This window comes from Giraffa tippelskirchi, chromosome 10 (assembly GCF_054371585.1).
Source record: "Giraffa tippelskirchi isolate mGirTip1 chromosome 10, T2T-mGirTip1v1.2.pri, whole genome shotgun sequence".
NCBI classification, from domain to species: Eukaryota; Metazoa; Chordata; class Mammalia; order Artiodactyla; family Giraffidae; genus Giraffa; species Giraffa tippelskirchi.
In genome coordinates, this window is record NC_137284.1 from 26,297,812 (window position 1) to 26,369,900 (window position 72,089).

The 72,089-nt window shown below is 37.3% G+C and overlaps 2 long non-coding RNA genes across 2 annotated transcripts; one reads left to right on the forward strand and one right to left on the reverse strand.

Moving 5' to 3' along the window:
* Positions 1 to 14,358: 14,358 nt before the first annotated feature.
* Positions 14,359 to 47,390, reverse strand: LOC145524423 (uncharacterized). The gene is made up of 4 exons (XR_014067493.1): positions 47,327 to 47,390; positions 19,780 to 19,824; positions 18,053 to 18,159; positions 14,359 to 17,340 (listed from the first exon to the last, which is right to left on the reverse strand). It is a non-coding gene; the product is annotated as an uncharacterized LOC145524423 (long non-coding RNA).
* LOC145524422 (uncharacterized) lies at positions 43,501 to 47,633 on the forward strand. The gene is made up of 3 exons (XR_014067492.1): positions 43,501 to 43,652; positions 44,937 to 45,017; positions 45,323 to 47,633. It is a non-coding gene; the product is annotated as an uncharacterized LOC145524422 (long non-coding RNA).
* Positions 47,634 to 72,089: the final 24,456 nt, after the last annotated feature.

Here is a 72,089-nt window from a genome sequence, read left to right on the forward strand (position 1 = left end):
AATGGTCATTCTTTTACCAAAAAATAAATTACTTAATATGAAATTATATTCATTGAACCTTTCAAATGTCTAAGAGAAGGCTACACTGAACCTCAAATCTAAATTAGTTGCCATACTATGTGTTTAACCTGTACTGTTCTTGTTCATCTCAATGATCAAATCTGTAATTATGGGCTTATTTGTAATTGCTGTTTATGAATATCTGTCTTCCTCATGAGAAAGAAAGAAAGTGAGAATCCTCATGAGATTATAAATTCTATGAGAGGCAAAGCCTGTTTTGTTTTGGTTTTTCCCTGCTGAATCCCCAGTACCTGGGAGGAGATATACAATAAATATTTATAAAATTAATCAATTAATAAGTAACTCTGATCTAAATGAGGCTGGGGTATTCACGCATAGCCACCTGAATTTCTCTCAACATTTTCAGTAAAGGCCTAGTCAATATGTTTATGCAGTGTTTGAAATCTAATGAATTAGGAAAGATTATAGGTGCAACTTTGAAAAATCCTCCTTTCTTTTCCCCCTCTCATTGGTAATCAATCCATTACTGATATGTAGATCTAGATGTAAAAAACTTATCAATTCTTTCCTTCCTTATTCTAAAGTCCATAGATCTGTCAATAAATCCAAAGTTATAGATTATTTATATCAAGAGTAAAAAAAGTCATATTATTTGTTCATATAATGTCTGTTTCAAGGTATTACAGTCAAATAATTCTAGTGAAAAGTTTTTTTAAAAAAATTTATTTATATGTCAAATGAGTGATAACTTAAAGTCCTCAAAACTGCAGTACAATTAAACAGACTTGGAGGGTGCTCTATGTTAATTAATGAGCCTGATAATCTATAGCCTTGTACATTACATTTCACCATTGACTAATTTTATTTTCTAATTTAATCTGTTCAAAGCAAAAACAATTGTGTAAAACTGTATATTTTTATTTTAAAATTAAAACTCATTAATTCCTTATCTAATGCTCTTATTGACTGCCCATTTATTTAAAAAATCAGAAAACACTAAAAGAGTATAAATGACAAAGAATTAGTCACAAAAAATATGGTGAAATAATGGTATTAAATAGACAAGAAATTCCAACCTGTATTTTCTATTCATGTTCTCCCATTTTACAGCGAAATCAAATAAAAACATACAATATACACACATCAAAATTGCCATATTGTAAAATATGATCACTTTAAATATGGCTTTAATGGAAACTAACAAGTCAAAACAAGAATATAATACATTAGGTCTCCTCTCTTGGAAATTCACAGTGCACATTAATATATTAGATTTACCAAAGAAAAAAAATACATATAAAACTTTTGGGAAAGTATTTTCTTAGCATTTACTAATTTTAGTGATGTTTATGAAATAATTTTTTGTGTCAGTCATTAACTTTCTATTATTTCATGAAATACACTTTGGGAAATACCTATCCAAGCAACTATTTTAAATGAATTAACCAATACATGTTTATTGAGTGTCAATATGTCCAAGAATAAGAAAGTTGGGACCTCTGTCCCCCTAGACTTTTCTTTTCAGGGGATACAGAAAATAAATCAATAGCCAAATAAAATGTCTGATGTGAGTTCTCTGAAAAGATGTAACAGGGCAATAGAACAAAAGATTGAGAAGGGATGACTTCCCTCTGATAGGGAGGTCAGACTCTGCAGAGTGGGTTGTTTTTTTTTTTTTTTTTTTAATTTATTTATTTTAGTTGGGGGCTAATTGCTTTACAATATTGTAATAGTTTTTGCCATACATTGACATGAATCAGCCATGGGTTTACAGGTTTTAAAGGATCCAGCTCTAGGAAGAGCCAAGAAAGACTAGGACAGACATGGAGACTGGAAAGTGAAGAATTTTTGAGATAGGAACCATGTTATATTTGAGGAGTGGAGAATCCATGTGTCTGTACTACTGTATATATATTTTAAATGCCATTGAGTACTAGATGCCATTGAAGACACAGAGAGGCAGCTCATAAAGAGCCTGACAGACCCATGGTGAGTGATTTGTTTTTTATTCTGTGGAAAGGCACCAAAGGATTCTGCTGCTGCTGCTAAGTCGCTTCAGTTGTGTCCGACTCTGTGCGATCCCATGGACGGCAACCCACAAGGCTCCAGCGTCCATGGGATTCTCCAGGCAAGAACACTGGAGTGGGTTGCCAGTTCCTTCTCCAATGCATGAAAGTGAAAAGTGAAAGTGAAGTCGCTCAGTCGTGTCTGACTCTTCGCGACCCCATGGACTGCAGCCCACCAGGCTCCTCCGTCCATGGGATTTTCCAGGCAAGAGTACTGGAGCGGGTTGCCATTGCCTTCACCAAAGGATTGTAAACCTCATGATAATCTGATCTAATTTACACTGATGAAGGATGCTCTCGTTGTTTGCTGTCAGGAGAACAGAAAAGAGAGGGACAAGAATAGAAAAAGGGAGATGACACTTAAAGTTACTGAAGTTGTCAACTAAGATAGAAAAACAGTTTGAACACAGATGGTGACAACCGAGAGGATTAAGAGTGAAGGGATCAAAAGGCAGTCTGGAGAAAGCTGATGGATGGGATTTGCTAGTAGATTTTACATGGAGTCTGAGTCTGATGGAATGAAGAGCCTAGTATGACACCTAAGATTTCTGAGTTTGAGTCATTGGATGGATAGTGATGTCATTTACTATGTTAGTGAAAAGTGAAAAAGAAATAGGTTCAGTGAAAAATTCAACAGTTTGTATGTGTGTGTGTGTATATATATATATATATATATATATAAATTTTTTTTTTAAGTTCAGATGCCTTTTAGACTTTGTAGAGGTATCACATAGGTAGTGAGCTTCCCAGGTGGCTCAGTGGTAAAGAATCTGCCTACCAAACAGGAGACCTGGGTTCCATCCCTGGGTTGGGAAGATCTCTTGGAGAAGGAAGAGGCCACACACTCCAGTATTCTTGCCTGGGAAATCCCACGGACAGAGGAGCCTGGTGGGTTACAGCCCATAGGGTCACAAAGAGCTGGACATGATTTAGCGGCTTCCCTTGTGGCTCAGCTGGTAAAGAATTCGCTGAGACCTAGGTTCGATCCCTGGGTTGGGAAGATCCCCTGGAGAAGGGAAAGGCTACCCACTTAAGTAGTCTGGCCTGGAGAATTCCATGAACTGCATTAGTGCATGGGGTCACAAAGAGTCGGATGTGACTGAGTGACTTTCACTTCACTTCACTTCACTTTAGCGACTCAACACCAGCAGCAGCAGCACAAAGGGAAAACAGTAAATGAGTCAGAATACAGAGAAAATGTTGACTTGAGGTATATATTTCTAAGTCATTTAAGTAAAACATATGACACCAGTTATCTATGACACAGATAGTGTTAGCCAAAATTGTGGAAGATTTTGAAAAGAAATGGACAAAGATTACTGAGCGGACTCAATGGAAAACTACATCTTATCTATAGCATATCCTTCTGGGATATTTGATTTTGTAGGACTTGGTCTTTCATTATCTTTGAGTTATTTTGCAGCTGTGTAAGTTGTAGATAGCTGATTGCAAGGAAATGATTGATTCTTGTCTGGAGATATGTAAATCAACTCTATCTGTTGGGGGGACAGTTAGGTCTCACACCTAGAGACAGTTTTGCATAGGTTTTTAAATTTTGTTCTACCTTCAGTTACTCCCTTCAAATAACCCCTTATCTTCTTCATGATTCCTATTCCTCTTTGAAATAATCTTGCTTATTTCATTATTTAATTATGCATTCCTTGCCTTGTCTAACAGAAATTGAGGTCCATACAGGCACGGTTACCTGTCTAGTTTATCACAGCATCCTAACCAGCTAGAAAATGTCTGTTATTAAAACAAAGGCTAATAAATCTTTTTTTTTAATTTAAGTGAGTAATAACATTTTCACCACCTCTTGGAAAACAATTTGCAAAGAAACATAAAAGGGTGTAGTCTAGTTGTTATGCACATGGACCAATAATTGTCTTTCTCCTGATAGTATATCTAATTTTCTACAAGTTAATAATGTACCTTAGTTTTCTCATTCGAAAAATAGTGATAATAACTATACCTACCTCTTAAGATTGTTATAAAAATTAAGTGAGCTGCAGATTATTAAATGCCTAGAAAAGAACTTGAATTTAGTATGTTCTGTATGTTTGTTGGACAAAAACAACAGAGTAGATGACTCAAATTATAATTTAAAGATGCAAGTTTGTTTTTTCCTCCCGGCTTTAGTTCTTCCCTACTCACGGGTTCTTTCATAAAGAAGTATATAAGTGGATGAAAGCGTTTAGTAAATTATTTTCTTCTTTAATTTTCTTTTCATTTATTATACACTCACAGATGTCATTTTCAAGGCGTTTCTTCAATGTGGTGTTTGGCAGGGTCGTAAGGGTGCATCCATTAATTTGCAAACTATTTGGGTTCTAAATTATTTGCAATGTTTATTACTCAACCAACATGGGTTAAGTAGCTGGTACCTGCATTTAATTTTCTTTTTTGTAGATGTATTATCTATGTTTGTTCATTCATTCATTTTTCCATCCCTTTCGTCCTTTCCCTCTTAATTTCTTTCTTTCCTTTCAACTGGGAGAAGAATCCTTTAAGGATCTCATTTTGGCTTGCCATTCTCTGAAAGATAATTAAATCTCTTCTCTTTACATAGATTTTCTTTCTAAAGAATTTTGCACTAGAATAATTTAGATTTTTCTGTATTGTGAATATGCCTGTCCAAATTCTTTGCCATGACATTTCATGCCTTGGGAAGCTGCACTCAAAAACACAGCCAACATCTGAGAAGATGTGGACATCTTTAATGAATTGATAACTTCTTATATTTCCCATAGTTATGTTGTCTTTTCTGGGTTGAAAAAAAAGCCTAGGACAGACTCTGGGAGAAAATTTTAAGTTCAAAACCTCAGCCTGACATGAAAAACTCTTTAGATTTCACTCCTTCTCTACTTTACTAATCTCATCTCTGATTACATTCCCCATGCATCTGGCATTTTAATCTTATTTATTTATAAGGTATCTTCCACAATCTTGATACTCTTCTTGCCTCTAACTCTTTGCTCAAGCTTCTCTTTTTGCCTAGAATATTCTCTGACAGCCTATAAACCTAACAAAAGTATTTTTGAAGCCCACTCAAGTTTCACTCTCCAAGATGCTTCTCAGAGACACCTAAGGTTATTTATTTTTTTTAATATGCCTTTCTTTCTCCTCTAGTATGTATTGTAACTCCATCAGAACTCTTACTATGATCTTCCTGGAATCAAAATTTCTCTATTTCTCTGTGATTATTTATTTAATTGTAAGCTCCTAAAGATTAATTTAATTTTTAGGCATTATGGAATACACGGTCCTGCAGACTGTGTTGCCAGGGTGAGTTTTACCTGCCTGCATGATGAAGGAATCATTCTGCACTAGCTAAAGAATCTAAAGTTGAGGCTGTGTTCAGATATTGCATACACACTTAAGATGAGTAAACCAACCTCTATTGTTCACTTTCTTCATCTGTAAAATAAGAATAAAATCAGCTTCTTTATAAAACTGCTGTGGAGATTAAATACAATAATATTGTGAAGTTCAGTTCAGTCATTCAGTCGTGTCCCATTCTTTGCCACCCCACGGACTGCAGCATTCCAGGCTTCCCTGTCCATCACCAACTCCCGGATCTTGCTCAAACTCATGTCCATCGAGTTGGTGATGCCACCCAACCATCTCATCCTCTATTGTCCCCTTCTCCTGCCTTCAATCTTTCCCAGCACCAGAGTCTTTTCCAATGAGTCAGTTCTTCACATCAGTTGGACAAAGTATTGGAGCTTCAGCATCAGTCCTTGCAATGGATATTCAGGACTGATTTCCTTTAGGATGGACTGGTTGGATCTCCTTGCAGTCCAAGGGACTCTCAAGAGTCTTCTCCAACATCACAGTTTGAAAAGATCAATTCTTTGGCACTCAACTTTCTTTATAGTCCAATTCTCACATCCATACATGACTACTGGAAAAACATTAGCTTTGACTAGACGGACCTTCGTCGTGAAAGTAATGTTTCTGCTTTTTAATATGCTGTCTAGGTTTGTCAAAGCTTTTCTTCCAAGCAGCAAGCATCTTTTGATTTCATGACTGCAGTCACCATCTGCAGTGATTTTAGAGCTCCCAAAAATAAAGTCTCTCACTGTTTCCATTGTTTCTCCATCTATTTGCCATGAAGTGATGGAGCCTGATGCCATGATCTTAGTTTTTTGAATGTTGAGCTATAAGCCAACTTTTTGACTCTCCTCTTTCACTTTCATCAAGAGGCTCTTTGTACTTCTTTGCTTTCTGCCATAAGGGTGGTGTCATCTGCATATCTGAGGTTATTGATATCTCTCCCGGCCATTTTGATTCCAGCTTATGCTTCATCTAGCCTGGTATTTTGCATGATTTACTCTGCATATAAGTTAAATAACCAGGGTGACAATATACAGCCTTGATGTCCTCCTTTCCCAATTTGAAACCAATCTGTTGTTTCATGTCTGGTTTTAACTGTTGCTTCTTGACCTCCATATAGATTTCTCAGGAGGCAGATCAGGTAGTCTGGTATTCCCATCTCTTTAAGAATTTTCCACAGTTTGTTGTGATCTACACAGTCAAAGGCTTTGGCATAGTCAATAAAGCAGAAGGAGATGTTTTTTCTGGAACTCTCTTGCTTTTTCAATGATCCAACAGATGTTAGCAATTTGATCTCTGGTTCGTCTGCTTTTTCTAATTCCAGCTTGAACATCTGGAATTTCACAGTTCACATACTATTGAAGCCCGGCTTGGAGAATTTTGAGAATTACTTTGCTAGCTTGTGAGATAAGTGCAATTGTGCAGTGGTTTGAACATTCTTTGGCATTGTCTTTCTTTGGAATTGGAATGAAAACTGACCTTTTCTAGTCCTGTGGCCACTGCTGAGTTTTCCACATTTGCTAGCACATTGAGTGCAGTACTTTCACAGCATCATCTTTTAGATATGTAAACAATAAAGAACAAAAAAAGTACAGGTTTCCATTATCTAATCTTTTCAATTTCTGTGTTCTGTGCTTTCCGAGTGACATTCTACATACTAAACTTCTTCTTCCCTTCATATACCTATTGACCAAATTTGCATTGTCTACTACTTAATTTGGTAATGTATACCCTCATTTCTAATTTATATATATTTAATATTCATAAATTCAATGCTGCTGCTACTCATACTTGCTTCTTTTGATCAATATAACACCAGTGTAATGATAAAGAAGCAGTCAGTTTTCATTCCAACTCCAAAGAAAAGCAATGCCAAAGAATGTTCAAACTTCTGTACAATTGCACTCATTTCACATGCTAGCAAGGTAATTCTCAAAATTCTTCAAGCTAGTCTTCAACAGTACATGAACCAAGAACTTCTAGATGTACAAGCTGGATTTACAAAAGGCAGAGGAACCAGAGATCAAATTGACAACATCTTTTGGATCATAGAGAAAGAGAGGGAATTCAAGTAAAACATCTACTTCTGCTCCATTGACTACATGAAAGCCTTTGACTGTGTGGATAACAACAAACTGTGGAAAACCCCTAAAGAGATGGGAATACCAGACCACCTTACCTGCCTCCTAAGAAACCTGTATGCAGGTCAAGAAGCAAGAGTTAGAACCAGACATGGAATAATGGACTGGTTCAAAATTGGAAAAGGAGTAGGACAAGACTATATATTGTCACCCTGCTTATTTAATTTCTATGCAGAGGACATCAGGAAAAATCCCAGGCTGGATAAATCAAAGGCTGAAATCAATATTTCCAGGAGAAGTGTTAACAATCTAAGGTATATAGGTTATACCACTCTAATGGCAGAAAGTTAAGAGGAACTAAAGAGCTTTTGATGAGTGAAAAAGTAGAGTGAAAAAACTGGCTTAAAACTCAACATTCAGAAAACAGAGATCATGGCATACAGTCCCATCACTTCATGACAAATAGATGGGGAAAAAGTGGAACAGTGGCAGATTTATTCTCTTGGCTCCAAAATCACTGCAGACAATGACTGCAGTCATGAAATTAAAAGATGCTTGCTCCTTGGAAGGAAAGTTATGACCAATCTAGACAGCATATTAAAAAGCCGAGACATCCCTTTTGGGCAAAGGTCTGTCTAGTCAAAGCTATGTTTTTTCCAGTAGTCATGTATGGAGGTGAGAGTTGGGCTATAAAGAAAACTGAGCGCCAAAGAATTGATCTTTTTGAACTGTGGTGTTGGAGAAGACTCTTGAGAGTCCCTTGGACTGCACGGAGATCCAACCAGTCAATCCTGAAGGAAATTAGTTCTGAATATCCATTGGAAGGACTGATGTTGAAGCTGAAACTCCAGTACTTTGGCCACTTGATGGGAAGAACTGACTCATTAGAAAAGATCCTGATGCTGGGAAATATTGAAGGTGGGAGGAGAAGGGGATGACAGAGGATGAGATGGTTGGATGGCATCACCGACTCAATGGACATGAGTTTGAGAAAACTCCAGGAGATAGTGAAGGACAGGAGTGCCTGGTGTGCTGCAGTCCATGATGTCCCAAAGAGTGACACATGACTTAGTGACAGAACAACAACTGTGACAAAGGGAGCTATATAATGGTTACACGTGCTAGTGATCAGAACAGTGGAGGGGTGTTTCCAGGGCAGCAGGTGTAGTCTAGTGATAGCTACAGAAAGTTGAGTTTTTCTAGTCTAGGTCTTTTTTTTTTTTTTTTTGATCACTTTCTGATTTTTTTAAAAAATAAATTTATTTATTTTAGTTGGGGGCTAATTACTTTACAATATTGTAGTAGTTTTTGCCACACATTGACATGAATCAGCCATGGGTTTACATGTGTTCCTCTTCCTGGACCCCCCTCCTACCTCTCTCCCCATCCCATCCCTCTGGGTCATCCCATTGCCCCAGTCCTGAGCATTTGTCTCATGCATCGAACATGGAATGGTGTTCTGTTTCATATATGATAATATACATGTTTCAATGCTATTCTCCCAGAACGTCCCACCCTCACCTTCTCCCTCAGAGTCCATAACACTGTTCTATGCATCTGTGTCTCTTATTCTGTCTCGCATATAGGGTTATCGTCACCATCTTTCAAATTCCATATATATGCATTAGTATACTGTATTGGTGTTTTTCTTTCTGGCTTACTTCACTCTGTATAATGGGCTCCAGTTTCATCCATCTCAATAGAACCGATTCAAATGTATTTTTTTTAATGGCTGAGTAATATTCCATTGTGTATATGTACCACAGCTTCCTTATCCATTTGTCTGCTGATGGACATCTAGGTTGCTTCCATGTCCTGGCTATTGTAAACAGTGCTGCGATGAACATTGGGGTACACGCGTCTCTTTCAATTCTGGTTTCCTCAGTGTGTATGCCCAGCAGTGGGATTGCTGGGTCATATGGCAGTTCTATTTCCAGTTTTTTAAGGAATCTCCACACTGTTCTCCACAGTGGCTGTACTAGTTTGCATTCCCACCAACAGTGTAAGAGGGTTCCCTTTTCTCCACACCCTCTCCAGCATTTATTGCTTGTAGACTTTTGGATAGCAGCCATTCTGACTGGTGTGAAATGGTACCTCATTGTGGTTTTGGTTTGCATTTCTCTAATAATGAGTGATGTTGAGCATCTTTTCATGTGTTTGTTAGCCATCTGTATGTCTTCTTTGGAGAAATGTCTGTTTAGTTCTTTGGCTCATTTTTTTGATTGGGTCGTTTATTTTTCTGGAATTCAGCTGCAAGAGTTGCTTGTATATTTTTGAGATTAATTGTTTGTCTGTTGCTTCATTTGCTATTATTTTCTCCCATTCTGAAGGCTGTCTCTTCACCTTGCTTATAGTTTCCTTTGTTGTGCAAAAGCTTTTAATTTTAATTAGGTCCCATTTGTTTATTTTTGCTTTTATTTCCGATATTCTGGGAGGTGGGTCATGGAGGATCCTGCTGTGATTTATGTCGGAGAGTGTTTTGCCTATGTTTTCCTCTAGGCGTTTTATAGTTTCTGGTCTTACGTTTAGATCTTCAATCCATTTTGAGTTTATTTTTGTGTATGGTGTTAGGAAGTGTTCTAGTTTCATTCTTTTACAAGTGGTTGACCAGTTTTCCCAGCACCACTTGTTAAAGAGATTGTCTTTTCTCCATTGTATATTCTTGCCTCCTTTGTCGAAGATGAGTTGTCCATAGGTGCGTGGGTTTATCTCTGGGCTTTCTATTTTGTTCCATTGATCTATATTTCTATCTTTGTGCCAGTACCATACTCTCTTGATGACTGTGGCTTTGTAGTAGAGCCTGAAGTCAGGCAGCTTGATTCCTCCAATTCCATTCTTCTTTCTCAAGATTGCTTTGGCTATTCGAGGTTTCTTATATTTCCATACAAATTGTGAAACGATTTGTTCTAGTTCTGTGAAAAATACCGTTGGTAGCTTGATAGGGATTGCATTGAATCTATAGATTGCTTTGGGTAGTATACTCATTTTCACTATATTAATTCTTCCAATCCATGAACACGGTATATTTCTCCATCTGTTTATGTCCTCTTTGATTTCTTTCATCAGCGTTTTACAGTTTTCTATATATAAGTCTTTTGTTTCTTTAGGTAGATATATTCCTAAGTATTTTATTCTTTTTGTTGCAATGGTGAATGGTATTGTTTCCTTAATTTCTCTTTCTGTTTTCTCATTATTGGAGTATAGGAATGCAAGGGATTTCTGTGTGTTAATTTATATCCTGAAACTTTACTATATTCATTGATTAGCTCTAGTAATTTTCTGGTAGAATCTTTAGGGTTTTCTATGTAGAGGATCATGTCATCTGCAAACAGTGAGAGTTTTACTTCTTCTTTTCCTATCTGGATTCATTTTATTTCTTTTTCAGCTCTGATTGCTGTGGCCAAAACTTCCAAAACTATGTTGAATAGTAGTGGTGAGAGTGGGCATCCTTGCCTTGTTCCTGACTTTAGGGGAAATGCTTTCAATTTTTCACCATTGAGGATAATGTTTGCTGTGGGTTTGTCATATATAGCTTTTATTATGTTGAGGTATGTTCCTTCTATTCCTGCTTTCTGAAGGGTTTTTATCATAAATGGATGTTGAATTTTGTCAAAGGCTTTTTGTGCATCTATTGAGATAATCATATGGTTTTTATCTTTCAATTTGTTAATGTGGTGTATTACATTGATTGATTTGCGGATGTTAAAGAAACCTTGCATTCCTGGGATAAAGCCCACTTGGTCATGATGTATGATCTCTTTAATATGATGTTGGATTCTGTTTGCTAGAATTTTATTAAGGATTTTTGCATCTATGTTCATCAGTGATACTGGCCTGTAGTTTTCTTTCTTTTTTTTTTTTGATGTTTTTTTTTTTTAAATAAATTTATTTGTTTTAGTTGGGGGCTAATTACTTCACAATATTGTAGTAGTTTTTCGCAGCACTATTTACAATAGCCAGGACATGGAAGCAACCCAGATGTCCATCAGCAGACGAATGGATAAAGAAGCTGTGGTACATGTACACAGTGGAATATTACTCAGCCATTAAAAAAATACATTTGAATCGGTTCTATTGAGATGGATGAAACTGGAGCCCATTATACAGAGTGAAGTAAGCCAGAAAGAAAAACACCAATACAGTATACTAATGCATATATATGGAATTTGAAAGATGGTGACGATAACCCTATATGCGAGACAGAATAAGAGACACAGATGCATAGAACAGTGTTATGGACTCTGAGGGAGAAGGTGAGGGTGGGACGTTCTGGGAGAATAGCATTGAAACATGTATATTATCATATGTGAAACAGAACACCAGTCCATGTTCGATGCATGAGACAAATGTAGTTTTCTTTTTGTGTGGCATCTTTGTCTGGTTTTGGAATTAGGGTGATGGTAGCCTCATAGAATGAGTTTGGAAGTTTACCATCTTCTGCAATTTTCTGGAAGAGTTTGAGTAGGATAGGTGTTAGCTCTTCTCTAACTTTTTGGTAGAATTCCGCTGTGAAGCCGTCTGGTCCTTGGCTTTTGTTTGCTGGAAGATTTCTGATTACAGTTTCGATTTCCGTGCTTGTGATGGGTCTGTTAAGATCTTCTATTTCTTCCTGGTTCAGTTTTGGAAAGTTATACTTTTCTAAGAATTTGTCCATTTCTTCCAAGTTGTCCATTTTATTGGCATATAGCTGTTGGTAGTAGTCTCTTATGATCCTTTGTATTTCTGTGGAGTCTGTTGTGATCTCTCCATTTTCATTTCTAATTTTGTTGATCTCATTCTTCTCCGTTTGTTTCTTGATGAGTCTGGCTAATGGCTTGTCAATTTTGTTTATCTTCTCGAAAAACCAGCTTTTAGTTTTGTTGATTTTTGCTATGGTCTCTTTTGTTTCTTTTGCATTTATTTCTGCCCTAATTTTTAAGATTTCTTTCCTTCTACTGACCCTGGGGTTTTTCATTTCTTCCTTCTCTAGTTGCTTTAGGTGTAGAGTTAGTGTATTTATTTGATTTTTTTCTTGTTTCTTGAGGTACGCCTGTATTGCTATGAACCTTCCCCTTAGCATTGCTTTTACAGTGTCCCATAGGTTTTGGGTTGTTGTGTTTTCATTTTCACTCGTTTCTATGCAAAGTTTGATTTCTTTTTTGATTTCTTCTGTGATTTGTTGGTTGTTCAGAAGCGTGTTTTTTAGCCTCCATATGTTGGAATTTTTAATGGTTTTTTTTCCTGTAATTGAGGTCTAATCTTACTGCATTGTGGTCAGAGAAGATGGCTGGGATGATTTCAATTTTTTTGAATTTACCAAGGCTAGATTTTTGGCCCAGGATGTGATCTATCCTGGAGAAAGTTCCGTGTGCACTTGAGAAAATGGTGAAATTGATTGTTTTGGGGTGCAAAGTCCTGTAAATATCAATTAAATCTAATTTGTCTATTGTATCATTTAAAGTTTGTGTTTCCTTGTTAATTTTCTGTTTAGTTGATCTATCCATATTGTGAGTGGAGTATTAAAGTCTCCCACTATTATTGTGTTATTGTTAATTTCCCCTTTCATACTTGTTAGTATTTGCCTTATATATTGTGGTGCTCCTATGTTGGGTGCATATATATTTATAATTGTTACATCTTCTTCTTGGATTGATCCTTTGATCATTATGTAGTGTCCTTCTTTGTCCCTTTTCACAGCCTTTATTTTTAAGTCTATTTTATCTGAAATGAGTATTGCGACTCCTGCTTTCTTTTGGTCTCCGTTTGCATGGAATATGTTTTTCCATCCCTTCACTTTCAGTCTGTATGTGTCCCTAGTTTTGAGGTGGGTCTCTTGTAGACAGCATATATAGGGGTCTTGTTTTCGTATCCATTTAGCCAGCCTTTGTCTTTTGGTTGGGGCATTCAACCCATTTACATTTAAGGTAATTATTGATAAGTATGATCCCGTTGCCATTTACTTTGTTGTTTTAAGTTCGTGTTGAAACATCCTTTCTGTGTTTCCTGTTTAGAGAAGATCCTTTAGCATTTGTTGGAGAGCTGGTTTGGTGGTGCTGAATTCCCTCAGCTCTTGCTTGTCTGTAAAGCTTTTGAATTCTCCTTCATATCTGAATGAGATCCTTGCTGGGTACAGTAACCTGGGTTATAGATTATTCTCTTTCATTACTTTAAGTATGTCCTGCCATTCCCTTCTAGCCTGAAGGGTTTCTATTGAAAGATCAGCTGTTATCCTTATGGGGATCCCCCTGTGTGTTATTTGTTGTTTTCCCCTTGCTGCTTTTAACATTTGTTCTTTGTGTTTGATCTTTGTTAATTTGATTACTATGTGTCTTGGGGTGTTTCGCCTTGGGTTTATCCTGTTTGGGACTCTCTGGGTTTCTTGGACTTCTGTGACTATTTCCTTCCTCATTTTAGGGAAATTTTCAACTATTATCTCCTCGAGTATTTTTTTATGGCCTTTCCTTTTATCTTCTTCCGGGACTCCTATGATTCGAATGTTGGGGCGTTTCATATTGTCCCAGAGGTCCCTGAGGTTTTCTTAATTTCTTTTGATTCTTTTTTTCTTTTTTCCTCTCTGCTTCGTTTATTTCCATCATTCTATCTTCTACCTCACTTATCCTATCTTCTGCCTCCTTTATTCTACTGTTGGTTCCCTCCAGATTGTCTTTTATCTCCTTTATTTCACTATTCGGAGAAAGCAATGGCAACCCACTCCAGTATTCTTGCCTGGAGAATCCTAGGGACGGCGGAGCCTGGTGAGCTGCCGTCTATGGGGTCGCACAGAGTCGGACACGACTGAAGTGACTTAGCATAGCATAGCATATTAGCATTTCATTATTCATTATATATTGACTCCTTTTTATTTCTTCTAAGTCCTTGATAAACATTTCTTGCATCTTCTCAATCCTTGTCTCCAGGCTATTTATCTGTAACTCCATTTTGCTTTCAAGATTTTGGATCATTTTTATTATCATTATTCTAAATTCTTTTTCAGATAGATTCCCTATCTCCTTCTCTTTTGTTTGGTTTGGTGGGCATTTCTCATTTTCCTTTACTTGCTGAGTATTTCTCTGCCTTTTCATCTTGTTTAGATTGCTGTGTTAGGCGTGGCCTTTCTGTATTCTGGTAGTTTGAGGTTCCTCTTTATTGTGGAGTTTCCTCACTGTGGGTGGGGTTGGACGGATGGCTTGTCAAGGCTTCCTGGTTGGGGGAGCTTGTGTCGGTGTTCTGGTGGGTGGAGCTGGATTTCTTCTCTCTAGAGTGCAATGGAGTATCCAGTATTGAGTTTTGAGATGTCTATGGATTTGGTGTGCCTCTGGGCAGCCTGTATATTGATGCTCAGGGCTATGTTCCTGCGTTGCTGGAGAATTTGCGTGGTAGGTCTTGCTCTGGAACTTATTGGCTCTTGGGTGGAGCTTGGTTTCAGTGTATATGTGGAGGCTATTGGATGATCTCTTATTAATTAATGTTTCCCCTGGCTTTCAGTCTTATTCTTGCAGTAGCCTCAAGACTTCTCCATCCATACAGCATCAATAATAAAACTTTTAGGTTAATGGTGAAAAGATTCTCCACAGTGAGGGATACCCAGAAAGGTTCACTGAGTTACAGGAGAGGTGAAGGGGGAGGGGATTGAGGTGACCAGGAGGGGAAGAGGGGGACTCAAACGTGGAGAGAGCAGTCTAGCCAGTAAGTACTTCCCTCTGTGCTCTCCACAGTCTGGAACCCTCAGAGCGGTTCACAGATATACATAGAGAGGGGGGAGGAAGGTAATAGAGGTGAGCATGAGTAGAAAGGGAGGAATTAGGAGGGGAGAGAGAGATCTGGGCAGTATTCTATTCCCGAAGTGTTCTCCGGTACCCAGAACACCCTCAGAGATTCACAGAATTGGGTTGAGAAGAGAAGGAGGAGGGTGGGAGATAGAGGTTCCCTGGGGGAGAAGAAAGAGCATCAATAGGGGGAGAGAGTAATCAAGCCAGTAATCACACTCCTGAGTAAAAATGGGTCCTAAAGATTGGGTTCTTAAATGTACAAAATTGATATCAAATATGTAAAAAAAGATTAAAAATCTAGAGTAGAAGTTAGACTCTTATAAAACATACAATATAAAAAAAGGAAATAGTGTAAAAAGAAAAAAAACAGAGAAACAGTAAAAAAAAGAAACAGTAAAAAAAGTAAAACAGGAAAAAAACAGTAAAAAAAAGAAACCACAAAAGGTATAAGATATATGTATGCAGTTTGCTTTAAAAATAGTATTTTTTTTTGCAAGGTAATAGTGGGTTATGAAAATGAAAGTTAAAGGTGTAATAGAGGACTTAAAGAAAAAAGAAAGAAAAAGAAAAAAATTAAAAAAAAATGATAATAGTAAAAATATATATCCCGGACTTTCTCTAGAGCTGTTGTGAGCAGTGTGGGGTCTGTTCAGTTTCAGATAGATCCTTGTTCCTGCTTATACTTTTCAAGATCTATAGGCCCCTTTCAATGCAGTCGGTGTTAACTACAGGGATTTTAATCTGTTGGCCTGTCCCTTCCAACGCGCTTCCCTCTGTTTATTTGGCTTCTGTTTGGAGGTCTCTTCAGTATCTAATTTCCGCCCTGCCACAAAGGGGTGGAGGTGGTCTCTTTAGGTGCGCTTGTTCAGTCGTGCTGTGGGGAGGGAGGAACACTGCAAACCTATATCACTGGCTTGTGTGTGGTGAGCTTGCAGTGTCTTGGCTGCACTGGGTTCGCCCCACTCACGGCGTGTGTGCTTTCCCCGTCTACCCTGCTCAGGCTTCAGGTTAGGTGGCCGGGGAGTGGGCCCTGAGATGCGTGCACTTCCCAGGTCTAAGCCGCTCAGGTTCAGGTTCCCGGGTACTCCACAAAGGCGCAGACTCGGTTCTGCCCGCGGTTTGTGCTGCTCCCGGTCGGAGCAGCTCAGGCAGCCAGGAGTTTGGCAGCGCACTCTCCCCTGTTGGGGCGGGGCGGCTTATCACCTCCCTGGTCCCCACCTCGGTTTACGGGTGCACCCGGCTCCGGTGTGCTTTGTGTCGGTTCTGGGGAGCTGGTCTCTGGCTGCGACCCTCCCGGCGGCTGTCGACCCTCCGGGATCTCAGGCAGTCTTTGCTTAGAAACTGGGAGCCTGTTTGCAGTTTGGTAGGGGGTGCCCTCTCTGGGGCCGAGTTTGCCCCTTTCTGGCTCTGGCTGGCCCCGCCTGCCTGCTGTGTCCGGTGGGGGATGGGGCGGTCCGCCAGCTAGCTCTCCTCTGGTATCGCTCAGTCCTTTGTTCTGTGAGCGGGCTGGCAGTGCCTTAGATTTGGGCTTTTCGCGGGATAGTTCTCTCTCTCTGGCTGTCCCACAGTTTAGGTTACTATCTCACGTTAGCTCCCTCAGATTGCCCTCAGGGCCTTCGGCCCAGTCCTTAACCTAAGCAGTGCCGCCTGCTCCTCTCCGTTCAGCCCCCACTTGCTGGTGGCGGCTGCGAGCGTCTGGGGTTCTTTTCTGGGAGTTGCCTTTAGGCACATAATCTGTGGGTTTTATTTATTTTTTCTCCCATTTATGTTGCCCTCCGAAATTCGAAATCTTCCCCCAAACCCGCCAGTGAGAGGGTTTCCCGGTGCTTGGAAATTTCTCCTCTTTTACGACTCCCTCCCCGGGACGGGTCTCCGTCCCTAACTCTTTTGTCTCTCTTTATCTTTTATAATTTCTCCTACCTCCTTTTGAAGATAATGCGCTGTCTTTGTGGATGCCTGACGTCCTCTGCCAGCGTTCAGAAGTAGTTTTGTGAAGTTTGCTCAGCGTTCAGATGTTCTTTCAATAAATTTGTGGAGGAGAGAGTGGTCTCTCCATCCTATTCCTCCGCCATCTTCTCTAGCCTAGGTCTTGAAGACATAGGTTGTCATTTTAAGAAGAGGAAGTTATTAAGCACACGTCAATGTTAATGCCGTTAGAATACATAAAGATTAGTATATTTTTCACTTTACTGTTTCTAATACTGCTCCAAAAAATAGGCAGGAGAAGGAAAGTAAGAGAAAAATGATCAAATGTAGACTAGTCTCTTCACTTGCTTATCATACAGTTTAGCAAAAAACAAAACAAAGCACACAAGCAAATGTATATGTACTAAGTGACTGGGCAATGGCTAGGAGATTAGAAACAGATTGTTAAAAAAGACGGTGATTAAGAGTAGATTGTAGTTCTCTAGGCTAGACTTGTTTTCTTTCAAGTTCTCTTAGTTTCCATTGAAACAAAAGTCATCTTGCTCTGCTGAATATCACGGTATATTTGTGGTGCATCACAGATCATAGTTGCAAATAGTTTCTGTTACCTCATCTTCATGAAAACCTGAAATCTCATATTGCCCTGGTCTGAGCTCTTTTCCAGGGAAGCCTGTCATGACCCTCAGTTGTTCGAGATCAATTTCCAGGATATTATTTAATACTGCCTCTGAGCCCCACATCTTCATTCCTCCTGGTTCTCCTAGATGCTAAGTCTCTTTTACTTTTTCTCTGTCTCAGATTGTTCAAATAATCATCCTGCTTAACACCTAAATGTTACAATATTTTTACATACAATGTCATATTATCCAAATACCTCCTTTTCCATCATTGCCCAAATCTCAGTAGTGCATCTGCAAATAGTCAGGAGGAAAATGAGACTCTCTAATTCAATAGAATCTTTGATTCAGTTGGTTTCACCTGCTGTAGAAGAAATACATTGAGGTTTAGGATTTGCATTTTTAGCAGATTTTGCAAATTAAATAAATTCTCCCTTTTAAATTTCCCCAACCATACTTTCATTGTCATATCCTGGTCCTGTGTGTGCTGTGAATATTCAATATGTTGTCTCAGTACACAGGCTATTAGCAAAAGGAAATTAAGATGACCTTGCTGAGGCAATGAAATAGCAATAAAGAGCCCCCATTGTTTACTTTAGTGGCAACAAAGTGCTGTTGATGCAGTGGCCTTGAGCAAAGTTTATATATTTTTGAAAAGTAATACTCACTGGCTAAGAACATGCTAAGTTGAAGTTCTGCAGCAACATTTGAATAAACAATTTTAAAATTTTTTTTCCTTTTAGAATTGTAAATAATTGGATCGAAAATCAGATACTGGGGCAGTTACCAAGTAGTTGGTGTTCTAGAGTATATGTCCTTAGAGACCAACTAAATTCAAGAGATAAATTGATAAAAGCAAAATCTAGCTATGTTTATGAAATCTATACTATGGAGCAGAGCAGAAAGAACTAAAGCACACTGATCACTGAGTGGTAACATTGCTTCAGAGGTAAAGAATGTGTGTTAGGCTCAGTTGTGTCAACTCTTTGCTATCCTTTGGACTGTAGCCAACCAGGCTCCTCTTTCTATGGAATTTCCCAGGCAAGAATACTGGAGTGGATTGCCATTTCATTCTCCAGGGGTCTTCCCAACTCAGGGATCGGATCTGGGTCTCCTACATTGTGGTCAGATTCTTTGCACCACCAGAGAAGCCCTGAAGAAGAAAAAGTTCTACTACATTAAAAGAAAAAGCTGTGTATTATCAGGTGATATTCAACTATACTGGTCTCTATTGTCTGAAAGCATATCACCTTGAATCTTTATTCTATTATGCAGGACATTGCTTCCACAATATATAAGGCATCAGCCATAGTTACAAGAAATCTTCAATGGGATGAATTCTTTTGTGAAATTCTTCAGTGCTTTTCAATACCATGAAAAATCTTGGGCTTTTGCTTGTAAATCTTATAGGAGATGTTGGGATATCTTAGAGATACTGCAGAATTAATCCAGAGATGAAAATTGTTGGGAAAGACAGTCCTTGAGCATGTAGTCTTTTCACCCCCATTCAGCCACATAAAAATGGTTATTGGGCTTGGAGCATATTTTACCTAGAGATGAAGATTCTCCACATCCTGTTTCTTATCACCTAGCCTTCTCTTGAAGCATGTGGGCCACAGGTCACAACCCCACTGCAGGGCAGGAACAGGGTGCACACAGGTGTTGGGGAGAGAACTTTTGGCCACTGGAGAGCACCACCAGCTATTGAAGCTGATCTTGTTCTTTCTCTTCTCTAGGTAAGTAAATCATTATTCTATCCAGTGCTTGACTGCACTGGGGCTCTTCTTGGTCACTCTGATCACAAGATGCAGTGGGTAAAAGTGTTTGAACTTCTACCCCTGGCATTGTGATGATCTTTCCTAACCTCTGTGTAGTTGGAGTCTTCCCTTGGGACTGGTAACCCATGCATGATGATCAGTGACGAAAAACACCATGACTTTCCAAGTATATATGTTCTGTGGAGGAGAAGCAACTGGACTCTTACCTGTTTTCACAGATGATGCCTGGTGTTGAGAAAAGAAAGAGCTGTCTGCTGAAAATGAAATAACAAAAAGAGAAAAATATGGTATTTTTTTCTTTTAATAAAGTCTCATACAGATTCTTTTTATTTTATTACTCCGAATTTTGCTCTTATCCTTCCATCAAAGGATGGACTTGTTAGACCATGAAAATGTTTTCTTATCCTACAGTCATGAGTATCTCATAAAATACCTTCTCTGAGAGCACCAGTTATTCAAAGTTTAATGATTTAATATTAACAAACTGTATATCATGCATCACATTTTGGCCTAAAATGTTTATTTATGCAAAGAAATCATCATCTAACTGCAGATCCCTTTTCTTAACACACTGGTTTTTATACAGCTAAGTTTACTATTTGCTAGAATAGTCAATGACAAATGCCCAGTGTTTATGTTTACTTTCTATGGCATTTGAAATATAAGCTCTATTCCTCTATTTTGACTTAATTAATTCAGACTCATATACTGTGAAATTTTTTACTCAGTAAATTTTGGAAACATAATTATCAAGAGTTACATGCTGAAATCATGTTTTTGTTTTTTTTTTTTAATTCTTTTGCTTGCTACAGAGGTTGAGTGTATGCATGCTTAGTCTCTCAGTTGTATCCGATTCTTTGCAACCCCATGGACTATTGCCTGCCAGGCTCTACTGTCCATGGGATTCTCCAGGCAAGAATACTGGAGGGGTTAGCCATTCCCTTCTCCAGGGGATTTTCCCAATCCAGAGATCGAACCTGGGTCTCCTGCATTGCAAGTGGATTCTTTACTATCTGAGCCACCAGGGAAGCCTTGCAGAGGTTACTAACCTTTATAAGAACTGCTTTTGCATGAACATAAAATTAGAAAATTTTTTTTCTCCTCTCTCTTTCTTGGTAGTAAGATATTCTATAGTCCATATTAGTCAGATTATTCTTTATTTCATTAACTATAAAATATATATTTTAATGTGTAACTTCATATCTCTGCATCTCTCGTGTTTCCTGCATCAGCAGGCAGGTTGTTTAACACCAGTACCACCTCATATAAATATCCTGTAAAATACTTTTGAAATCACTAAATAACTTGAAATACTGTAATCATAAAAAACATGAATACTTTGGGCTTATGATTCATGCTAAAATAGAGCAAATTTAATGATTTTGTGACAGTTCTTTGGATAACAAATAGTATAGTTTCAGCAAATATAAATGTAATAATTTAAAAATTCAAATTACATGTATGTATATATACACACAAACACAGTCAAGCTTTGAGATCTTGTGTTAGTTTTTTAAATTCTCTTTGCCTCAATCTTACTCTTTATGAAAATGTGTTATTAGTAAAATCTACCACACAGTTCTCTTTTGTGAGTTAAATGAAGGAATGAAAGTAAAATGCTTTAAAGAGTGAATAGCGTATAGTGAGGAAATATTATTTATTATTTATGTCAGTTTTTCTGTTCCTGATTCTCAGTGTGCAGTACAATATGCCTTGATAACCATACTGGCAAGGAAAAATAGAATTTTAAAGGGCTGCTAAATGTCATCTTATTGAAGCATTCAAAGACTGTTCTGCAAAATACTTTTTAATATGATACCATTTCTCAAAATTTATAACAGCTAGCTTACTTTACATTATTTATTACTACTACTATTACTATTATTATTATTATTGCCAAACCAGAGAACTAGATGTATTTTGAGGTTTGATCTTTCAACTGTTAAACCAAGAGGAGATTATCTAGCATATTAATGTTAAGTTTAAATTTCTTGTTATTTGCTTATAATTATATTTTAAACCTAATTTTTATACAATTGTAACAGGTATAAACTTAAAGAATGCAAATTTGCAGCTATTTAAAAGATTTTATGCTTATGACATTCTAAATCAACACTGAATATCTCTGATATACTTTTTATTTATTTATTGGCTGTGTCAGGTCTTAGTTGCAGCACAAGGGATCTTCATTGAGACATGCATGATCTTTTGATGCTTCTCCCTAGCTGTGGTGCATTGGCTCAGTAGTTGCAGCACACAGGCTTCATTGCCCCACTGCATCTTGATATATTTTTTCATTGTTATTAAATGCAATCCATAAGTGAGTTTAAGAAACACTGGCATCGACAGCAAATATAAGGAAAGGGAAATGAGGCATCAGCAAGACGTGGAGGAACTGAGGCTGACTGCAGAGTACTTTGAGAAGTGTCTATTGTGGGCATGGAGATGCACCACCGAGATCCCCCTGCAAGAGAATACTTGTTGTCTTTGCTGTTCAGAATGCTATCAGTGGACAGCATTCAGTTATTAGACTCTCTGGGGATTGCTGCCCTGCCCACGTCCTTCCACACATGGCCAATATCCAGTGACTGATCAAGATGGAAGTATACTAACCTGGCTATTTCTACCACCCATGGGACAACTTTGATGGGGCCATTGCAGCTCTAGATTCCCTGTGGAATCCCCTGAAACAGTCGAGCCTGCATCTGAGCTGCACCTTCTGCTTAATGTTGTGTCCTTCCACCCTCTTCCATATATATTGATCCCAAAGACATTCCCTAAGAAATACGGTCAACCCTAAGCTCCATTTAAGGTTTGCTTCCTAAAGTAGGGATAATGAGATAGCATCTATTCCACATTTTTCATTTTAAGAATGAAATTTGTCTCTATCATAGATTGAGGATTGAGCTGCAATTTATTTTCATTTGACTTTTCATTTTACCCTCTCCAGTATACTATTCTTAAGCTGAATAAATACTCTGTGGATATATAATAATTGATTAAAACCATTCCTTGATGGGTAGAGAGCCTGAGAGAGATGTTCAGAAGCTCAAGATATCCAAAATAAAGAAAAGTGAAAAGTCACTCAGTCATATCCGACTCTTTGCTACTCCATGGACTATTTTCCAGGCCAGAATACTGGAGTGGGTAGCCTTTCCCTTCTCCAGGGGATCTTCCCAACCCAGGCATTGAACCCAGGTCTCCTGGGTTGCAGGCAGATTCTTTACCAGGTGAGCCACAAGGGAAGCCCAAGAATACTGGAGTGGGTAGCCTATCCCTTCTCCAGCGGATCTTCCTGACCAGGAATCAAACCAGGTTCTCTTGCATTGTAAGTGGATACTTTACCAACTGAGCTATCAAGGAAGCCCAAAATAAAGAAAAACTACATAAAAAACCCCCAAATTTATCACCCCCAAAGTTGCAAGTGTGATGCAAAGTATAAATATACGAAAAAATCTTCCTTTAGCACACGAGATACTTACAGAGATCAATAATTAAGTTCTTTCTCTTAAGATCTTTTTGCACATGTACTTACACAAAGGAAAAAATAGAGGGAGAAAAATCTTGCAGAAATGTTTCTATTTAAAACTTTCAAACAATTTACTCATGGGGCGCTCCACTAACATGTTCTCTTTTCGTCTTTATTTTCTGTATTAATGATTGACCTGTGTTAAGTTGCTATCAGAACTGATGGACTCAGGCAGCTCCAGATAGTGGGCAGGATTGGTTGCCAGGCAACCTTACCTATGATGACCATTAGTAACTGGATCTTTGACCAATTTTGGGGAGGACCTGAGGAAAAGCTACTTTTAACTTTTGTGCCTTTAAGTCAAAGAAAACATAGGTTATGGGAACTGACATTTAAGGCACTTAAGAAGCACGATCAAAAAGCAAGAAAATTGCAAAGACTATCTGTGTTTTATTCTTAGGTCATTGAATTAAAAAAAACATATTGACAAATTTTAAGCACCTCATCAGAGTTTTATTAAGATTTAAATATATGAGGTAAGAATAAAAAAGCCAGTTCTTTTGGCTATATTTTCTAATTTTTAAAACACAGTGGTTATTTATCTCACATAAATAACATTATAGTTATTATTGTTTTCTTTGTAGCAAGCTATTCTGTATAAGATCATAATTTTGAAGAAATGGCTGAAAAATAATGTTTGAAAAATATTATCATGTCTTTTTAGAACTGAATAATCCAACTCATGGCTATAACCATTAGATAAGTATTGATCATTTTAAAGCCCTGGGGAGATGATGAAAGCTTGCCATTAAGTTTTGGAGCCATGAAGATTGTAGCTTATATTCTTGATTAGCGGTTAAATCTCTATTTTATGTCCTTTAAATCTAAGATATTTTCTCTAGAGAATATGGAGACATTTTCAACTCCTCTTCTGTCATTTCACTATACATGGAGGCAGAAATTAAGGACACTCAAGGACAATTAGGAAGCTATTTTAGTAATTCTGTTCATTAACTTTTGTCTTCCTGGAACCTGTGGGGATAATGAAAGGCAGGCATGTTCATAATAGAAAAATAGCCAGAAACTGTTGTCAAACATTATGCTTTAAAGTTTTTTTTTCTTTTCTTTTTGGCAGAGCCATTTGGAACAGATAATTTTAAAAATCTTAAGTGCATGTTTTGTTGGGCTTTCATATTTTTATCCTCAGTTAATAACTTTTATTCTTAAGTATGTATGATTGTAGGCGAATGGCAGACTCTTTGCCCATCGTGGAATGGTTATGTGATGAGTTTAGAGTGAGTAATTGCCCTAGAGAGATGCCAAACTAGTTGGGAAAATAACCTCAGAATATTCTTGAATGTGATGTTTCCATTTGGCAAAAGAGATCTAGTTAGCAAATGTGTGTATGTAACCAAGGCCAGTCAGAAGGATATGGTATTGATTACCCTTTGAGACCAAGTTTCTTTTAAATGTCATATTCCTAGGAAACCCTATGAAGAAGATCAATGATAAATATGGGAGACAAAATTGAAGACCCCTGGGTAATAAGAATTGCAAGTACTGCAAACAACCTTTAAATGTAATAAGCTAGATTATATCTGAGACATAGTTCTGATATTTGATGTGTTGCTACTTAGGTATTGAACAACAAAAGAGGATATAATTTTATTAGTTCTTTAAGTGTATTAGCAGTTACTTCCTTGGAATCAAGACCCACCCCTTATGTTGTTTACTTGTTGTAGCCAAGATTTTTATATTAAGAGTGACCAGGCATTTGTAGACTTGGCTTCCCACGCACAAGTGAAGCCCCATTTCTTTCTAATTATATCACCCAGATTCTATTCAGTTCAGTTCAGTCACTCAGTTGTGTCCAACTCTTTGTGACCCTATGGACTATAGCACGCCAGGCTTCCCTGTCCATCACCAACTCCCAGAGCTTACTCAAACTCATGTCCATTGAGTCAGTGATGCCATGCAACCATCTCATCCTCTGTTATCCCCTTCTCCTCCTGCCTTCAATCTTTCCCAGCATTAGGGTCTTTTCCAATGAGTCAGTTCTTCACATCAGGTGGCCAAGTATTGGTGTTTCAGCATCAGTCCTTCCAATGAATATATATTAGGACTGATTTCCTTTAGGATTGACTGGTTTGATGTCCTTGCAGTCCAAGGGACTCTCAAGAGTCTTCTCCAACACCCCAGTTCAAAAGCATCAATTCGAGAGAACAAGATGGTGGAGGAGTAAGTGGACATGGAGTACATATCTCTCCACGGATACGTCAGGAATACACCTTCAGACACAGAAGTGCATGCAGAATATCAGTTGAGAGTGGATAGGAGTACCTGACCAGCAGAAAAGAATATATAAAACCACACAAAACTCGGTAGGACAAAGGAACTAGGGGGAAAAACAGGAGTGTTATTAGGACTGGACCTGCCCTCAGTGGGTAGGGGAACTGAAGCAGGCGTCCGATTCCCACATCAGGGCAACTGTCTGAGTCAGAGGAAAAACATTTAAGGCTGAGCGTGAAACAGCTGATCTGTGGCAGCCTAAACGGAATGAGAATCAGATAGTCCTTGCCACAGCCATACATACCCTGGACAGGGACGCAGGTTCCCTGGAAGGTGCAGAAGCTGGGAGCTGGAGTTTAGGAATTGTGGAACAATCCCAAGGTGAGGGCTGCTGTTGACTGTGGAAAGATGGATCAAGGGGATGTGAGGGAGGAGACTGTGGTGGGAAATGCCTGTGGAGGAGAGCTGGGCAGCCATGGAAGCAAGGCAATACTGCTGAGTCACATGTAAGGGGTGGAGCCCTCATCATAGCCTCTCTCTCCCCCCACGCCAGCACCCGCAGCTGAATGATAGAGATTGGCCCATCAAAGGCCTGACATACTGAACTACAGAGTAGGACCCCATCCAGGGTGCCCCTTTAAGTGCCTGACATGCCAATTTACAGAGCAGGACCCCAGCCAGGGAGGTCCCTCTATGTGCCTGATGCGCTGAACAACAGAGGACTCCAGGTAAGGGAGCCCTCTAAGTGCCTGAAACGGGGGAGCTACAGAGAAAGACTGGCCAAGGAAGCCTTCTGATCACCAGCTACAAGAGCATCTAAAAAAGACTCTGAGAGGGCCATAAATCCTGTGGTGGAGGCAGTTAAGTCCCTGCACACTTGGTGCCACCAGGGTCCCTGCAAGCCAAGCAGCTGCACCACCTTCAGGCTCAACTTTCACTGGGGCAGACCTGCCACAAGCAAAAAAAAGTATTGCGTCTATGTTCACAGGGTCGCTTCAGTCGTGTCCAACCCTTGCGACCCTGTAGACTGTGGCCTGCCAGGCTTCTCTGTCACGGGGGCTCTCCAGCTAAGAATACTGGAGCCTATTGGCCAATACTGGTTGCCATACCCTTCTAGAGCACTATATTTCCTGCTTCCCTAATCACCAACTCCCCTGAGTACCTGGGGCTGCCAGAACCCCTGTGATCCAAGCAGCTGCACCACCTCCACACCTGGCCCTCACAGGGGCAAACCCAAGTCCTCCACGGCAGGCTCAGGAGCAAACCCCAGTGGACGATCCACATGCAGAGATGGAAATAAAACCACAATTGAAACCCTTGGGCAATGTGGCTAAGAAAGAAGTCCCAAAACCTCCTCACCAGCTGTATAAGCTGCAGATTAAATCCACACGAACAACTAAGCAAATTCTGTGTCCATGGAATATACAAAAGGTCATTGAGAGCTTCCACAAAAGACAGAGCACTAGTTCTGATAGCTGTGGACATTGGAGGCAAGAACATACAGGAGTAGGACCAGATTAGAATCTGAGCTGCTCCCACGGCAGGTCCAGAGATCAACACAGTGTTGGAGCGCATCCTAGGGAGATGAGGTGGACTGTGACTCCCGAGGAGGGAAAGGACCACCCTGAGAGCAGTGACTCAAGAAAAACATTTATTATTCTTATGTTTTGACTTGTTCTGTAGATTCTTTTGGATTTTTTTCCTTCCCCTCCGCCATCCTTGTTGTAGTTGTTGATTTAATTGGCACTAGAAATTTAATTAAGCTTTGAGATTTTTTTTTTCCTCAGTCGCATTTTTTATTGTTGATATAAACCTCTGCCTCTACATTGGGCCTTTGCATTTCTGTGAAGTTTTCCTTTTTTTTTTTTTCTTTTTTTCCCCTTTCTTTTGCTTTTTTTTCTCTTTTCTATAATTTTAATTTTTAATTTTTTTAAACCTATTATATTATTTCTACATTTATTCCTTTGTTTACTTTTCCCCTTGCAGTTAATCTTTAAAGTATATAAATCTTCTTCATCTACCTCTATTTAACTTTGCATATCTATCCTTTCTTTCTTTCCTTTTCTCTCAACATATTTGCTAGTTTTGTTTTCATTGGTTTATTCCCCACATGGCACCTTGCTTTAGTTTTGTTTTCCAATATGTGCTTCAGTTAGTTTTGTTCTTAACTGGTAAATATAATTTTTGATTTCCTTTGTTCGCCAGGTCAATCTACTGTATTTTATTTTTGTTGGACTATTTTGACTTTTATCAGTGTGTATGTGTATATTCTAGAAACAAATGGCAATGAAAACACAACAAACTCAAAACCCAAGGGATGCAGCAAAAGCAGTTTTAAGAAGGGAGTTTATAGCAATACAATCCTACCTCAAGAAACAAGAAAAACATCAAATAGACGATCTAATTTTACACCTAAAACAACTGGAAATAGAAGAACAAAAACTCCCCAAAATTAGTAGAAGGAAAGAAATCATAAATATCCAAGCAGAAATAAATGAAAAAGAAGTGAAATAAATAATAGTAAAGATTAATAAAACTAAAAGATGGTTCTTTGGGAAGATAAACAAAATTGACAAGCCTTTAGCCAGACTCATCAAAAAAAGAAAAAAGAGAGAGAGAGAGAAGAATCAAATCAACAAAATTAGAAATGCGAAAGGAGAGGTTACAACAGACAATTCAGAAATACAAAGGATTGTAAGAACCTATTATGAACAACTATATGGCAATAAAATGGATAACGTGGAATAAATGGACAGATTTTTAGAAAAGTTCAATCTTCCAAGATTGAACCAGGAAGAAATAGAAATTATGAACAATCCAATTACAAGCACTGAAGTTGAAGCTGTGATCAAAAATCTGCCAAAAAACAAAAGCCCAGGACCAGATGGCTTCACAGGAGAATTCTATTAAACATTCAGAGCAGAGCTAATGCCTATCGTTTGAAAACTCTTTCAAAAAATTGCAGAGAAAGGAACACTTCAAAACTTATTCTATGAGGTCACCATCACCCTGATACCAAAAGCAGACAAAGACAACAACAAAAAAAGAAAACTACAGGCCAATATCACTGATGAACATAGATGCATAAATCCTCAACCAAATTTTAGCAAACAGAATTCAGCAAAACATCAAAAAACTCACACACCATGATCAAGTTGGGTTTATTCCAGGGATGCAAGGATACTTCAATATATGCAAATCAATCAATGTGATACACCATATTAACAAATTGAAAGATAAAACCATATGATAATCTCAATAGATGCAGAAAAAGCCTCTGACAAAATTCAGCACCCATTTATGATTCAAACTCTTCAAAAAATGAACATAGAAGGAACCTACCTCTATATAGAAAAGGCCATGTATGATAAGCCTACAGCAAACATTAGTCTCATTGGCAAAAAACTGGAAGCACTCCCCCTAAGAACAGGAACAAGACAAGGGTGTCCACTTTCACCACTATTATTCAGCATGGTTCTGGAAGCTAGCTAGAGCATAGTTCTTCTAGCTACAGCAATCAGAGAAGAAAATGAAATAAAAGTAATCCAAACCAGGAAAGAAGAAGTAAAGCTCTCACTGTTTGCAGATGACATGATACTGTACATGCTGTACAAACTCTAAAGATAGTATCAGAAAATTACTAGAGCTAATCAGTGCATTTAGCAAGGTTGCAAGATACAAAATCAATACACAGAAATCACTTGCATTTATATACTAACAATGAAAAATCAGAAAGAGAAATTAAGGAATCAATCCCATTCACCATTGCAACAAAAAGAATTAAATATCTAGGAATAAACTTACCTAAGGAGACAAAAGAACTGTACACAGAAAATTATAAGACACTAATGAAAGAAATAAAAGACAACATAAACAGATGGAGTGATATTCCATGTTCTTGGGTAGGAAGAATCAACATTGTGAAAATGACTATACTACCAAATGCAATCTACAGATTCAATGTGATCCCTATCTAATTACTGATGACCTTTTTCACAGAAATAGAACAAAAAATTTCGCAATTCATATGGAAACTCAAAAGACCCTGAATAGCCAAAGCAGTCTTGAGATCTTGAGAAAGAAAGATGGAGCTGGAGGAATCAAACTTCCTAATTTCAGATTATACTACAAAGCTACAGTCATCAAGACAGTAAGGTACTAGCACAAAAGCAGAAATATAGACCAATGGAACAAGATAGAAAGCCCAGAAATAAACCCATGCACCTATGGGTACTTTATTTTTGACAAAGGAGGCAAGATTATACAATGGGGCAAAGACAGCCTCTTCAATAAATGGTGCTGGGAAAACTGGACAGCTACGTGTAAAAGAATGAAATTTGCCGGAGTCCAGCTCCAGCAGGTCCAGGTGTTCCCTCAGTATGGACAGCGTCGGGGATGCAAATGAGAAGACACAGCGAGTCTCGGCGTTTCCAAGTGTCTCCCAAGTGTCTTCCAACTTTATTATTTTTAAGATAGCTTTTATATTTTTTGTGGTACATAGAAACAAATGTAAAGTATAGAGTCATACCAATTTAGCTTAATGGGCATATCAATTCAGCTTAATAGGCCAGCAGTTTTGACCTTCATCGAAACCGTTTGCATGTTTTTAGTTACCAAAAGCCTCATTTTGTTTACATCATCTTCTGGCCTGGGGGCCTGCTAACATCTTGTGATTCTCTATTGATAAAGGTTGATCAATCAGAATACTTTTGTATAGGGCACATCAGGAAAGAATTCATCAACAGGAAGTTTCAAGGTAAAACCTGTTTTTGGTAATTTACTCTATGCCTTGAGCTTAACAGAAAAGAATGTAGTTCCATAAAGTCAAAGAACAGCAAGCTGAAGGTCAGCTCTAAGTTAGAATCATCAGTTAAATCTACAATTGTCTTATTATTTGTATTAAAGCTAAACTTTTATTTATATAAATTTTTAACTATTATGCTTTTATTATATAGGCTGTTAAGAGTAAAAACATAGTGAGTAAATATAGATGAAGTAACAGTTTCATAAAGCAATATTTCTTGTATTTCCTAACAAGCCTTTTTTCCTGAGAAGGGTTTTGTGCCCATAGGGGCTTTCTGTGCGGAGGCTCTCAATGCTGTTTTATTACTAGGGAGCAGTTATGCACATTAGCTCCAAAGGCACAGGTACATTTATTAAACAAACCAATATGTTAGCAAAAGGAATTTAGATCAGCATACTGTATATCCCAGATAATTTTATTAGGGTGCTACCATTCAGGGGCCTTGTTGATTTGAGGTTTCAGAATGATCTATTTTAGAAGGGAATCAGGAAAGGCCTTTTGCCTAAGTCATAGAAAATAGGAAGAGGTTTATTATAGCAAACATCAGAAAGACAGATATCTTTAAGGTGAGCGCTGAGGCAGCCTTCCAAGAATCTCTGAGGCCTGAGAAGCCGTGCTCAATCATTCCTCTTTCTCATGACTCTGTCATGGGTGGGATCTCGTGAGCTGGCTCCTGGCAGAAATTAGAACACTTCATAACACCATACAAAAAGATAAACTCAAAATGAATTAAAGACCTAAATGTAAGACCAGAAACTATTAAAATTCCAGAGGAAAACATAGGCAGAACACTCGATGACATAAATCAAAGCAAGATCCTCTATGACCGACCTCCCAGAGTAACAAAAATAAAAACAAAAGTAAACAAGTGGGACCTGATTAAACTTAAAAGCTTTTGCACAGCAAAGGAAACTATAAGCAAGGTGAAAAGACACCCTCAGTATGGGAGCAAATAATAGCAAATGAAACAACTGACAAAGGATTACTTTCCAAAATATGCAAGCAGCTCATACAACTTGATACCAGAAAAACAAACAACCCAATCAAAAAGTGGGGAAAAGACCTAAACAGACATTTCTTCAAAGAAAACATTCAGATGGCTAACAAACACATGAAAAGATGCTCAACATCACTCATTATCAGAGAAATGCAAATCAAAACTACAATAAGATATCACCTCATACCAGTCAGAATGGCCATCATCAAAAAGTCTACAAAAAATAAATGCTGGCAAGGGTGTGGAGAAAAGGGAACACTCTTGCACTGTTGGTGGGAATGTAAATTGATACAGCCGCTATGGAAGACAGTATGGAGATTCCTTAAAAAACTAGAAATAAAACCACCTTATGACCCAGCAATCCCACTCCTAGGCATATATCCTGAGGAAACCAAAATTGAAAGAGACACATGTATCCCATTTTTCATTGCAGCACTATTTACAATAGCTAGAACATGGAAGCAACCTAGATGTCTATCAACTGATGGATGGATAAAGAAGTTGTGGTACAGATACACAATGGAATATTACTCAGCCATAAAATGGAACACATCTGAGTTAGTTCTAATGAGGTGGATGAACCTAGAACCTATTATACAGAGTGAAGTGAGTCAGAAAGAGAAAGATAAATATCATATTCTAATGCATATATATGGAATCTGGAAAAATGATACTGAAGATTCAATTTATTTATAAGGCAGCAGTGAAGAAACAAAGAGAATAGACTTATGAACATGGGGAAAGGGGAGGAGAGGGTGAGATGTATGGAAAGAGTAATGTGGAAACTTACATTACCATATGCAAAATGGATAACCAACGGGAATTTGCTGTGTGGCTCAGGAAACTCAAACAGGGGTTCTGTATCAACCTAGAGGGGTGGGATAGGGGTGAGATGGGGGCAGGTTCAAAAGGGAGGGGATATATGTTTACCTAGGGCTGAATCATGTTGAGGTTTGCCAGAAAACAACAAAATTCTGTAAAGCAATTATCCTTCAATAAAAAAATAAATTATTTTTTTTAAAAAGCATCAATTTTTTGACAGTCAGCTTTCTTTATAGTCCTACTCTCACATTCGTCCATGACTACTGGAAAAACCACAGCTTTGACTAGATGGACCTTTCTTGGCAGAGTAATGTCTCTGCTTTTTAATATGCTGTCTAAGTTGGACATAGCTTTTCTTCTGAGGAGCAAGCGTCTTTCAATTTCATGTCTGCAGTCACCATCTGCAGTGATTTTGGAACCCCCAAAATAAAATCTCTCACTATTTCCATTGTTTCCCCATCTATTTGCCATATTATATGTTTACAATTCAAATCACAGCATTTATACCTATACTTGAATTACTGTATTATAAAAGTCATATTGTTGTGGTTATAATTAAAAACCTATGATAAAAAGGGAAGTTTCTGTCAAAGGCTGGCATTGGCATGAAGGGTTCAGATTTTGCACAATAGAAGATTTTCTTCTGGACCTCTACCAATACACATGAGAAGGATAACAGAACAGTAAAAGCAAGGTTGCAGAACCATAGTGTTCTATCACACCAACTTCTCTATTCTCTAATGTATTACCTTATTTTGCACATTGAGTTTTCTCATTTGCTCTTCAGTTCTTAGGAGAAAGAACCCACTTCCCATGATTTAAATAGTTGCCTAGAAACAACAATCATCAACAGGAAGGGTCTCAGGACTCTGAGAGTGTGATAAATCTTTGGTTAAAACCTGTCTTTACCTTTTCATATTAGAAAATACAGTCACTCACATTTAGGCATTGTTATTTACTCTCGTTAATTGATGCTTGCTTACAAATATATACATGAATATACATTTGATTTTTTTGACAATAATTCATATAGGAGGATAATTCTCATGATAAACCCCTAAATGTAATTGGAATCAATGATATTTCTGCATTGCTAACAGTTTTCGCTTTGTCTCTCTAGATTCTCTTAAGTTGGGGCCAAGGTAGCTAATTGCTTGCTGCTGTTGGCAATCATATTTTCCTAAGTAACGTTGAAGGAGTTGTCCCTAAGTTAATTCCTTGCATCTTGAACTATACTCTAGTAGGTTGAACTAGCAGTTCTTGGGCACTGATGTGCCTCAGTACACTGGAGGGATACAAATGGGTTAAGGGTGCACAATATATAAAGTTCCTCTGTCTTTGCATAGAGCAAGCAGGGCCTGGAACAATCAAGGCTCTTATGGCTTGTTGCATGTTGGGTTCCCAAGGAAAAAGGATTCTAAAATGGAAATTGGAAATCTGTTGTTTATCAGGGAGTGATCTTGGTGGCAATATGGGATAGAAAGGAAGCAAGATTGAAGAGATGGAGAATTCCAGTAAAGTCCTCAGCTGGTCCTAAAGGTAACTTCAGAGCTAGAAAATCTTTCTGATTTGTTCAAAATTAGACTGGCGGCACTGGGCCTTTATACACTTGAAACATTGAATATGCAAATGGACAACAGCTACATCATACATAAAAACAGAATAATGATCCACAATCTGCAACAATCAGCCCAAGAAGCAACTCACTACTTGTAGCAACTAATCCAGTGAGTCGAGGAACAATTTCTGAAGAAAACTTACAGACATGGGTTACAGAGAGACCCAAGAAGCTAATCCTTGTCACACACACAAAAGAACACATTAGTGATATTCATTGTTCAAGTTATGACTTAAACTTTGCATTAAACTGAATATTGAAAAACTAGAAGCTAAATAAAGATGAAAGGAACTATCCCCAATGCTAAATATTTTATCTTTGATCATTCACTCATTTCCTTTTTCTTCTTGCTATTTTCTGAATAATTTCCTCCTAACACACTTTCTAGAGTACTTCTCTTCTCATTCTGAACCCACTTTTCTCTTCTGTGATTTTAATTAGGCTTGGGATTGAGAACAGACGTGGTATACAAATGTGTGGGAGTGTTGTATGTGTATTTTACTTTATATTTTATCTGATTTTAAGCAGATTTTCAGAATTCCTTCATTAGGGGAGTAATTTATTGAGAGAACATTTACATTGTGATAATAGTTCAAGAAATTGTGACCTGAGTAACTGTTAGGAGGAGGTAAAGAATGAATTTTTTCACCTTCTCATTGAGCCTGGAAGTATGAAGCAAGAATATTGAATACTTGAATACAATTCTGAAAAGCACATGTTTTCTTCATTTAGTTTATGATTCAGAACAAAATTGCCGGCGGTAAAGCTCTGTCTTACAAAGTCTATCACTTTAAACTATTCTTTGTGAAATATTCCCAACTCACAAGTTATACTTTTGCTTGCGGATCCCTTATTGATGCAATGAAAATTATTTGAATAGAATACCTTCTGGGAAATTTATTCATCCTAAAACTTTTATCCTCTTAAAGTATTGTTCTGATTATTAAAGAAAATTTATGCAAGAGAAAAAGAATTAACAAGGAGGTGTATAAACAGTGATTAAAATAGGAATTGGAAAGCTAGACCTTGTGGTTTCATATCTTCGCTCAACCAATTTTAGCCCTGTGACTCTGGGCAGATTATTTATCAATCTATCTTGGTTTCTTCCTCTGAAAATGGAGATAAGCATTTCAGAGTTTTTGAAAAGTGAGTAAATTAATATGGATTAAATCCTAAGAAAATTGCCTGGCTTAGAGTAAGGACCAGGGCACCACACTTCACAGCTTCAGGGGCACTATTCCCAGTGATTTCTACAAGATTAGCATTCTCTGGAACACAGTGTAACATAGGATGTGCCCCTTGCCATTGCATTTCACATGATGTTGGTAAGCTCGAGGAAAGCATAGTTTTATGTTATTGTGATTCATGTCAGGACGACTACATGTCACGGTTCACTTGGGACAGTACTGGTTTCTGCATTATTGGTGCAAATTTCTATCCTGGAAGTGCTCTCATTTGAACAATAAATTGTATAGTCACTCTATTCATGGCTGTTTAGGCAAATCTTATTAGTATATCTCTTGAGCTCTGATGATCTATTCAAATCTCAAAGTCTATCACAGCAGTGCATGCATGCTAAGTCGCTTCAGTTGTGTCTGACTCTTTGCCACCCTGTGGACTGTATACCCAACCAGGCTCCTCTGTCCATGGGATTCTCCAGGCCAGAACACTGGAGTGGGTTGTTACGCCATCTCCCAGGGTATCTTCCCGACCCAAGGATTGAACCTGTGTCTCTTATGTCTCCTACCTTGGCAGGAGGGTTCTTTACCACTAGAGCCACATGGGAAGCCCTCTATTACAGTAAACTTTGTTAGATAATCTACTTGGCTGAATAAGATCAATTTAGTTTCTGAAAAGAAGGTCATTAATTTCGTTCTGAAGAAACCCAAATTCTTCCTTTCATTTTTGTTTTGTGTTACTTTTTCCAATGATTTATATTCTTCTTTTTATTCAACTCTTTGTAAAATAGTATTTTAGCAAAGTTTCATAATGTTGCTGTTTCTGAAGTTTTATTTTTATTTTTCACCTGAGGTTTTACCTGTGTTACCTAGTCAACTGTGGAATCAGATCAGCTGCTGTTTTCTAGACAATCTGAGAGCAGTCTTTGATTTCCATGTCATATTCTATATAGAAAATTATATTTGCCTTTAAGCTTAGGCCAAAATACAGCAGGTTTGGGTGAGTCTACATGGGCTCTGTTAAAATAAGCCACTACATTTTATTTAGATTCTAAAATTATAAGGAAAAGTGCCTTTTCCTTTCTTGAAGATGACTTTGCTTCTGTGGCTTCATTTATAAACCAGATATTATGTTCAATATGGTTATTCATAATCCTTCATTTTAATGGTTGACATGTGTTATATAAAGGTGGTATGAATAGGTGGTAAGAAATGGCCAAAATTCTTGCCACTTACAAGAAGTTCAGATAATTTAAATTTTTAAAATTGTGTTTCAAGGGTGCAATTTTTTTTTTGAACTGAAAGGCCTCTTTTCCTTAAATGACAAATATATTGAAATTTCTTTTGATAAACAAATGTACTTTGATTCAAATTAGGCTTTTTGCTATAAAATTATTTAAAAGTGTTGATAAAAAATTCTTCAAATAGTCATTGATGTTAGTCAACTAGCTCAATATTTTGTTTTGTTGTAATTTAATTTAACTTAATTTACTGGCTTCTTACCAGTACTTCCCACTAAGCACTCCTTATCACTCAAGCTATGTTTAACATTTTAAAATAAGACTTTCTATATTTTCTTCTCTCAGCACCAGGTCATCTTTACCTTGCCTTAACCAAAACCATCTTCCCACATATCTCTTTTATGTAGAAGCACTTTACTGTTTTCTCTGACTTTACTGAGAATTTTATGATTCATTTTATCTCTTCTTTTAGCATATCAATTGCATTTCTTTTTAAAAGTTTTTTTTTTGCATTGTTGTCCTAGAATTTACAATATACATTTTAAATAATTGTAAGTCCATTTTCCAATAGTATTATACCACTTCACGTATTGTGAAGGTACCTTATAACAGTGTCCCCAATTTCTTTCTCTGGTTCCTTGTGATATTACTGTCATTCATTTCTTCTCTCCATATAATATAATGACAATTCTTACTCTTATTGCTTTAAAAAATGATTATATTTTCAATTATTTAAGGATAAGAAAAATGAATTTTTTTTAACCTCCTTTATTCACTCCTCACTGCTTTTCCTTCTTCATGTAGATATAAGTTTCTGACCCTCATCAAGACTTCTTTAAAAATTTCTTTTGGGGTAGCTCTTCTGGCAATGAATTCCCTCAGTTTTTCTTTTCCTGAGAAAGTCTTTATTTCTCTTTCACTTTTGAAGAATAACTTCACTGAATGGAATTCTAGATGGACTTTTTTTTACTAATGTGAGGATTTATGCTAATTAGACTGGAAATTGAGCTGTGCTTAATGTTTGTCATAGACATAGGTGATTTGGCCTTCAAAGTTGTCTTCAGTCCTTGTTTTTGTCACCCATATTGACTCTGAGTTTCCCTAAGTACTTCTCCTCTGAGAGACCTTGTGTCTGATTGCATTTCCAGCTGTTATCCAATGTTATTATGTAAGCCTTGATGTGATGCATAAGGTTCTGGATGTATATTATATATGATTGCTTATCACCTTCCCAACCAGAGTCATGAAAGCATTTCTTGGATCTTAGAGAATCTGGTGGACTTGCTGAACGTAAAGGCCACAAAGTATGGGATTTCCCCTCAAGTTATGGTCCCTCAAAGTTTCTCACTTGCATGCTAGTCTGCACTTAGCCAACACCGGGTCTAAATCAGTATTCACACCAGTTTATTGCTCCAGGGACTTTTTTTTACAGTAATTGGAACTTGACTGTGATTCTCTGAATGTTTGTCTTTCTAGATATTAGTTTTGTTGTTTGTTCTGCTACCTCAGGTCTCTGATAAGTCCAAAAAAAAAAGAAATCTATTTATTACCTTATCCAGTTTTTTCTTGTTGTAACCATGGTAATGACAACTTCGAAGTTCTCTACATGAAGGAATTCAAACTAGAAGCTGAGACTATTACTTTTTAACTTTCTTGAAACAAATTTTAAAAGTTCTTTTTCAATGGTAATATTCCCTAATGGTACTTATGGGCTTGGACATAGAGCATTCAGGCTTTGCACATTTATTAACTTGTGATCTTAAACTATTTACTTAGCTTCTCTTTTCTCAGGAATCTGATTCATAACAAGGGAACAAAGATAATAGTGCATATTTCTAGTGGCTTTTGAGTTGACTAAGCTATAATGCCTAGCACAGTGGTTTCCAGATTATGTAAGATGAATAGATATAACTGTTAAAAATTCTTAGTTTTATTACTTTATACTGAACTGCATCAAAATCTCAAGTTTGCATTGCTAGACCATTTTTAATAAAAACCTTATGTTATCCATGATGGTTATGTGGCCCACGTGGATTTCATAAAAAAAATCATAGCAACATTATCCCAGGGCTATATCCTCATATCTAATGTTCCCCATTTGTTTTTATTGCAGTTTCAATGAGCATTGATTTTGTGCACTGTTTGATATACCTCTATCATGTAATATATCTTGGGTCTCTTTCACTTTTATAGCATCCTCTAAAGACTTGTCATATTCCTGTATAATTATGAAGCTATGCAACCTTATTGAGATTATATTCATGTAGTTTGAATATAGATGGGAAAGTGTTTAAGGAACAACAGCCCCAGGGTTGATGACTTTTTTCCAGTATTTTCCTAAGTTGTAAAGACTGGCCCTAAGTATTTGTGAGACCAAAAAATTAAGGTAGACATAGGAATATTACATTGACAGACAGTTCCTTTTAAGGAACATTTTCTTTTTCTGTTATCAGTTTTCAACTTGTACTAATTTAGCCATATGGGATAAGTTATTTTATATCTTTGCCTGGTACACATATCAGAAAATATTACTACTGAAAAAATATTTTTATGCAGAACAACTTTATAATGTATATGATTTTCTTAATATGCACTAGCTGTAGATAGTTTTGTAATGGGCCTTAAAAATTTGTAATGTAGAGAGATTACAGGAGAATGAATAAAATATGTGGCTGAAATATACTCTTAAATAGTAGAACAATCTACCTTGATGAATAGATAAAGACAAATACATTTTAAATTAAAAAACATAATCATATATTTGATATAGCTGGAAAATGTTACTAAACATTCGAATAAAGGTTTGGTGGAAGATTTTTGGTCATACTTCCTCTATGATTATATAATTAAAGCCATTTAAGTTTTCTGTTAAATTTTAAGGATCAAAATATTTTTACATGGTTCACATATTTCCCCTTGAAAAAGGGAAAAATAATAAAGATTATGTTAAATGATGCTGAATATTGGCTCATTTAGGTGATGACAAAATGTTTAATTAATAAAATTTTAAATATAAAAGTAAAAGAAAAATAAAAAATTATCTTTCCAAATTAATGCTTTGTTTAATTGTAATGAGCCAATTAAAATACAAATGGAAGACATTTTAAAATATGAAACACTGTAACTATGAACTTCAAAGGTTCAAAGTGGTCCTTGCTCTTTCCCAAGCATTGTATCTTTTATTATTTTTTTGTAACTCAAGATCATATTTGGCCCTGAGAATATCTATTAGTGTCAACAGAAATGGGTTCTTAGCATTAAGCCTTCTCTTCTAAATGATAAAAGGTCATGCAGACTTGATTTAGTACTTTGGACAGAGTTGAAGGCTTACTTTCCACCTGGTTTCAGTATGAGAATGAAAAAAGGTTGAGAACAAGGATGTGTCACAGTTTTTACATAAATACAGAATACCTATAGACATATATATTGGTTTACTGTTTATTAGCTATAACATTTTGCTGAGTGCATGAAAGCATTGGAGGAAAGTGATTTCAAAGGGTTTTATTTTTCTCAAAACGTTTGAGAAATTAAAGAAACTCCTAATTTAAAAAAAGCTTTATTTTATGCAAATTACTCATTTTTATTAACAGTTTTAAACTTTATATCACTTTAATTAAATGAATATAATAATCCAGGGTAAATATGTTAACTTATGAGTAAAATATTTCACTAAAGTGAAGTGAAATCGCTCAGTCGTGTCCGACTCTTTGTGACCCCATGGACTGTAGCCTGGCAGGCTCCTCTGTCCATGGGATTTTCCAGGCAAGAATACTGGAGTGGGCTGCCATTTCCTTCTCCAGGGATCTTCCCAACCCAGGGATCGAACCCAGGTCTTCCGCATTGTAGGCAGACGCTTTTACCGTCTGAGCCAATAGGGAAGTCCTTCACTAAAGTAACTAAGTCTAATTATACAAGGGGAATCTCAACATGATCTCAAACATGATCATTTTACATAGATTCCACTGGAATTGCCTGAACCGCTTAGTTAAAGAAAAGCTGAACTATATAAACATAAACAAATTAACATTATATATCCTGGCTTTATTTAGAACACTAACTGCTGCAGTTAGAATATCGTTAAAATTGAACTAATAATACTAAAATTACAGGTGTGACAGCTATGGGAAAAGAGAAAATTAGTTTTCAACTTTGCGAACAAATGCTGGTATTTAATTGGTTATGCATTATGATATCAAGAATGAATAAAGAATTATCATGCAAATGAATCCCAATATAATGAAGCTGCATCTGTAATCAGTTATTTAATTTCCATTAAAAACCATTTGGTCTAATTTAAAGATGCTTCAGTGAGCATACATTTATTGGGATTCAAAATGTAGAAAGGCAAATAAAATGATAAAATTGCACTGTTTTAAACGGATGAATAAAAGATAAAATTTGATAGTGGAAATACCTTAGAACTTTATTTTTTGTATCATATAAATGACATTTAGAGTTGGAAGTGTTTTTGAAATCATTTATTCTTTTCTTGCAGAGTAAATGCCTCCTAACCGAAAAACTCAGCAGTGTCTCTAGATGTAAATAGTTTGCACAGTCCCCTTTTCATGAATTTTCCACTGACTACACTGTGTAGTTTTTCTTTCTGAAAAAATTAATTGAATGTAATTTATTGAAAATAATTCATTGACTATAATTAAAATATTGTTCTACTTTCTGTTGAATTCTATGGTTATAATATTCATCTTACTTCTGATCAGAATTGGTTTTAATTAGAAAGAAAGGCAGTTTAAGAACTTTATTCTCATCAAGTGCAAATCTATTCTTTTCCAGAAGCCTAGAAACCTCATTTTCAGACTGCCTTCAGTAAATCAAAAAATAGATAGAATTAGAAAACATGATTTAGTCTAATATAATGTAATGGTGTCTAATGAAGTGATTTGAAAATGCCTAAAACTATTCATAATACTATATTCATAATTCATATTCAGAAGAACTGACTCATTGGAAAAGACCCTGATGCTGGGAAAGATTGAAGGCAGGAGGAGAAGGGGATGACAGAGGATAGGATGGTTTGATGGCATCACCAACTCAATGGACATGGGTTTGAGCAAGCTCCAGGAGTTGGTGATGGACAGGGAAGCCCAGCATGCTGCAGTCCATGGGACTGCAAAGACTCGGACATGACTGAGCAACTGAAGTGAGTGCAGTGATTCATAATGCAAAGTGAGTGTTGTCACATGCAAAGAGTATTAATAGAGTAAAATTTTACTGCACCTTTTCAGAACTTCTTTATATTCAGAATACATTGAATTAAATGTTTTCTTATTTCCATTTAATTCTCAATTGGCTCTCAGTTTTTCTCAACAAATTAAAAGATGAACAAGACTAGCATTAACTCAGAATTTTTAAATTATACCTCCAAATTATCCTGACTGTTTTGCAATAAAACCATTGACATCCGTGATTAATGTTTCCAAAGGGAACTGTAGAGATAAAATATTATCTAATCTTTTAAGGACACACACACACTAACAAAAGCAATAATAGCAAATGGTTAACAGAAATTCTCTCCCTTTTTTTTTTTTGAGATGCTAGACAAGAGTTTGTGATATTCACGCCTGATAATGAGATCTCCACTTTTTTGAAGGTGAATGAGCTTGAATGTGTTGCTGTTTCAACAAGAAGCAACAATACTAAACAAAAACAAACTGGGACAGGAGTACAAGGGGGAATCAAGACTGAGATTGTGTTTATCTCTACTGCAACCTTGCTAGAGTTGGATGGAGAAACTGGAAATCTTAGGTATACATTCAGTTCTCCCTTGCCTTTGCATGCCTCTCTTCTTCCTTATGTATCTCATTCTCATTTTTCTAAGAACTGGCTTTCTTTGCAAGAGCCAGGAGATATTTGAATTGTGGCTCAAAAAATTAATCACTGTAGTTCTTATTTTTTACAGAGACTAAGTGACGATCACTTCTGGAGAGAGATGTTTCTTGGTTAATTGAGTCAGTTGCCTGCTCTGTTAATCATTTATGACAAATGGAGTGAAATTATGTAGTAAATATCTGACTTCTTGGAGGCATGTCTTTGTCTATATAGAGTAGATAATTTCTAGATAATGAGTGATGGTTCCTGGACTTAATTGAAAAGAATATGTATCATGAGTATTTTTTCCCATAGTTAGGAGCATAATGTTCAATGCAAAAACAATGTTAAAGAAATAATTTTGAATAGATAACTTTTTAGAATACTAGGTATCTTCCCAGGTGGTGCTAGTTGTAAAGAACCCAAATAATAACTAATTTCTCACCTACCATTCTTTATTTGTGGCAGAATATTTTGTTAACCACATTAATTTATGGAGGGCAATATATAATAGCAAATCCATTTAATGAACTCTTATTCCAAGTAAGACTAAAACTATACATGTCAGAGTACTACACATCTAATCAATTGAACTAACCATATAATTATTTTATTGAATGTCTCATTCATCAAGCACTGTCCAAAGATCTGAAAATTTAGCTACACGAAAAATTTAACTGAAACTGGTGAGAGTCCACAAAAGTAAATGAAGGGTGCTATGGGAAAGTAGGGGCAGAGAGTTGACCTTTTTTAATACAGTAATGCCATTACCTAGCGCTACAGATGAGTTATCTGACATTTAACACTATTATTTCCCCCGTGTTCTGGAAGGATAGGACAGAGCCTGAATTAGAAGTCAAGTATTTCTGATTCAGAAGTTCTTGCTTTGTTATAATGAAGAGACAATAAAATTTGGATGTTGCTGTGATGCACACAAAATCAAACAAATGATTATTTCTGGCATAGACTAGACCTCAGTGTTTGCTGATTTTGAATCACATGATTTCTCTTGCTGTGCATTTCCTCTACAGAAACAGATGAAAAAATGCAGGAAGAGTGGGTTCAGCTTTCTTATAAACTAAATTACCAAGAAGTGCCAAATCAATTTAGCTTTTGTTACTAGCAGAGACAGAAAAACCTCAAATTCACACTTTCCTTTGGATTTACATTTCTGAGAAAAAAATCAGTTTCTTGTAAAAGTGATGCTAGCAGAGATGGAATATTTTCAATTTTACTAATGCAGAGACATTTAAGGTAAGAAAGTCTTGATGATATATTTTAAAAATAAGATTCATTTCAGCGTCACTTCAGAAAAAAGTAAGAAATGTCTTTGCTTAAAAAAAATCTCTTGATTTTGTATGTCTTTTACAATAACAAATTGGTACACTAACATCTGCCCTTTTCATTGCTGAGCATAATCTAAAACTCAAATTACTGTATGAAGTATGAAATAATTATTCTCTTATTCTCTATGAAATAATTAGATGGCATATTTCTTATATTATTTCAGAATTTCGTATTTCTTCCTGCTTATTTTGGGTGGAGAGAAGTTCTGTTTTAAATTCTTAAGATTGTTTATCTTAATAAATCACTTTATAGCAACTCGGTAATAGCTACTTTATGTACTCACTCAATTGTGTCCGACTCATTGTGACGCCATAGACTGTATTTCTCCAGACTCCTGTGTCCATGGGATTTCCTGGCAAGAATATTGGAGTGGGGCTCCATTTCCTGCTCCAGGGGATCTTTCTGACCCTGGGATGGAACCGCGACTCTTGAATCTCCTGCATTGGCAGGCAGATTCTTTCCCACTAGCGCCACCTAGGAAGCCCCAGGTAACAGCTACTAGTAATAGCTAAAATTTATTTGAGAAGTTATCACATGTTCACTGGAGAAGGCAATGACACCCCACTCCACTACTCTTGCCTGGAGAGTCCCATGGACGGAGGAGCCTGGTGGGCTGCAGTCCATGGGGTCGCTAGGAGTCGGACACGACTGAGCAACTTCACTTTCACTTTTCACTTTCATGCACTGGAGAAGGAAATGGCAACCCACGCTGGTGTTCTTGCCTGGAGAATCCCAGGGACGGCAGAGCCTGGTGGGCTGCCGTTTATGGGGTCGCACAGAATTGGACACGACTGAAGCGACTTAGCAGTAGCAGCAGCACACTTTCACTAAGGCCTCAGTTACTACAGCTACAACTAAGGATTATACTGACCCAATACTTTAAAAAGGACACATGTGTGTTTCAAAATATTACTGAATCTATGCATTCACAATAAATTAACTCTTTAGTAATAAAAAGGAGAGACTGTGAAGATGAAAGTGTTGGTCGCTCAGTCATTTCCGACTCTGTGAGACCCCATGGACTGTAGCCCGCCAGGATCCACTGTCCACGGAATTCTCCAGGCAAGAATACTGGAGTGGTTTGCCATTCCCTTTACCTAGAAATTTTCCCGACGCGGGGATCGAACTCAGGTCTCCTGAATTTTAGGCAGATTCTTTACCATCTGAGCCACCAGTTTACTTAGTTTCCCTCTTAGTGATTCATTATTTTTTAATGTATTTTATTGATAATTTCTGCCTGACTTTACACTCTGCGTGTAATGACACAATTTATTCTACAATCACAAAGTTTACTATGGAAGGCTAATAAATATTTGAATACTTCAAAATATAATAATAAAAAGCAATAAGCTATTAAGGATCTTACAAATTCTCATCATTTTAACTTGAATATTGAGACTATCATAATATGTGGTCTTTTCAAATGGGAAAGTTTTTAATGCTGAATTAAATTTGAATATAGAATGTGCAAGAAAGTCAAGCACTTGCAATTATTCCAAGATTAATCAAATTAATGAAGATTATCATGTTATGTTTTCTTATGGTGTTACAAAGAGATGGATACCATATAGAGACATTTAAAAAATAATCAAATATTAGACAAAATAATCTGAACTTTTCCTTGTAAGGGTTTACTCTAATCTTTATTTACTGTATTCTTTTTTCCAAATAGCACTTTTCTGTCTCGTCTGAGGCTTTAAGTGAATTAGATAGTATGAAATAGTAGCCTTCGGAAGGTCAATAATTTAATTTATTGCTGTTTACTTTTACAGATTTGAACTATATGGACTGTGAAATATATAAGCAAAAGTCACTAAGCCAGTGGAGTAAACTCTCCTGAGAATGGGGAGAAGGTAGGCACATTGGATTTAGCTTCATTATACTTCACAGATAGTGAATTTTTTCTTTTGTTATTGTTGTTGTTGTTTTTTACACAAATTGAAGGTCTGTGGTAACTTTAGAGTTGTCAGATGATGGTAGCATGTTTTTTAGCAATAAAGCATTTTCTTTTAGTTAAGGCATGTACTTTTTTTTTTTTAATTTAATGCTTTTGCACGTTCAATAGACTACAGTATAGCATAAACATAACTTTTACATGCACTGGAAAACTAAACAAGTGTGTATGACTCGTTTTGTTGCGCTATTCACTTTATTGCAGTGATCTGGAACCAAACATGAGCCACTTTCTGAGGTGTAGCCAATTAAAATTGCTTGGGCTAAAAAAAATAAAAAATCCAACTGCAGCACTTACTGGCTCTGCAAATACAGGCAAGTCAGTAAATCTCTCAGCAGTTAAGTTTCTTCACCTGGGAGGTTGGGTTACTACTACTACTACAATGTCTTTGTTGTTTCTTAATGGTTGATTCTATTGTGGGAATTCAATGTTATAAAAGCTGATAATACTTCATAATTTTTTATTGCATAATTTTTATTTATTACATAATTACATTCTCTGTATAGTTCTGTTGTCTATATTCATTGTTGCAGATTTCTTAACTCCTTTCAAAAGGTTAGATGAAGGTCATATAATGAAATTCAAAAAAAGAAGGAAACATGTAGAGGTAGCTACAGATGTGTATAAAATGTAAAGTCTCTGTTATTAAATCAGTTCACCCATTGTACTTTCTCTTCTCTTGAAAAAACCTTGTCAGTTTTAGTTTTAAATACTTTCAGTGAGATTATTATTAACCATTGTGCCAAATTTGTATTACATAAATAATAAGTAACAGAAAAGTGATAATAACTGAAATTATAGCAAGTATTTATAGAGAGCCAAACAATCTGATATGTCTGTATATTTGTCTATGTTACACATTTCTCATTAACTGAATGAAGTATGAGCTACATCTCCTTATTATAAAAGAGAAAACTGCAGTTTGATTAACTACTACAGAGTGAGGGAAAAAGTATTGAAATTTGAAACTACTAGGATCCAAATACAGTTCCCTCTTTCTTTATTTGTATAAACCTATTTGACAATTTAGATCCACATAAGTTGCCAAACTCCCTTTTTATGTGTTTTGGATAAAAATAATAGAAGCTCTGTTTTATCATTTTTTTTTAAGTGCAATATCAGAATTCACATCTACCATGAAAAAGAAAGAGATAAGATAACTACAGGAAAACACAATCTTTAGACTAAGTTAATTATGCTAAGTATTTAATTCTTTTTGAGTAGAAACATTGTCTTTATGAAATAGTCATTGTTCAATTCAATTTTTTAAAAACAAAAGTTTTTATAAAATGGTCATATAAAAATTATGTCTGAAATTGCATTTTCTTGGAACCTAAATATTAGGAACATAAAACAGTACATGATGTAGAATTCATCCTGATATGATGTTTATTTCAGTTTATTCAAATAAGTACCAAATGTTTTTAAAAGTAGGTTCTTTTTATGCTAAGTTTGCATTTTACATCAAACTTGTGAATAAATCTGAGATTATTTTCAATGCTTTATTTTCATACAAATTCAGAAGTATTTTCCACATGATTATGAAGACAGATTTTTAGATTAACTTGTAGCTACTGAATTCTATTTAAATGGAAATGTGCTAATGCATTTTAGCTTTGCAGCAATACATAGATTTTTAGAAATATAATTTCTGGATTTTTGCATTCTTAAAATTATAAATTGGTGTTTCCCAAATAGATTTCCCTAATAGTTTCAATTTAGTGGACTAATATGATTTGGCAATAAGAAGTATATAAGTATTCTTGAACTTTGGTGTTGTCACTTTATATTGATAGGTACGTTAAAAGTGCTGGCTTTAGTGTCTTTCAGACCATGTAATTTAGTTTTGTGCAAAACAGAATAGAATAACTTACCAGAAGTAAAAACTATTTTTTACTTATAATTCTGTTTCAGGGTGGGATGGGCTAAGGTGGTGTCTGACTGCCACTCCCACCAAGAAAAGCACACAAATAGGATAGAACAGAAAATTATTTGTATTGATATAATGGTTCAGGGATGAAGAAATAAAAATTCACTGGAAGGGCAAGAACCTCAAAGAGGTGCGCTTAATTCTTTAGCCACCCCTGACACCAGGGGATTGCCCATTTTGCTTATTCTCTGTGGTTAAGAATCAAATTTGCAGTTGTATAGGGCTGTTGAAGGGGACACAGAAAAAGAATGATACTTTTTAAAGACCTTGGCACATACCTGGAACATGATTAAAGATTATCTCTCACAAGGCTACTCTTTGGGCAATGATTTCTGGAATGTGCTGAATACAAAGATTCTCAATTATTATGACACAACCAAATGACATGGGTATGTGGATATATGCAAGAAGAGTATTCATTACATTTCAGAAGCAGAAACACGTGGGGCAGGGATGGGGGAAAAGCTTCTCTCTGTATTAAGTGGGAGAGTGAAGGGTTTGGAGAAGAATGAAGACTCAGAGAGAATGGCATTGCACTGGAGTGTTTATGGATCCTCTGTCCAGCAGAAGAAGAAAAAGGAAAAACAGCTCAGCCTGATCTTATAAGAGTTTTGTTAAGATATAATTCACATACATACAATTCATTCAGTTACATTGTACAGTTCAACAGTTTCAGTATTTCACATAATTGTGTAACCTACACCACAAATTGCACTCATTTCACATGCTATCAAAGTAATGCTGAAAATTCTCCAAACCAGGCTTCAACAGTAATGTGAACCATGAGCTTCCAGATGTTCAAGTTGGATTTAGAAAAGGCAGAGGGACCAGAGATCAAATTGCCAACATCCACTGGGTCATTAAAAAAGCAAGAGAGTTCCAGAAAAACATCTACTGCTTATTGACTATGCCAAAGCCTTTGACTGTGTGGATCACAATAAACTGTGGAAAATTCTTCAAGAGATGGGAATACCAGACCACCCGAACTCCTGAGGAACCTGTATGTAGGTCAAGAAACAACAGTTAGAATTGGACATGGAATAACAGACTGATTCCAAATCTGGAAAGGAATACGTCAAGGCTGTATATAGTCACCCTGCTTATTTAACTTACATGCAGTGTACCTCATGAGAAATTCTGGGCTGGATGAAGCACAAGCTGGAATCAAGATTGCTGGGAGAAATATCAATAACCTCATATATGCAAATGACACCACACTTATGTCAGAAAGCGAAGAAGAACTAAAGAACCTCTTGATGAAAGTGAAAGAAGAGAGTGAAAAAGTTGGCTTAAAGCTCAACATTCAGAAAATGAAGATCATGGCATCTGGTCTCATCATTTCATGACAACTGGATGGGGACACAATGGAAACAGTGACAGACTTTATTTTGGGGGGCTCCAAATTCAATGCAGATGGTGACTGCAGCCATGAAATTAAAAGACGCTTGCTCCCTAGAAGAAAAGTTACGACCAACCTAGACAGCCTATTAAAAAGCAGAGACATTACTTTGCCAACAAGGTCCATCTAGTCAAGACTATAGGAGAAGGACATGGCAACCCACTCCAGTATTCTTGCCTAGAGAGTCCTGTGGACAGAGGAGCCTCATGGGCTGCTGTCTATGGGGTTGTACAGAGTTGGACATGACTGAAGCAACTTAGCATGCATGCATGCATTGGAGAAGGAAGTGGCAACCCACTTTAGTATTCTTGCCTGCAAAATTCCAGGGACAGAGGAGTCTGGTGGGCTGCCGTCTATGGGGTCACACAGAGTTGGACACGACTGAAGCGACTTAGTAGCAGCAACAGCAGCAGTCAAGGCTATGGTTTTTCCAGTAGTCATGTATGGATGTGAGAGTTGGACTATAAAGAAAACTGAGCACCCAAGAATTGATGCTTTTCAACTGTGGTGTTGGAGAAGACTCTTGAGAGTCCCTTGGACTGCAAGGAGATCCAACCAGTCCATCCTAAAGGAAATCAGTCCTGAATAGTCATTGGAAGGACTGATGCTGAAGCTGAAGCTCCAATACTTTGGTCACCTGATGGGAAGAACTGACTCATCTGAAAAGACCCTAATTTGAGGAAAGATGGGAAGAGAAGGGGACGACAGAGGTTGAGAAGGTTGGATGGCATCACCAACTCAATGGACATAAGTTTGAGTAAACTCTGGGAGTTGGTGATGGACAGGGAGGCCTGGTGTGCTGCAGGTCCATGGGGTCGCAAAGAGTCAGACATGACTGAGCGACTGAACTGAACTGATACCACAAATAATTCTGACATCATTTAGTCATAACCAGTGTCTCAAGTGGAGAAGGAAATGGCAATCCACTCCAGTATTCTTGCCTGGTAAATCCCATGGGCAGAGAAGCCTGTGGGATACAGTCCACGGGTTCACAAAGAGTCAGACATGACTAAGCACTCACAAAATGTCTTAAGATTATAATTAAATAACATATATACAAATCACTCAATAAAGTATCCTGCTCCTATTAAATAGTGCTTATTTTCTATTGCTAAATAATAGCCACATATTGTTATTCAAGTAAATTATAAGTGACAGAAATTGTGTGAACTGTCCCAACAGCGATCTGAACCTATGACTGTCACAGTCATTAAATTTGGAACAGAGTTGTTGACATGCCTCAAATACCGTTCAGTAAAACATCATATCTAAGGACTAGCTAAATTGACAGCATATCTACGGACAAAGTGGCTGAATACCAAGAATTATTCCACCAGCAGAGGTGAAAGATGAGACAGCCACTCAGGGTCTCATATATCTTCCTAACAATGCAAGTGCCTCTTCTGACCTGTCCCTTAACATGCTAGAGATAAAAGCTTTCCCAGTGCTTTTTTTTCAGCAAAGCTGTCTAGTCTTTCAATTTCAAATATGAGAAGAGACAAATGCTCTGCCCACATTTTGTGTCTGTGGCTTAAAATGTTTGAAGCCTTGGTTAGAACACTGGCTACTGAAAAATCTCAGTGGAATGCGGGACACAAGATTACATAAATTTCAGTTCAGTTAGGACTCTGTGTGATTGCATGCTTTTATAATGTTGTTCATGGACATGCATCTTCTTCCTATGGTTGCTAAGAATTCATTGTTCTAGCAGAGAAAACAAGCAAATATGTGATGGAATATCATTTAGAGATCACCAGGTCAAAGCTCATTTTTCAGTGTGACTTTCCAAAATGGCCCAAAAAAACCACAGGAAGAAGAAAAGTTAAAAATGAGTTTAAGGAAAACTTCTGATGTAAGGAGCTCCAGAAATGATTTTTGCAGTGAAACTACGATAATGGGTGAAATTAATAAAAGAACAGTCACTTAATATTGTGGAAATTATCCTAATAATGGAAGAGAGATGCATACTATAGACACAGATCACAAATGTGATGCATTGAAGAGATATACAGGTTTCTTAGTGATCCCAGAAGAAGAGGAAGTATTTTACTTTTACTAAGTGTGTACCATATTTCTGTCAGTGATCTAGGTATTTTATTTATTATTTATTTATGTATTTTTGGTTGCACTGGGTCTTTGTCGCTGTGTGTGGGCTTTCTCTAGTTGTGATTTGTTGGGGCTACTCTCTAGTTGCGGTGCCTGGGCTCCACATTGCTATGGCTTCTCTTGCTGCAGAGCATGGGCTCTGGGGTCTCAGGCTTCAGCAGCTGTGGTGTGGGGGCTCATTAGTTGTGGTGGACAGGTATAGATGCCCAGCGGTATGTGGAATCTTCCTGGACCAACAATAGAACCCATGTCTCCTGCATCGGCAGGCAGATTCTTATCCAGGGAAGTTCTAGGTATTTTTAATACATAGTATTTAATTGGTATCTCACAAAGCCTCCAAGAAGTTACTGCAAGTTAGTTCATTTCATAACTTTCACTTGAAGAGAAAGATCAATTCATTCACTGATAGCTATATTTATTGATTATTCTCTACATGCCAGAGCTAACCAGTCCATCCTAAAGGAAATCAGTCCTAAATATTCATTGGAAGGACTGCTGCTGAAGCTGAAACTCCAATACTTTGGTCACCTGATGGGAAGAACTGACTCATTGGAAAAGACCCTAATTTGGGGAAAAATGGGAAGAGAAGGGGTTGACAGAGGATGAGAAGGTTGGATGGCATCACCGACTCAATGGACATGAGTTTGAGTAAACTCTGGGAGTTGGTGATGGACAGGGAGGCCGGGCATGCTGCAGTCCATGGGGTTGCAAAGAGTCAGACATGGCTGAGTGACTGAACTGAACTGAACTGAACTGACTGAAATTCAAACCCCCATATTCTGACTTCAGAACCTATACTCTGAACCTCTCTGCCATGCTGTCAACATGTGAAAAAGAAACAGAATGAGCAATTTTGGTGCTGTGAGAAGTATACAGAGAAAGTATTTATCAAAAAGAGACACTAAGGTTGAGGCAGGTTGAGCTATGAGGAGGTTGTGTTAAGTTGTTCCAGTCATGTCCAACTCATCACGAACATATGGACCTTAGCCCGCCAGACTCCTCTGTCCACGGAATTCTCCAGGCAAGAATACTGGAGTAGATTGCTGTGCGATGTGCCATGGGATTGTCCCAAGCCAGGGATCGAACCCATGTCTCCTGCATTAGCAGGTCGGTTCTTTACCACTAGCCCCACCATGTAGTGGTTACTTAATAGAAGAGAAAAGAGAAATTGAGTAAAGATTCATCACACACACACACACACACACACACACACACAAAGTTAATCATCAGTTTTAAAGAATCAGATGAAGTCATGCCTCAGTTGGTAATTTCTAACCACTGTTGTACCTTTCTAATAATTCTTTGATTTAACTTCACTTCTTATTTTTCGTAATTTCTGTGATTCTTTTTTAACTCTAAGTGTGAGAAAAGTTAGTAAACTGATATAGGAGATATCTATTATTTCCATTCAGTATTTGTAATGAAGCTGTATTGGTGTGTTTAGAGGTTTTCAGTAAAAGCCATTAGCCAATGTCAACTAGTGAATTGGGGAAAAAAGAAGTGCGTTCATCTGATGAAAACACTTGGTAAGTAATCTATCTTTTTATTCCACATAAAGACAAGATTGCTGAACCTGAAACTGATTTTATATTGCAACTTTATGTAATGAATATATTATTTTATGACTTGTTAAACTGTTTAGTCATAATTATAGTTTCTACATTATAGAACATTTTGTCCTTCTAAAAAAACATCAATTTTTTTTTTTGGTAAATCTCTAAAGGACTCTAATTAATGAATGAAACTATTTGCCTGTCTATCTTTATAACACTGTCTTAAAAGTTAACCCTTTTGGGAAATAAATAGTTTATACACAGAAGTTAAAATGAGCCATTATACAATATTTACATTTTCTCTTATTTTTGAAGTACATGCAAGTGTGATTAAACAGAAAACAATTAAAGATGTGCTAAAATAGTAACAAAATATTTATGTACCAGATATTTTCCCAAGCATTTGGATTTATGTTTGAATAGTATTTTAAAACAATCTATAATGAGAAAAAAAATCTCTATTAAAAGTACATACTCGTTTATATATGTACGGTCATGTTGTTAATAGCAGTTTAAGTAAGTAGTAGATTTGAAAAGAACAAACTTCTTGGTATCTAATTTGAGATGAGAAGACTCTAACATATAGTTCTTCACTCACACACTGTATCTAAAAACACTGTGGGCTAATAAGCGACATTATATTAATGAACTATTCACAAAAATGTGGTTTTGAAGGTAGGTGGCCCAGGCTTCCCTGATAGCTCAGTTGGTAAAGAATCCACCTACAATGCAGGAGACCCCAAATTCAATTCCTGGGTCAGGAAGATCCGCTGGAGAAGGGATAGACTATCCACTCCAGTATTCCCTTGTGTGGCTCAGCTGATAAAGCATCCCTTGCAATGTGGGAAACTTGGGTTCAATCCATGGGTTGGGAAGATCCCCTGGAGAAGGAAAAGGCTACCCACTCTAGTATTTTGGCCTGGAGAATTCCATGGACTATATAGTCCATGGGGTCTCAAAGAGTTGGACATGACTGAGTGACTTTCACTTCTCTTGACACATTTGGGCTTTCCTGGTGGTTCAGTGGTAGAGAATCTACCTGCAATGCAGGAGATGTGGATTCGATCCCTGGGTTGGGAAGGTCCCCTGGAGAAGAAAATGGCAACTCACTCCAGTATTCTTGCCTAGAGAATTCCAGGGACAGAGAAACCTGGTGGGCTATAGTTCATGGGGTCACAAAAGAGTTGGACACAACTGAGCAACCACCACCAACAGCAACGATGACAACTTGGCACATTTGAATCACAGATCTGAGTCTGTAGACCTTTCCTTCTGTCTGTTTCTGCACATTCATCCTCCTGGACAATTACAGCAAATTACCCACTTCCTGCTCTTCTTCATCTCTGAGCTTTTGTATATTCTGCTCCCTTAACCTGGAGTGCCCTTTTCAATCTCTTCTTTTCCTTGCACTTGTACCTCTTACGGAGAAGGCAATGGCACCCCACTCCAGTACTCTTGCCTGGAAAATCCCATGGATGGAGGAGCCTGGTAGGCTACAGTCCATGGGGTCGCTAAGAGTCAGATATGACTGAGCGACTTCACTTTCACTTTTCCCTTTCATGCACTGGAGAAGGAAATGGCAACCTACTCCAGTATTCTTGCCTGGAGAATCCTAGGGACGGCGGAGCCTGGTGGGCTGCCGTCCATGGGATCGCACAGAGTCGGACACGACTGAAGCGACTTAGCAGCAGCAGTACCTCTTACATTGTTTTGTATTTTAGATCCAAACTCACTTCCTTTGTACTTTTCATTGTTCTTCCTCTTCTCATGTATCATTTTATCACATTTGCTATAGTATAACTTTTTCTGTGAAATTGTGACATTTATTTACATGCATATTTTCCCCAGTACTACCTTAGAGAATAAAGGAAACACATTCTAATCATCTGTTTGTCCTTCATTGCTGGTGCAGTAATTAGAATGTGGTGTTTAATAAATGTTTGCAGAAGGAAGTGAGGATGAGTAGCTGTGTACAAGGCAGACAAAGTAGGGATGTGGAGTTCCAGGCATGGGAGTGGTGTATGCATGGGTGAAGGAACACAAGAGAGCGCATGTGTCTTGGCAGCAGTGACTTATCCAATGTGCATTGCACAAGAATGCTGAAGAGGAGAGGCTTAAAAGGGAAAATTGGACTCTCGACTGTGAAGGGCCTTTTTACTTTGCCAAAAAGTATTTTGGTGTCCTGTAGACCAAGAGGAGACCTGGAAAGATTTAAGCCAGAAAATGAGATGATCAAGTCAGTATTTTGAAGAGAGGATCAGTTGGTGATATGATGATGAACTTTTATCTCTAAGATGTGGAATTAGAAAGGCTGATTACAAGTGATGTTTTTGTTAAAGAGGAGCAAATATAATTAAGAAGACACTTTGAAGATGGAATCACAAGATCTGAAGAGGGTACGTTGCCTAGAAATTATTTTCAATGTAGTGTTTTTGATGTGGTCAGATGGCATGTTGTTCTGTACCAAGCAATGCCTACTGTGATTTTCAGAAAAATAATGAAATACTATTGTTGGACAGGGCTATTTGCCTGGTTAGACAGCCCATATCTAGAGGAAAACTGTAGCAGTTGCCCTCCACCACCAATCACTGCTGTCCAACATCTGGATCCTCTCTTTTTGGGGAAAGATGGTGAGTAAAATTCAGTTTGACACCAGTTTTCAGATGAATTCAGTAGTGTTTTATTTTCAATTTATGGAGTAATTAAGATGTTATCACTATATATAGGGCTTTGCCTTGAAATAGTTTTAACAGATTTTTTCATTAATGTATGCAAGTTCAGTTCAGTTCAGTTCAGTCGCTCAGTCATGTCTGACTCTTTGCAACCCCATGAACTGCAGCATGCCAGGCCTCCCTGTCTATCATTAACTCCCGGAGGCCACCCAAATCCATGTCCATCGAGTCGGTGATGCCATCCAACCATCTCATCCTCTACTGTCCCCTTCTCCTCTCACCCTCAATCTTTCCCAGCATCAGGGTCTTTTCCAATGAGTCAGCTCTTTGCATCAGGTGGCCAAAGTATTGGAGTTTCAGCTTCAAAATCAGTCCTTCCAATGAACACCCAGGACTGATCTCCTTTAGGATGGACTGGTTGGATCTCCTTTCAGTCCAAGGGACTCTCAAGAGTCTTCTCCAACACCATAGTTCAAAAGCATCAATTCTTCGGTGCTCAGCTTTCTTTATAGTCTAGCTCTCACATCCATACATGACCACTGGAAAAACCATAGCCTTGACTAGATGGACCTTTGTTGGCCAAGTAATGTCTCTGCTTTTTAATATGCTGTCTAGGTTGGTCATAACTTTCCTTCCAAGGAGTAAGCATCTTTTAATTTCATTGCTGCAATCATGAACATCAAATGCCAACATCAAATGCCAATGAGATCAAATTGCCAACATCCGCTGGATCATCGAAAAAGCAAGAGAGTTCCAGAAAAACATCTATTTATGCTTTATTGACTATGCCAAAGCCTTTGACTGTGTGGATCAAAATAAACTGGAAAATTCTGAAAGAGATGGGCATACCAGACCACCTGACCTGCCTCTTGAGAAACCTGTATGCAGGTCAGGAAGCAACAGTTAGAACTGGACATGGAACAACAGACTGGTTCCAAATAGGAAAAGGAGTACATCAAGGCTTTATATTGTCACCTTGTTTATTTAACTTATATGCAGAGTACATCATGAGACATGCTGGGCTGGAGGAAGCACAAGGTGGAATCAAGATTGCCGGTAGAAATATCAATAATCTCAGATATGCAGATGACACCACCCTTATGGCAGAAAGTGAAGAAGAACTAAAGAGCCTCTTGATGAAAGTGAAAGAAGAGAGTGAAAAAGTTGGCTTAAAGCTCAACATTCAGAAAACTAAGATTATGGCATCCGGTCCCATCACTTCATGGCTGATAGATGGGCAAACAGTAGAAACAATGGCTGACTTTATTTTTCTTGGCTCCAAAATCACTGCAGATGGTGATTGCAGCAATGTATGCAAATGCACCAAATTATCTTTTTCTTACATCTTAGTGAATTATTTTTTTAATTAATTTTTATTGGAATGTAGTTGGTTTACAATGTGTTAATTTCTAGCGTACAGCAAAGTGAATCAACTATAGGTATATATAAATCTCCTCTTTTTTTGGATTTCCTTCCCATTGAGATCATCACAGAGCATTGAACAGAGTTCCCTGAACTATACAGTAGGTTCTCATTAATGATCTATTTTACGCATAGTATCAATAGTGTATATATGTCAATCCCAATCTCCCAATTTATCCTACCATCAAATTATCTTTTATAAAAATAAAGTATGTATCCTTGAAGGTAGATTATTATTATTTAACTTATATGCAGAGTACATCATGAGAAATGCTGGTCTGGATGAAGCACAAGCTGGAATGAAGATTGCCAGGAGAAATATCAATAACCTCAGAAATGCAGATGACACCACACTTATGGCAGAAAGTGACAAGAACTAGAGAGCTTCTTGGTGAAAGTGAAAGAGGAGAGTGAAAAAGTTGGCTTAAAGCTCAACATTCTGAAAACTAAGTTCATGGCATCCAGTCCCATCACTGCATGGCAAATAGATGGGGAAACAGTGGAAACAGTGGCTGACTTTATTTTGAGAGGGTTCCAAAATCACTGCAAATGGTGACTGCAGCCATGAAATTAAAAGACACTTATTCCTTGGAAGGAAAGTTATGACCAACCTAGATAGCATATTAAAAAGCAGAGACATTACTTTGTCAACAAAAGTCCATCTAGTCAAGGCTATGCTTTTTCCATGGTAGTCATGTATGGATGTGAGAGCTGGACTATAAAGAAAGCTGAGTGCTGAAGAATTGATTCTTTTCAACTGTGGTGTTGGAGAAGACTCTTGAGAGTCCCTTGGACTGCAAGGAGATTCAACCAGTCCATCCAAGGAAATCATTCCTGAATAGTCATTGGAAGGGCTGATGTTGAAGCTGAAACTCCCATACTTTGGCCACTGGATGCGAAGAACTGACTCATTTGTAAAGACTCTGATGCTGGGAAAGATTGAGGGTGAGAGGAGAAGGGGACAGTAGAGGATGAGATGGTTGGATGGCATCACTGACTCAATGGACATGAGTTTGAGTAAACTCTGGGCATTGGTGATGGACAGGGAGGCCTGGCATGCTGCAATCCATGGGGTCACAAAGAGTCAGACACGACTGGACAACTGAACTGAACTGAAGTGATCCTTGAAGAAATGACCACACTTTATATCTCTAGTCCTAGTAACTCGCATACAGTAAGCAATCTTTTAATAAATGTTTGCTGAATGAATGAATGATTGAAAGGCCATTTTCTGAACGAATGAAAGTTGAATGAAGAGTGAAGAAACAAGGACATGTAAGCACTTGTGATTCTAGCACAAACATGCATAAATAAGCACCATTTGTCTGAGAATCAATACTTTTCCCAGGTGTAACTAGTAAAGGATTTACAGGTGTAAAAAGAAAATATTTTTTAAAGAAAATATTTTTTTTAAAGAAAATATTTTCATTAGAAATTTTTGTCAATATTTTTAAACAAAAGAAATGTGTTCCAAAAATAGAATAACTTCCAGAATTTGATGGCTATGTCATTCTAAATTTAAAATATCTTTAAAATTTTTAGAGTGTGGTTACCACTTGAAAAAAAATCACATCAAAATCTAAATATTCCTTTTTTGTTATTAATTTAACAAATATTTATTGAGGAGTTAGTTTGTCACACGTTGCTGTGATGATAATGCAAAATGAAAAGACATAGCTACTATTCTCAAGGCTTTATAACTTTGCAAAGAGAAAGCATGTGCCTAAACTTTTCAAAACTAGTTAAGTAGCATATTCATTTCCTAGGGCTTTGGTAACAACAAGATACAACAGAGGGGGTGACTTTTATAACAGAAATGTGTATTTTCACAGTTTTGGAGCCTGTGTGTCCAAGATCAAAGGTATTGGCAAGTTTGATTTCTCTTAAGGCCTCTCTTCTTGGCTTGCAGATGGCTGGCTCTTAACTGTGTCTTCATCTTGTTGTACTTCTGTGTGTGCATTTTTTGTATCTCTTTTTATATATCCAAATTTCTTTTTCTTATAAGGACATCAGTTATATTGGGTTAGGGCTCACCTTAAAGACTTCATTTTAATTCAATCCCCTCTTTAAAGACCTTATGTTTCAATAGAGTTATATTCTGAGGTACTGAGAATTAGGACCTCAGCATAAGAAATTAGTCTACACAATTTTAGCTTGTAATAGGTAAGATATAAGATTTTGGCTGTCTAAATGGAGCAAGGGTCTCAGACTTTCGGACCCTCGAATTAAACCTAGAATGGATAGATATTTATTTTCAGGCAAATAATAATACTTGCTTAAATATTTAAATATTTAAAATGTGCTGCTAAATATATGGAAATGAAAATATGTCTTTTACAGCTTTTCCCCTCATTGTATCTGCTGCCATAATCATTTCTACGGTTCACAACTGAGATGTCATAAACAAAAGCAATCAGGACTTTATAAAAGCATAAATGCCTACAGCAGATAAGTACACAATACATAGGAAGCTAATTTTAATGCAAATGGTTTTGCATGAGGAATGAGGGCAGTGTGGTGTCTATGAAGTACATCTACAAAACAAAACAAAACAAAGAAAAAACACTCTTCAGCAGGGTTTCTCCAGGACACCCACCTGCGTACTTCCATCAAGAGAGGAGCAGGACTTTGTTCTCAAAGGAATAGATACTTCCTCTAGATATGGATTCATCTTCCTGCCCTGCAATATTTCTGCCAAACCCATCATCTGTGATATTAAGGAATGTTTCATTCCCCATCAAGAAATTCCATACAACATAGCCTCCATACCAAGAAATCTGTTTTATAGCACATAAGTGGAGAAATGCTCAAGGAATTAATTGTTCTTGTGACCCCCATCACTATGGAGCAACTGGCCTGATATATTGGCACTATGGCCTTCTGAAATGCCAACTGGATGCTTAAATCTTTTGGGGCTGGGGTAATGTCTTCCAGGATGTGATATATGGTCTGTATGAGCAACCAACATATGGTTTTATTTCCTTCACAACCAGAATTCATGATTCAGGAAATAAAAGAAGAAAGAGAAGTGACTTTTTCACTATTACTCTGAGAGATACACTGACATCATTATTGCTGCCCATTCTCAAAACCTCTGGGCTCTGCTTGCCTTGGTTCCCAAGGGAGAAATATTTCAACTAAGATCTACATCAGTAGATGTAGTTCCATTAAGCTCAAAGTTTAAATCAGCACTTTAGTTTCTTTGGGCCCCTCATATTGGTGAATCAATAGGCAGAGAGTATTAGTGTTCTGGCTTAGGTAATTGACCTCTATCATCAAAAATAAGTTGTGTTAAGACACAATGGGGTAAAAATTGCAGAAGTTCCTCAGAAATACTTCCTTGTATTCCCTACCCATTGATTAAAGTCACTGGAAAAAATGAAAATATGAAAATGAAAAAACCTCTTATTTACTATAGGAAGGAGTCTCATGACCTCAACTAAGAGCATAATTAGCCAAGGTTTTTGCTGAAGGCAGAGGTGGTAGAACAGTGTCGCTATAGATATTGATTGTGATCACTTGACCAATGGCAAAACTGAGAACTGTAATAGTTATGGATAGTTTTTCTTACTTTGATATGTATATACTTGTGTATATGTTAGCTTTTAAAATCTTTTCCTCTTAAATTTGCCTAATACCTAATATTAGCTGTCTATTACCATAGTTAAAAAAAGTATTCATAATAGTCATTTATTTGATTTACAAGATATCAAAGAGAAAATGTGACTATGTAGAAGAGAAATGATCACGTAAAGATAGATAAAAGGGTTTTGTATCTTATTTTGAGGAGAAGGTTGTACAGAAGACAGTTGCATTATGTTATATGGAAACAGAATTTTGCTATTGTTTTATTTAGATATTATGATAAGTTTCATTAATAAAGATGTATAGAAATGTCAGGTTGACAAGGGGTAAATTGTGGTGGAACTGTATTGTGTCAACTTAGCCAAAAGTAGAAGTACGTTTCCCAGAAATTCTTTCCTTTCATTCTGAGTTAGTTTTAGCCAGATTTCTTTGTGAAAACTGGAAGAGAGTAGTGAAATTACAGCTGTATTTTTTTCTTTTTTTAACACTCCTGAGGTTAAAGCAGGTCATCGGGCATGAGGCAGTTTACACATGTTATCACTTATCTGCAAGTTTCAATCTGTGCACATGGATTTCACTTACCCTTGAAATTTTCTTAGTCTTGCTGTCTCCATCGGATGTCCATCTTCCCGTCCTTATTGCCTGTCCAGCTGACTTCAGGCTACAGCACCAGACAGAATAAACAACCTCCCAAAGGCTATTTAACCAGCTTCCTAAATTTTGTAAGATCCAATCCCAGTAACTCTTTGTCTGAATGTATTACAGTAGTTCTGCTTCTGTGATTGAACTCTGACTAATAAAATTAGTGAAGTTTCAGAGCCAGTAGGAGAAAACTTTCTCGCTTTTTTTTAATCATACTATTCTTTTGCAATCACGGAAAACAGAAGTTAAATGTCTATGTGTGTATCAACTTATTATTTTCACACACTATGTGGCTATTCCCTACCCGCTAAATATGATCAATTTTAAGAGAGCAAAATACTATAAGCTTTGTCATTATTCAGCCAAATATGACACTTGAACAGCTGTGGGAGATGCATTTTAACTAGAATTGACAAAAGCCAATTACTTCATTTAATTAAAAAACCATAAGTCTTCTCTCACCATTTTCAAAAATATTTATAAATATTCTATGAATCATCAATTCTACTGTTTTAAAATGGTTTCTAATTTCAAAAGTTACTTTAGCCTTTAAATGTTTTTAAAACTAGCCTCTGTTCCCATTCAAATAATCGGTCTTTTCATTTCATTTTGAAGAACAAATAGGTCTGCAGATTTCTATTCTGATTCTGCTCATTTTTACAACAAAGCATTCTCAACATGTTGATTTATTTTCTCCTCTCTAAATAGGTCCTCCTGGGTAAAAGTGCTGTTACTGACCAGATTAATGCATCAAAGGAAAAATATGGCTTTGGCAACTGACAGCAGTTATCTCTTCCAGCTCAAGATTATATTCCCTTCCAGACCTGAATTACTATGAGAACAGATGCACAGCCAGCCAATAAATGGCCTGCTATTGCATTTATTATCTTATAAGATCATAAATATTTTAATTTTAAACTCTTGGGCAATAGTTGAACTCTGTGCACTTGTCAATGTTGCTGCTGTTGTATGGGAGATATACAAGTCAAATAAAATAAATGTTAAAATACAGAGGAAGTTAATTAGAATGTCATCCTCTATGAAATAATAAAATGAAAAAACACAATTATATATGGCATTATGGCAATGTACAGAAGCCACTTTTATAATCAAAGAATATTTTATATCAGGGAATATGCCTTTATATGTTTTAGAAACTTATCTTTTGTCATGTGTTTAAATGGGCAACAATTCAAGTTGTAGTTGCACCGAGTAAATAAAAAATTTGAGAGACTAAGACTCATATTTAGATTCTAATGTTTGTTCATCCATTCACTGAAAACTATGTTCTCTTTCAATTTGCAAGACTATCATAATATAGGCAAAGAATGAGAGTATAGTCAACTATTGAGTCTTTATTAGAGTTATATAACCTCTTTAAGGACATAAAGTGATCTCTTCAAAGTGACAATCATTCTGCAGTTACCTGCACTTCCAAATATATCATATCTAGGTTCAACAGCATACTGAGTCAATGAGGTCACATATTTAACACAATCATTGAACCTACTTTTCTAAAGTTGTCCTTTTGAATACATCCAGACTAAAGAATTTTTAAGGATACTCAGAATGTTTAGGAAATGAATAGCAATGTAATTTGTAGTTCCTTAAACTTAAAATTATTTTTTAAAGAAAATGAGTCTTACTTCCTTGAATAGTTATACATGATAGTTCTTTTGGATGCATACCAACACATCTTCCATCTGTTGTATATTGAGGACATTACAATTAAGAAGGATTCAACAGTAATTTTACTAATTTTATATGCAATTCCTCATAGTATAAAAATGGAGTGTAAAATTTATTACTAAGTAAAAGTATTCTAAAAATGAAGACTGGGGAGAAAAGAAATACAGATATAACAAGAGAGTGGCATTAAGAAAAACCAAAATTGAAACAAAAGAACAAATAATAATAATGTACCTAGCAATTTTATCTCATCTTAATTTACTGAAGTTAAGTGCAGTCACCAAAGGAATGTCCAGTAAGAAAAAGAGTTAAAGCTAAAATGTTTCAACTGTAAATCATGTTTGACTTTCAAATTTATATGATTAACCGTCTTATTACATTTATTCTTCTAATTCTAAAGCTGGACTTAAATTGATAGTAAAATTAATTCTATTGATATAGACTTTTCAAAAATTCCTGAATACTGAACTTCTACTCATTCTTAACAGATCTGATGACTACATGAAAACATTATGCTTTTCCCCTGGGAAACGTGTAGAATTCTAGCACTGAGAATCCAATTAAGATACTACTTTCTACTGCAAGAGCACTAGAATCCAACACATTTTACTCTCTTTAATCAGTTTGTACAAATAGACATAAAAGATAGTCTAAATGGAAACTCAGCCCCAAAGATAAGCATGCAATCAGGACATGTAACAGAGCAAAAAATCCAAGACAGGAAAAAAAAAAAAAAAACCACTCAATATATGGAAGAATTTTTCACCAGTGGCTCAGTGGTAAAGAATCTGCCTGCAATAGAGGTGACATGGGTTCCATCCTTGGGTCTGAAAGATCCCCTGGAGGAGGTCGTGGCAACCCATTCCAGTATTCTTGCTGGGAAAATCTCATGGACTGAGGAGCCTGGTGGGGTACAGTCCACAGGGTCACAAAGAGCTGGACATGACTGAGTGACTGAGCACACATGGAAGAACTTAAACATGAGGAAAATGGTAACAGAGGAGGCAGAACTGCACTTGTACCTTTCTAGGTACTATGACTAGAGTCTATGACTCTATATGTTTCAACTTCAGTTGGGTTATTTATATATTTCAACTTTAATTGGGTTACATGAAAGAGTAAACCATAGTCATAAAATAAGAAATATAAAGACAAAATAAGGGTTAATCACTCACTTGTGCTGGACTCTTTGCAACCTATGGACTGTGGCCCACCAGGCTTCTCCTTCATGGAATTTTCCAGGCAAGAATACTGGAATGGGTTGCCATTTCTTTCCCTGGGTCAGAAAGACCCCCTGGATTGAACCCAGGTCTCCTGCATTGCAGGCAGCTTCTTGACCGACTGAGCCACCAGGGAAGTCCGTCAGACACGACTGAGTGACTAACACACTATGAAGCGAATAAAAATTATAACTCTCAAAACTAAAAACTGTTGTTGAAATTAAGAGCAAAAGATCAGGATGGACTGAGAAGAAGATTAATTCGGTTCTGGAAGATCTTGTTATAGAATAAAACAAGAAAACACCACCAGATGGAGAAAGAACTGGGGAATATGAAAGAAAAGTTTTGAAATATGGATGATACATTCAATAGTTCCATCATCTAACTAACAGGAAGACCAGAAGGTTACATATAATATAATATATTGCATATAATATAATATATATGTTACATATAATAACATACATAGACAATAAAGCAGATAATCTTTAGAACTGAAGAAAGAGTAGTTTGATGAAAAGAATATACCTCTTGTATTGAGGATAAATTTAAAAACAAACTAGAAAACTTAGACATAATGACAAATAGTAATTTCATTAAAAATAAAAATATAATCTTAAATTTCCAGAAAAATATGAAGGTAGGGTTACTGGAGATAAGATGGAAATGGAACAATATCTTCAAGCAGAAGGAATGCAAAGACCCAGAGATAAAAAGGGAGACATTTTATAGCCTTAAATTAATGTATTACGAATTGAAAGATTAAACATCAGTGAACTATACTTTCATGTTAAATTAGAAAACTAACAAAATGAGCCTGTGCAAAGTATAAGAGGGGATTAAAAGAGGAAAAATAGAAATTTACATAAAAATGAAGGAATAGAATTAATAAAAACAGGAACTTTAAAAATGATAAATTAATGTCATATACAAACTTTAAAAGTATGACAATGAAGAGATAAAGAACAAATAATTTTAGAAACATAAGTATGAAATAAATTTAGACACAAAGAAGATTAAAACAATTCCAGTAAAGAACTATAGGCAATTTAACCTAATTCATTTTTAGGAAAGACATATGACAATATGTCCTCACTCTAGAAGAAGTAAAATAAAAATGGAATCAAATCCGTAATGTCCTGAGACATTGAAATGTGGGATGAATATCTATCAGCCTGGAACAGTGTTCTTTATTCAAATCTCAAATCAAATATCAAGTTCTCTGAGAGTTTTCTGATTATCTTAATGAAATTGATTGCCTAATCTTACTTTGTCACCCCACTGTTTTTTTTCATTGCTCTTATCAATGCTTAGTAAATTGTATGATGCTATGTTACTCTTGGAGCTGATAAATGCTACTCAGTAAATCATGATGGTAAAGAATCTGCCTTCAATGCAGGATACCTGGGTTTGATTCCTGGGTTGGGAAGATCCCCTGGAGAAGGAAATGGCTAGCACTCCAGTATTCTTGCTTGCAGAATCCCATGAACAGAGGAGCCTGAAGGGCTATAGTCCATGGGATTGCAAAGAGTCAGACACGACTGAGGAACTAAGCATTAGGTACTAGGTACCAAGAATGCTTAACAGAATTGAGAGCACTTTTCTTTAGAGGAGTGTCTCTTTAAAAAAAAAAAATCTGAAATAAAAGCAGTGTTTTCAGCTTCTTGGCTTGATTACGTGTGTGATTTTACTTTAGTTTTTGAGCCTCAAGTCCTTCTTCAGGGGCTTTCTCCATTTTCCAACGTAGTTTACATTGAAGGGGTAGGATAAAGATTTCTCATGGCAAAAACCTTGAGCAATCGTCAAGGGTTCTGTATTCTTACAGAAGCCTGGCTGCAGCCTTGACTTCGATTCTGTCACATTTCCTCTGTAAAAGTCCTACAGAACAGGAAAATCCTTTAAGCAACCCTATAGGACTAGTACTATTAATAACAGACCAAGCTATACCTCCAGGCGGAGAAAACCTACAGCTTCACCCTGTTGCTCAATAAAGTGTGTTTGCAGAGGGACAGAACCCTGCTTGAGGCAGCAGAGTCAGAGTGGATGTTAGCAGCAGTGAGGCAAGTCAATGGGGCACAGAATGGCTGGGTTGGTAGTTGGGAGAAGTACAATATTAGCCGGAGAAGAGGCAGAGTCCAGAAAACCATGCAAATACGATCCCTCCTCCCCAGGGAGGGATCCTTAGGATAACTGCTATGGAAAGTCTGAGAATGACATGATCAAGACAGGAAAACTGGGAAAGCATTTTTAAAAAGATTTTCAAATTTGAAGAACAAAGTGCAATCCTTTATTTAATCAACTGTTTGACACTTAACAGAAGAGGGAGCCCTTGAACTGAGAAACCCAGAGAGCTACCCTTCAACCCTTCCTTTTACCTGCAAAAAGCTCTTACCTCTCACTTGGCACCTGTTAATAGCTAGTCCATAGGGAAATTTACTAATAAAGGAGGCAGTTGGATAACAGGGTGACTAGGGCAGGGATGTAAACAAGAAGAAAATAATCTCTGTATACCTATCTGTAGAGTTTACTTTTGAATCTCGTAAATGAATTATGATTCAAAAGCAAACAAGATAATTCCTTGGGCTTAAAAACAAACTGAAAAAAACAAAACAAAACTGAAACAAGTAAATTAATTTTAAAGGTAATCACACAAAGAATGGGACTTTATAGCATATAATTTTGACTGTACAGCCTTAGTGAAATGCACAATAAGCATAGAACCAAATAGGAATGATTTCTAGTTTCTTCAGTAATTTAATATTAGTAACCTTAACATTAATATTTTGAAACTATTTCTATTATATAATGAGACAAAGCAAATAAGTATATTAATTATTTTGAGTTAAGATTATTAGTGCTAGAGAAGGTAGATATAATTTGAAGATAGACATAACTCAAAGAATTTAAGTAAGCCCATTGTTATATTCAAATTGAACTGGATTTGTTCATGTGATTCAATTATTTTAAAGTGTATCTTCTAAATATCTTCTTTGTTCTTTCAAATGACCTGGAAATGGTATCATTCCAACGGTGGGAATCTCCAACTCTAGGGTTAGCCTCCTTGAAGTCATTCTGCACTTAAAGGAACTAAAATTCCTTAGTAAAACAATTGATTCCAGGTCTTAGACAAAAAGGGTACAAAGGTGCCTGGGATAGATTTTGGTGAAAGGAAATTTTCAAAAACTTTGTGGGGTTGTGTCAAAAATAATACCAGAATAAGAGGTAAGAGAGTGAGGGGAGAAGAGAGAGAAATTAAGCCAGAAATAACATTCACTTGTCAACTAGAAGTGAGGGTTTGTCAGCCTCCTATTACAAGCCCACTCTGATCCTCTCAATTGCACTGATATTTGAGGCCCTTGTCCGCTTGTTTTGCCTCAAGCACGTTAGTGATCAACTACAAGGGCACACAAGCTTACAGCAACTCACAATTTGCTTTTGTCCTGTGCCCCTTACTTTCTTCCCTGGAGCGGTAGTTCATGTGGCTCTTACGTTGATTGAGCAAGTTGATTACCAAGCTAATAAGCAACTTACTCACGCCAAGCAGCAGCCAGATTGGTAAGGATTTTGTGCTAGTCTCAGCCTCTCAGTAACCAGTGTTGTAGCTGACCTGCCCTTGTGGTTCTTACAAGGATTGCAAGACACCCTCAGCAAGAACCATCTGGAAGCTTTGGGGACAAAAGAGGTATAACTCCAGGTCTTGGCACAGCTTGGGCCACACTATAAGGCAGAGGCTAGAGAGTTAGCACCCATGGGTCTGGGGTTCTGCTTTTATATGGTTTGAGGGTACAAAATAAAGTATTGCTCACCACTCAGTTCTGTAAGAACTAAGTCAATAGCCACTGCAGGGTACACCCTGAAAGGAACTGAGGATAAAGAACAGGATAAGGCACTCTGTGCTTTGGAAATGGGCTCCTTAGAAAGATGTATTTCAGGAAAAAAGTTTTATGAACCAGGATTCTTGCATCTTCCCATATATAGAAAAGCACCAAAATCATTAACTAAGAAAACTGTTTCTGGTGACCTAGCATTAAGCTTCTACTGAGATATACTCTTGACTGCATGTATTCTTTAGCCAAAATCACACGTATGCAGGCTTTTTCCCCACCTCTTTGAAGCAATTCCTAGGAGCTATCTGAGAGGCTGTCTCCCAGGTTGTAAGTCTTAGTAAGACCCTGAATAAAACTCAACTCACAGCTCTTACACTATGTGTGGTTTTCAGTCAACATGAGTGGGGGGCATAGGGTTTCATTGGCTTACTCTTTATTGGTGAATTTAAAACATAAGAGCAACTTGAGAAGAGAGAGAGAGAAAAAACAAGCTGCCCAAATAATCAGTTATTGAAATATTCACCAAGATCTCTGGAATAAGAAGGAGTGATTGAATTGTGAAAGGAGCCATGAAATCATTGAATGATGCTAATAAATTCATAACCATTGCTTATTGGTGTAAAATCAAGAAGTACAGGCTAATTAATTAGAGACATGAAAGTAAATTCCAAACAAAATTCCAGCAGAGAAGGGATGGAGACACAGGTAGAGAATGGACTTGTGGACACAGTGGGGGAAGGAGAGAGTGAGACGAATGGAGAAAAGACACCAACATATATACACTATCAGGTGTAAGATGGCTAGCTGGTGAGAAGTCCATGTGTAGCCCAGGGAGCCCAGTCTGGTGCTCTGTGATGACTTGAAGGGGTGGGATGGGGGGGGAGGGAGTCTAGGGAAGGAAGGGATGTATGTATAATTATGGCTGACTCAAGTTGTTGTATGGCAGAGACCAACACAACCTTGTAAAAAAGATTTGTAATTAAAACTATAAAAAAAAAGAAGTGAGAATATTGTCTCTGGGGAGATGAAAATGAGTGAGGAGATGGAAACAGAAAGAGATATAGGACCGCAAGCTTCAAAAAACTATTTTAATCTTTAAATTAAGTTTTGTACAAATGTAATAACAGGAGATCCAACCAGTCCATCCTAAAGGAGATCAATCCTGGGTGTTCATTGGAAGGTCTGATGTTGAAGCTGAAACTCCAATACTTTGGCCACCTCATGTGAAGAGTTGACTCATTGGAAAAGACCCTAATGCTGGGTAGGATTGGGGGCAGGAGGAGAAGGGGACGACAGAGGATGAGATGGTTGGATGGCATCACCGACTCGATGGCCATGGCTTTGGGTAGACTCCGGGAGTTGGTGATGGACAGGGAGGCCTGGCATGCTGTGATTCATGGGGTCGCAAAGAGTCGGACACGACTGAGCAACTAAACTGACTGAACTAAACTGAATAACTAGAAATAAATGTGCCTGTGTGTGTGAAGTCTGAATTGTGGTGGTTTGTTTGTAGGTGTATCTAATTGGGACCTTAGGAAATGCTGCTGCTGCTGCTGCTAAGTCGCTTCAGTCGTGTCCGACTCTGTGCGACCCCATAGACGGCAGCCCACCAGGCTCTGCCGTCCCTGGGATTCTCCAGGCAAGAACACTGGAGTGGGTTGCCATTTCCTTCTTCAGTGCATGAAAGGGAAAAGTGAAAGTGAAGTTGCTCAGTCATGTCCGACTCTTAGCGACCCCATGGACCGCAGCCTACCAGGCTCCTCCGTCCATGGGATTTTCCAGGCGAGAGTACTGGAGTAGGGTGCCACTGCCTTCTCCGCCTTAGGAAATAAAATATCATAAAAACTTCAGCTCCCTAAAATTTAATTTATGAAAATCTGAAATGTTTAAGGCTGCATCCAAAAGCTCTGGGACCTATCTTCCTGAAGTTTTAAGATATAATGGAAAACGTGAAGCTGCTTCCCAGTTGGCTTCAATTGACATTTCATGGCTGCAGCCAGAGGCTGTGTGTGTGTGTGTGTGTGTGTGTGCTCAGTAGCTTCTGACTCTTTGCAACCCCATAGACTGTACCCCGCCAAGCTCCTTCTGTCCATGGAATTTTCCAGACAAAAATACTGGAGGGGGTTGCCGTTTCCTCCTCCAGTGGATCTTCCCGACCCAGAGACAGAACCTGAGTCACTCATGTCTCCTGCATTGGCAGGTGGATTCTTTATCACTGTGCCACCTGGGAAGCCCACAGCAACAGGGTTGCTGCTGCTGCTGCTAAGTCGCTTCAGTCGTGTCCGACTCTGTGCGACCCCGTAGACGGCAGCCCACCAGGCTCCCCCGCCCCTGGGATTCTCAAGGCAAGAACAATGGAGTGGGTTGCCATTTCCTTCTCCAATGCATGAAAGTGAAAAGTGAAAGTGAAGTCGCTCACTCGTGTCAGACTCTTAGAGACCCCATGGACTGCAGCCTACCAGGCTCTTCTGTCCATGCGATTTTCCAGGCAAGTGTACTGGAGTGGGGTGCCATTGCCTTCTCCCTATCACATGAGAAATGGGTAAATAAAATGTGGTCGAGTCACATAATGGCAATCTACCTAACAATTACAAAGGATGAACTGCTTCTACATTTAGCAACATGCATGGATCTCAAAAATACAGGGTAGGAAGTGCTAATTTCTTCAAGTCTGATTTACAGGCTTTGTTTTGCAGCTGTTCATTATGTCAGTCTCACCAAAAGCTAAGGATTAAGAGAGGGGAGGAAATGTATCCCTGAAAGGAAATTGAAGTGAATGGATGGGAGTGACCAAGGTGTACAAAAGTCAGAAACCAATGCCAGTTGCAAGCTCCAGACTTACCACGTTTACAAACAAATGTCAGCTGGCTCTTTCTACCCTGTTCTCCATTAGAGCAGCGTTATCACTATGCGCATATGGGTTTAGTGTTTTCAAATTGTCTTCAACACTTTTCTGTTTTTCATTCTCAATATATAAGCATCTGCTTACATATTGTTGGGGCTTCCCAGGTGGCTCAGATGTAAAGTATCTGCCCACGATGTGGGAGACTCAGGTTCGATCCCTGGGTCAGGAAGATCCCCTGGAGAAAGGAACCACCACCTGCTCCAGTATTCTTGCCTGGGAAACTCCATGGACAGAGGAGCCTGGTAGGCTAGAGTACGTAGGGTCACAAAGAGTTGGAGACGACTGAGTCACTAACACACATACACACACACAACTATTTGCTAATTTCAATCAATGTACTGCTTCAGTGACTCTAACTTATTTTTGCATTGTTATAGTTCAGCATCTCATTGCTGCTGGCTTAAACTATCAAAGTACCTCATTACTGGTTTAACGCAAGCTTTTTTGTAATTTTTTACCTTACCTGTCTTGTGATAGGAATGATGACCTGTGATATTTCCATGCTGAAACATTTATTTGTTGCGGTGAGGCCCTCCAGCTCTCTTTTTCCTCTTATCACAATGATCATGTTAATATAGGATTTTAAAACAGAGAAGAGAAAATGACAAAATATTTGATAACCAAGTAGAAAAAAATACCCCACCATTTTACACATTTAACACAAATGAACAGAAACCACAACTGCGATTGCTTGAGACAATATAATTTTATAAATGAAGCAGATTAATTTTCTACTGAATAATACTGATTTGAATTTATTTTGTAGTTTCTCCAAGACTGATTCAACTGCCCCTTAGTACACTATCTCTCTATTTTCCAGCCCTCCTATGACCTATAGGATTGTCATAAAAAGCAACCATAATTTAATTCTAAGTGAAATTCAGTTCTTAATGCTTTTATCCATTCATTATTTTTTTGTTAATGTATTCAACATATCTTAATTGAAAACCTTCCATGTGTCAGACACTATTCTAAGTATTAAGAATATAAATGATAACTATTGTAAGTACATTTAATAACTATCGATATCTTTTTAGACATTATTTTAAGGCTTTTATCTAATGTAATTATCATATATGACGATAAGCCTACTATTATAACTTTAGGTAAAGATTCTGAGATTATGAGAGCTCAAGTAACTTGCAGAAGGTCACTTAGCCAGTAAGAGACAGACCTAGGATTCAAATCTAAGTCTGGACCCAACATCCAGACTCTTTCCTCCCTTGTAAGTGTGACTATAAGCCCAAGTTTGCAGTTTTCACCTACTGTTCTATTGTAAGTTCAAATAATGTCTTGTTACCTTACAAAGTGTCCTGGTTTGGAAGATAAAATATATGGTCACATTGTTCTTGTTGTTGTTCGGTGGCTAAGTCGTGTCCGACTCTTTGGGACCACAAAAACTGCAGCACACCATTCCCTGTCCTTCACTACTTCCTGGAGTTTGCTCAAATTCATGTCCATTAAGTCAGTGATGCTATCTAACCATCTCATCCTCTGTCATCCCCTTCACCTCTTTCCCTCATTCTTTCTCAGCATCCGGGTCTTTTCCAATGAGTTGGCTCTTCACATCAGGTGGCCAAAGTAGTGGAGCTTCAGCTTCAGCATCAATTCCTCCAATGAATAGTCAGGGTTAATTTCCTTTAGGATGGACTGATTTGATATCCTTGCTGTCTCTCAAGAGACCAAGGGCCTCTCAAGAGTCTTCTCCAGCACCACAGTTCAAAAGCATTAATTCTCTGGAGCTCAGCCTTCTTTATGGTCCAACTCTCACATCTGTACGTGACTACCGGAAAAACCACAACTTTGACTATACAGACCTTTGTTGGCAAAGTAATGCCTCTGCTTTATAATACCTTGTCTAGGTTTGTCATAGCTTTTCCTCCAAAGAGAAAGAGTCTTTTAATTTTGTGGCTGCAATCACCATCTGCAGTGATTTTGGAGACCAAGAAAATAACACTTGCCACTGTTTCCATTGTTTCCCCATCTATATGCCATGAAATGATGGGACTATAGGCCATGAA